A 72089-nucleotide genomic window follows, 5' to 3' on the forward strand; every position below is an offset into this window, starting at 1 on the left:
TTATGACCTCTAAGTAGTTATTAATATTTTTTCCATATTAATAATTATAAATTTTATCTGAGTTTTAATCTCCTCTTAAAATAAGGATTTCGATGATGTCTATCAAGGACAATAAATATTATCTACCAAGGTTTTACCTACTAAGGAACATAATAGTATATTTTCATGATAACTTACCTCAAAATATAATAAATCTTGAAGTTTAGTATAAATTTTTAAAGTTTAGCATAAAGATATTTTTAAGTTTTTGTCTGATAAGTTGCTGAGTGCCATGTGGTCTCTAATTTTAAAAGATCTCCCACAGTAGGGAGCACCAACAGGGACAAAATGTCATTTGGTCACAAGTGCTTTCTGCTTGTTTACTGTACTTTCATTTCTGCTTAATCTGGTTTCTCTTATTTTCCTCACCGGATTCCGATGACATCAAATATTGTTAGTAATAAGTATTTATCAAATTAATACCTATAATTCTTTTTTTCAGCATAAATTTACAAAAAAACTTCTGGTCCAAATAAGAGAGCCTCACATTATTTGTCCAAGATAGGCTCTGGGAACATCTTCCTTTTTGTTGGCCCATTTCTCTGTTGTAGAGTCTGGAAAAGGGCTTTTTCAGAAAGTATATTTCCCTTATATAGCAATCCATAGATAGGGTACTATAAAACTAAGCCTCGTTAGTCACCAAGTATCTGGCAACATGGTCTACTATTTGTAGCTTTACCTTTATAGGAGTGGCCCAAACACTTTTTTTTTTAAGGACTGGAGTTTTAATTTTTTTCAGAATATGTAGGTATAATTCATATTTGACTAAAGTATTTGGCTTTGTGTTATTAGAAATTATAGCAAATCATTCATTACATAGAAAAATATATTTTTATATATGTAGCATGATGATGTTGTTTCTACCTGGTCCACTTGACATTCCTTGACCTATATTATCATGATGCACCCGTTTAGAGCATCTACATTCACGGGCATTTCAACTTCACCGTACAACTCAGTGGTTAAGTGCACATAATGGTATTGCTTGCCAAATTCATACATGACCCCAACAAAAATTGGGAGTAGGTATCATCTTAAATTTCATGGTATAGATCCAAGAGTAACATGAATATGAGGCTGAGTTGGGACAAAGTCCTACTTATGCAAATAATTCAGTTGAGTGATGAGTTTGACCCATCACATTAGAATTTTGGAACACAGACAGAATCGAAAAATTCAGGACAGTTGCTAGAGTACGTTTGCAAAAAATAGACTTAATTTAAGTATGTGCTTTGAACCCATGGTTTCTTCAAGGTACTTATATTTGAGATAGAGATTGCTAATAAAAACTATTTATGCTTAATATACCACATTGTGGAGTTTAGTTATTGATTAAAATGTAAGATTAGAAGGGAGCTGAAGAGATGGTTTGGTTCAGACCATCATCTCCAGGCAGGTCTCTTTCAACACATAGAAACTACTACTGAAAAAAAAAAAAGAAAAGAAAAAAGTGTCTGCAGTGGAAGGTTTGCCGTGACATTGCTATGGCATTATAATGGATTTTGGGAATTTGAGATTCACTTTACTGATACGTGATATACCCATGTATTACCAGGCACAAATATTATTAATTGAGTTACAGTAAGTTCAGGAGAAAAATGTTAGCTGCTGGCAGGAGTATCATTTATGTGCATAGTATTTTACCCAAAACCATTCTAATACAATTAAAAAATAAATTATTGCAAATGAATAAGAAGCAATACGATAAACAGAACCACATAACTTACTTGACTTTTGTTTAGCATAAATCTAAGCATTTTTCTTTCTTTTTTAAAATATTTTTATTGGAGTATAGTTGATTTACAATTTGTGTTAGTTTCAGGTGTACAGCAAAGTGAATCTGTTATGCATATACATATATTCACTCTTTTTTAGATTCTTTTCTCATATAGGCCATTACAGAGTACTGAATAGAGTTCCCTGTGCTATACAGTAGGTCCTCATTAGTTATCTATTGTATATATAGTAGCATGTATATGTCAATCCCAATCTCCCAATTTATCCCTCCCCCCTTACCCCCTGGTAAACATAAGTCCGTTTTCTACAACTGTAACTCTGTCTCTGTTTTGTAGATAAGTTCATTTGTACCCTTTTTCTAGATTCCACATATAAGCGATATCGTATGTTATTTGTCTTTCTCTGTCTAAGCATTTTTCTTTTGCTTATGATTCCTGATTGCTGTCTTCCTTTTCCTTCCGCTCTAATTCTCAATATATTTTGTTAAACTCACACCCTTTTTACATCTTTGATTAAGACAGTTTTACCATTGCTAATTGAGTCCTTTGATACGTTTAAAGAAATGCTAGACAAAACACAATCTCTCCAGGAAATTCCTAAACTCTAACCTTTCAGGGTCATAGAGAGCAGTTTGTTGTTTTGGAAAGTGACCTCAGTTCAACTCTTCTCCAAACAAACCTTGGGATGTTATCTGTGTATTGTCTCAGGAGACTTCACTGCTAATCCATAGAGATCGACAGTAGCGTGCTTTATCACGTTGTAACTTTCTGTGAATGACATTCATAGGGAAGGGAATATATGCCTCATGTAGAAATGACTCAGAGATTCTGTGGACCTTCTAAAAATGCAACGATGATCAATAGAAGTCTGTAAGAAAACATAAAAATGAAGTTTCAAACTCCAGTTGATAAAGCTAACATTTTAAACTTTAAATTTCTAATTAAATCTAGATATTTACTATACTCTCATTCATTCATTAATATGGCCTTCAGGTGGCTATTCTAGAAAGACAAAAGTTGCAGAAAAATCTTTCAGTGTTTTATATTGAGAAGATGTGTTAGAATATCTTAAAATTGCAGAATGATTTCAGTGTCATTGAATATTTTTATAACAATAATTAATTTTAGAAGTTAACTTGCAAAGTAAATTTTTAAAAATTTCACATAGCATGAGATAGGCTATGTGAAAAAAATTTGATGTTTTATTTCCTTCCTTGTGAACTTCAGTGACATAGTCACTTATAAAATCAATGTGGTTTATTGGGGTTGAGGGAAAAGCTACAGTCAATTCTAGGAGTGTGTTAAGAAAACATTGTAGCTTCTATCTATCTATGCTACAAAGCAACTTCACAAAGGTGCTTGCTGTTTTATGCACCATTTTTTCTCCCAAAGGCCCAAACATGAAGATCTCAATATGGCCCCAGCTGTAAAAGCACATCTGCCAGTTTAAATTAGATTGACAGCTTCCGATAATCAAGGAGTAAGTTTCAAGCCTCCAGACTCCTTCCACGCATAGTAGCCAAAAAAGTCCCATTCCAAATTAAGTTTATCCTGAACAATTAAGGTTTGAATCAGTATCTAAAAGTTTAAGATCACTTTATCTAATATATTGTTCGTGCATAATTTCAATATATATTTATTTCTATTAAATTGTTTTCTCCTTTGTGCACTGTGATTTGTTTTCAATTTATCAATTATAATTTGCATTTAGACAATTTTCAGCTAACTCATCAAGTTATAATATTATTTGGAATATGATGAAGTTTGATCATTGTTACCCATAGTAGTTTTGTTTGCTATCAAAGAAAACTTGAGTTATGTAATTTACATTTTCAGTTCAGCATGCTGCCATATGGCAAACACATAGATGTGCCAGAGGCACGATGATATAATGTGCATGTACAGTTTTGTAAACCACAGTATATATTTGCACCCCTTAAAGCAGCTTTGTAATGCAGAAATAAATTCTCTAAAATTAGACACCAGGAGACAGAACCATCGGACATTTTCCCAGAAGCAGTTGCCAGATGACCCTGCCCCCTTCAGGCCCTTACCACTACTCCTGTATTATTCATGAAGCATTAGTAAAATCAAACTGTGCTACTCTAGGATCAGTCAGCAGTACACAATGACAAAGCTCTACTTTACTGGGCCTTATTAGATACCCACATCTACGAAAATCGGTGTTGGTGGAAGAATCTTAAAGGCAGGCTGACTTGCAAAACTCAATTGTGTTTAGATTTAATACCACAAAGCAATGCAATGTGACTAAAATGAACTATAGCTATTTTTAGCAGTAAATTCTATTGAAGACACTCTTTTTTTAAAATGTGGTAAGACATTTTCTTATTTTGCTAAATAAAGATTAAAGCACCTTTTGAATCTTCTGTTCTTTGAATTATCATCCTGTTTTTTTAGTTTCCTTTTATTTTTCTCTCTTTGAATGAATACAGTGTACTTCATCTGTGTTTCCCACCTCTTGGTGTGGCACCACTCTCAAATGATAATGACTTTATTTTTTCTCAAAAAAAATTTTTTCAGGAATAAGGATATTCTTTACTTTTTCTTTTTGGGAATTATAATCCTTGATAGGACAAACAGAGCTTAAAATTTCAGAATTTCACTAAAGGAACTTTGTTTTTTATCAAAACATCACTAAACCAAATTGTCTTTTGAGGCAGAGGTTTTCAGTTATATTATTGACACAATACTGTATTGACATCAGTAGTGAAGGGCAATGCAAGTAATTTCTTTTTTTGTTTGTTTGTTTTTTTTTTTGTTTGTTTTAATGTCTGAAACATTTATATTAACATATTTCCATACATATTTCCATACAAATACAAATATAAGATTTTTAGAAATTTCATGTAATGTCTGAAACATTTATATTAACATATTTCCATATATATTTCCATACAAATACAAATATAAGATTTTTAGAAATTTCATGTAATGTCTGAAACATTTATATTAACATATTTCCATACAAATAACCCAATGAAAGTTTAGTATTAGTTGTTTTGTTTGTTTTTTTATACTGCAGGTTCTTATTAGGCATCAATTTTATACACATCAGTGTATACATGTCAATCCCAATCGCCCAATTCAGCACACCACCATCCCCACCTCACCACAGTTTTCCCCCCTTGGTGTCCATATGTCCATTCTCTACATCTGTGTCTCAACTTCTGCCCTGCAAACTGGCTCATCTGTACCATTTTCCTGGGTTCCACATACATGCATTAATATATGATATTTGTTTTTCTCTTTCTGACTTACTTCACTCTGTATGACAGTCTCTAGATCCATCCACGTCTCAACAAATGACTCAATTTCGTTCCTTTTTATGGCTGAGTAATATTCCATTGTATATATGTACCACATCTTCTTTATCCATTCGTCTGTTGATGGGCATTTAGGTTGCTTCCATGACCTGGCTATTGTAAATAGTGCTGCAATGAACATTCGGGTGCATGTGTCTTTTTGAATTACGGTTTTCTCTGGGTATATGCCCAGTAGTGGGATTGCTGGGTCATATGGTAATTCTATTTTTAGTTTTTTAAGGAACCTCCATATTGTTCTCCATAGTGGCTGTATCAATTTACATTCCCACCAACAGTGCAAGAGTGTTCCCTTTTCTCCACACCCTCTCCAGCATTTGTTGTTTGTAGATTTTCTGATGATGCCCATTCTAACAGGAGTGAGGTGATACCTCATTGTAGTTTTGATTTGCATTTCTCTAATAATTAGTGATGTTGAGCATCTTTTCATGTGCTTCGTGGCCGTCTGTATGTCTTCTTTGGAGAAATGTCTATTTAGGTCTTCTGCCCATTTTTGGATTGGGGTGTTTGTTTCTTTGATATTGAGCTGAATGAGCTGTTTATATATTTTGGAGATTAATCCTTTGTCCGTTGATTCATTTGCAAATATTTTCTCCCATTCTGAGGGTTGTCTTTTCGTCTTGTTTATGGTTTCCTTTGCTGTGCAAAAGCTTTGAAGTTTCATTAGGTCCCACTTGTTTATTTTTGTTTTTATTTCCATTACTCTAGGAGGTGGATCAAAAAAGATCTTGCTGTGATTTATGTCAAAGAGTGTTCTTCCTATGTTTTCCTCTAAGAGTTTTATAGTGTCCAGTCTTATATTTAGGTCTCTAATCCATTTTGAGTTTATTTTTGTGTATGGTGTTAGGGAGTATTCTAATTTCATTCTTTTACATGTAGCTGTCCAGTTTTCCCAGCACCACTTATTGAAGAGACTGTCTTTTCTCCATTGTATATCTTTGCCTCCTTTGTCATAGATTAGTTGACCATAGGTGTGTGGGTTAATCTCTGGGCTTTCTATCTTGTTCCATTGATCTATGTTTCTGTTTTTGTGCCAGTACCATATTGTCTTGATTACTGTAGCTTTGTAGTATAGTCTGAAGTCAGGGAGTCTGATTCCTCCAGCTCCATTTTTTTGCCTCAAGACTGCTTTGGCTATTCGGGGTCTTTTGTGTCTCCATACAAATTTTAAGATGATTTGTTCTAGCTCCGTAAAAAATGCCATTGGTAATTTGATAGGGATTGCATTGAATCTGTAGATTGCTTTGGGTAGTATACTCATTTTCACAATGTTGATTCTTCCAATCCAAGAACATGGTATATCTCTCCATCTGTTGGTATCATCTTTAATTTCTTTCATCAGTGTCTTATAGTTTTCTGCATACAGGTCTTTTGTCTCCCTAGGTAGGTTTATTCCTAGGTATTTTATTCTTTTTGTTGCAATGGTAAATGGGAGTGTTTCCATAATTTCTCTTTCAGATTTTTCATCATTAGTGTATAGGAATGCAAGAGATTTCTGTGCATTAATTTTGTATCCTGCAACTTTACCATATTCATTAATTAGCTCTAGCAGTTTTCTGGTGGCAGTTTTAGGATTCTCTATGTATAGTATCATGTCATCCGCAAACAGTGACAGTTTTACTTCCTCTTTTCCAATTTGTATTCCTTTTATTTCTTTTTCTTCTCTGATTGCCGTGGCTAGGACTTCCAGAACTATGTTGAATAATAGTGGTGAGAGTGGACATCCTTGTCTCGTTCCTGATCTTAGAGGAAATGCTTTCAGTTTTTCACCATTGAGAATGATGTTTGCTGTGGGTTTCTCATATATGGCCTTTATTATGTTGAGGTAGGTTCCCTCTATGCCCACTTTCTGGAGAGTTTTTATCAGAAATGGGTGTTGAATTTTGTCAAAAGCTTTTTCTGCATCTATTGAGATGATCATATGGTTTTTATTCTTCAATTTGTTAATATGGTGTATCACATTGATTGATTTGCGTATATTGAAGAATCCTTGCATCCCTGGGATAAATCCCACTTGATCGTGGTGTATGATCCTTTTAATGTGTTGTTGGATTCTGTTTGCTAGTATTTTGTTGAGGATTTTTGCATCTATATTCATCAGTGATATTGGTCTGTAATTTTCTTTTTTTGTAGTGTCTTTGTCTGGTTTTGGTATCAGGGTGATGGTGGCCTCATAGAATGAGTTTGGGAGTGTTCCTTCCTCTGCAATTTTTTGGAAGAGTTTGAGAAGGATGGGTGTTAGCTCTTCTCTAAATGTTTGATAGAATTCACCTGTGAAGCCATCTGGTCCTGGACTTTTGTTTGTTGGAAGATTTTTAATCACAGTTTCAATTTCATTACTTGTGATTGGTCTGTTCATATTTTCTGTTTCTTCCTGATTCAGTCTTGGAAGGTTATACCTTTCTAAGAATTTGTCCATTTCTTCCAGGTTGTCCATTTTATTGGCATAAAGTTGCTTATAGTAGTCTCTTAGGATGTTTTGTATTTCTGCAGTGTCTGTTGTAACTTCTCCTTTTTCATTTCTGATTTTATTGATTTGAGTCCTCTCCCTCTTTTTCTTGATGAGTCTGGCTAATGGCTTATCAATTTTGTTTATCTTCTCAAAGAACCAACTTTTAGTTTTATTGATCTTTGCTATTGTTTTCTTTGGTTCTATTTCATTTATTTCTGCTCTGATCTTTATGATTTCTTTCCTTCTGCTAACTTTGGGTTTTGTTTGTTCTTCTTTCTCTAGTTTCTTTAGGTGTAAGGTTAGATTGTTTACTTGAGATTTTTCTTGTTTCTTTAGGTAGGCTTGTATAGCTATAAACTTCCCTCTTAGAACCGCTTTTGCTGCATCCCATAGGTTTTGGGTCGTCGTGTTTTCATTGTCATTTGTCTCTAGGTATTTTTTGATTTCCTCTTTGATTTCTTCAGTGATCTCTTGGTTATTTAGTAACGTATTGTTTAGCCTCCATGTGTTTGTCTTTTTTACGTTTTTTTCCCTGTAATTCATTTCTAATCTCATAGCATTGTGGTCAGAAAAGATGCTTGGTATGATTTCAATTTTCTTAAATTTACTGAGGCTTGATTTGTGACCCAAGATGTGATCTATCCTGGAGAATGTTCCGTGCGCACTTGAGAAGAACGTGTAATCTGCTGTTTTTGGATGGAATGACCTATATATATCAATTAAATCTATCTGGTCTATTGTGTCATTTAAAGCTTCTGTTTCCTTATTTATTTTCATTTTGGATGATCTGTCCATTGGTGTAAGTGAAGTGTTAAAGTCCCCCACTATTATTGTGTTACTGTCGATTTCCTCTTTTATGGCTGTTAGCAGTTGCCTTATGTATTGAGGTGCTCCTATGTTGGGTGCATATATATTTATAATTGTTATATCTTCTTCTTGGATTGATCCCTGGATCATTATGTAGTGTCCTTCCTTGTCTCTTGTAACATTCTTTATTTTAAAGTCTATTTTATCTGATATGAGTATAGCTACTCCAGCTTTCTTTTGATTTCCATTTGCATGGAATATCTTTTTCCATCCCCTAACTTTCAGTCTGTATGTGTCCCTAGGTCTAAAGTGGGTCTCTTGTAGACAGCATATATATGGGTCTTGTTTTTGTATCCATTCAGCCAGTCTATGTCTTTTGGTTGGGGCGTTTAATCCATTCACGTTTAAGGTAATTATCGATATGTATCTTCCTATGACCATTTTCTTAATTGTTTTGGGTTTGTTTTTGTAGGTCCTTTTCTTCTCTTGTGTTTCCCACTTAGAGAAGTTCCTTTAGCATTTGTTGTAGAGCTGGTTTGGTTGTGCTGAATTCTCTTAGCTTTTGCTTGTCTGTAAAGCTTTGGTTTCTCCATCAAATCTAAATGAGATCCTTGCCGGGTAGAGTAATCTTGGTTGTAGGTTCTTCCCTTTCATCACTTTAAGTATATCATGCCACTCCCTTCTGGCTTGCAGAGTTTCTGCTGAGAAATCAGCTGTTAACCTTATGGGAGTTCCCTTGTATGTTGTTTGTCGTTTTTCCCTTGCTGCTTTCAATAATTTTTCTTTGTCTTTAATTTTTGCCACTTTGATTACTATGTGTCTCGGCGTGTTTCTCCTTGGGTTTATTCTGTATGGGACTCTCTGCGCTTCCTGGACTTGGGTGGCTATTTCCTTTCCCATGTTAGGGAAGTTTTCGACTATAATCTCTTCAAATATTTTCTCTGGTCCTTTCTCTCTCTCTTCTCCTTCTGGGACCCCTATAATGCGAATGTTGTTGCGTTTAATGTTGTCCCAGAGGTCTCTTAGGCCGTCTTCATTTCTTTTCATTCTTTTTTCTTTAGTCTGTTCCGCAGCAGTGAATTCCACCATTCTGTCTTCCAGGTCACTTATCCGTTCTTCTGCCTCAGTTATTCTGCTATTGATTCCTTCTAGTGTAGTTTTCATTTCAGTTATTGTATTGGTCATCTCTGTTTGTTTGTTCTTTAATTCTTCTAGGTCTTTGTTAATCATTTCTTGCATCTTCTCAATCTTTGCCTCCGTTCTTATTCCGAGGTCCTGGATCATCTTCACTATCATTATTCTGAATTCTTTCTCTGGAAGGTTGCCTATCTCCACTTCATTTAGTTGTTTTTCTGGGGTTTTTTCTTGTTCCTTCATCTGGTACATAGCCCTCTGCCTTTTCATCTTCTCTATGTTTCTGTAACTGTGGTTTTTGGTCCACAGGCTGCAGGATTGTAGTTTTTCTTGCTTCTGTTGTCTGCCCTCTGATGGTTGAGGCTATCTAAGAGGCTTGATGGGAGGCTCTGGTGGTGGGTAGAGCTGACTGTTGCTGTGGCGGTCAGAGCTCAGTAAAACCTTAATCCACTTGACTCTTGATGGGTGGGGCTGGGTTCCCTCCCTGTTGGTTGTTTTGCCTGAGGCAACCCAACACTGGAGCCTACCCGTGCTCTTTGGTGGGGTTAATGGCAGACTCTGGGAGGGTTCACGCCAAGGAGAACTTCCCAGAGCCTCGGCTGCCAGTGTCCTTATCCCCACGGTGAAACAGAGCCACCACTCGCCTCTGCAGGAGACCCCCCAACACCAGCAGGTAGGTCTGGTTCAGTCTCCCCCAGGGTCACTGCTCCTTCCCCTGGGTCCCGATGCACACATTACTTTGTGTGTGCCCTCCAAGAGTGGGGTCTCTGTTTCCCCCAGTCCTGTCAAAGTCCTGCAATCAATTCCCACTAGGCTTCAAAGTCGGATTCTCTAGGAATTCCTCCTCCCGTAGCCGGACTCCCAGGTTGGGAAGCTGACGTGGGGCTCAGAACCTTCACTCCAGTGGGTGGACTTCTGTGGTATAAGTGTTCGCCAGTCTGTGAGTCACCCACCCAGCAGTTATGGGATTTGATTTTACTCTGATTGCGCCCCTCCTACCGTCTCACTGTGGCTTCTCCTCTGTCCTTGGACGTGGGGTGTCCTCCTTGGTGAAGTCCAGGGTCTTCCTGTCAATGATTGTCCAGCAGCCAGTTTTGATTCTGGTGCTCTCGCAAGAGGGAGTGAGAACACGTCCTTCTACTCCGCCATCTTGGTTCAAGTAATTTCTTACTAATAATAATGGATGTCATTTTGTGAATTGGTTTCCAGTCGTTACCATAACGATGACAGACTTTTTCAAAAGCATTCCAGAGTGTGTTTCAGTTGAGAAAGGGAGGGTACCGTTAGTGTAAGTGTGCTAGGAATTGTGCATTGCATCGAAACCATCTTATCTCCATTGGAGGCTAGAGTGAGTAACCAGCATGGTATACCATGAATAGTGGATGAAGTTGTGAATTATTGTAGCGCTTTTTAGATACCATTTTGTAACCTATACTGCTTTTAAAAAAATTTATTCAAGGGTAAAATGTTGATAAAGGAGAAGACATAGAGAGATAAACAAACAGGAGTAATATCAAAGTGTCTAGGGTGTTACCGCAAAGTCTCTATGCATACTAGGGTGACTTAATAATTGAAGACTACAAATTGCTTTCAGGGACTGCTTGAATGATTTACAAACATCATCCTGGAATAAATCGAAAAGAACATGGGGAACTTTGAACACTTATTATAAAAACTTAAATGCAGAAAAACATGGTAGTTATTTCATGTGAACTAGAGTGATACTAAGAATGATGGCAATAATCAGTAAGTCAAATGAAAAGTAGTGACGTAATTCAGTGTTTAATATTTCTATTCGTATTCATGCATGTTAAAAATCTCTAAAATCGGGCTTCCCTGGTGGCGCAGTGGTTTAGAGTCTGCCTGCCAGTGCAGGGGACACGGGTTCGAGCCCTGGTCTGGGAGGATCCCACATGCCGCGGAGCAACTAAGCCCGTGAGCCACAACTACTGAGCCTGCGCGTCTGGAGCCTGTGCTCCGCAACAAGAGAGGCCGCGATAGTGAGGGGCCCGCGCACCGCGATGAAGAGTGGCCCCCACTTGCCACAACTGGAGAAAGCCCTCGCACAGAAACGAAGACCCAACACAGCCAAAATAAATTAATTTAAAAAAAAAATCTCTAAAATCTAAATTTTCTTATGCAGAGAACAAAACATAAGCTACTTATTTTTATTTTGCAAAAATTGGACTTGCTTACTTTATTAGTGCTAACTGTGAAGTAAAGGCCTGAATGAAATTATTTTATTTATTTTTAACTTTCAGCATGGAAAATGCCAAACATATACCAAAAAAATACAGACTAGAGTAATGAAGACACATGTATTCTTCAAAACTATCCATTTGTAGCCAGTCTTGTTTTATCGATTCCACCAGTCATTTCCCCACAACCATATTATTTAAAGCAAATCCCAGATTATATCATCGCATCCATAAATATTTCCATATGCAGCCCTAAAAATATAAGAATTATTTTCCCATGCTATCACAATGCAATTAATTTACCTAAAATGTATAATAATTACTTTTTATGACATTTCAGGTTGATGTTCAAATTTCCAATGACCTCCTGAATGTAGTAATTTTTCCACATTTGACTGGAGAATGTTTCCAATACTGTCCATATTTCATAATGACTCAAATGTCTCTTAAGACTCTTTTAATCTATAAGTTCTCTTTCATCTCTCTCTCTTGACTTTTTTTTCCTTTTTCACGTGCAATCTATTGTTGGAAAAGCCAGGAGGTTATCCTGCGAAGCTTTCTACAGTCTGAGCATTACTGACTTGATCCCTGTGCTGTAGTTTAACAGTCCTCTGATCTAGAGAGGTGGCCATACTTAGATTTGTTTTTCTTTCATAAGACCAGCTTCATGAGTGGTAATGTGATTTTTCAAGAGGCCCATGATACTTAAAAGTCTCTTATTTTGTGATGTTAGAAACATTTATGCTCAATGCCAAGATCTTTCAGTATGTATTAATGTTGCATAACGAGGCTATTTTCCTTCTATTACTCCTTCTTCACTTATTAATTGGAATACTTCTAAAAACAGAAACTTCAGCGTATCTGTTATTTGGTTATTGGTGGCACAGTATGTGTAGGAGAGGCTGGATAAATGTTTGATTATATCCCTTTATGTGCTAGCTATTCAAAAGAATGACTTAGTTCCCTGTCATCTGGAGGTGACCAGTTGGTTTAGTTTGTTCTGTGTTGCTTTAGATCACTTACAAACATTTGAATATGTGTTTAATTTTTGATCTGTTTATGCTCAAATTTCCTGTAACGGGCCAGGGGAGCCTCTTCAGCATGGTTGCTGAGGCCTTTTGGCATATAGCCCTTTCAATCTTTTATAATTTTCTTGATAACTGTCCTGAAAGATGTCCTAGTGTTTACTTAACCATTTCTTGACTAAGACCCGGAATCAGCCATTTTATTTTTCAAGAATCCCTAGTTCCTTTTAGTAAAAACAGATCTTAGAGCTTGATATTAAATCTGGGTGATACCAGGGCTCCTTGATATTGAGTGGGTCATTGTTTCTAGACTTTTTCAGTGGCGGGAGCTAGGAAATATAATTTTAAGATAAAATACATCAGTAGTGTATATTGATACTTGCAATTCAAAACCAAGACCATGGGAGTTTTGTTTAACCCCTTCTGTTTTGCATGTTTTTCTTCTTTTTCCCAAACAGAGAATTCTAATTCTCAATAATACTTGATATTTTATCCTTATCATACCACATAATTACTCATCTTTTTTTACTCTACAATGTATGTACAAAAATCTCATAGTAACAATACCAACACCAATTGCAAAAATTGATTACTGAAAATAGTTTAAGGTTGTTTTTTTTTTAAATATTTATTTGTTTATTTATTTATTTGGCTGCACCGGGTCTTAGCTGCGGTATGCAGGATATAGTTCCCTGACCACGGATCAAACCCCAGCCCCCTGTATTGGGAGTGCGGGCTTTCTCTCTAGCTGCAGTGAACCGGGGCTACTCTTCACTGTGGTGCCTGGGCTTCTCATTGTGGTGGCTTCTCTTGTGGAGCACGAGCTCTAGGTGCGCGGGCTTCAGTAGTTGTGGCACGCGGGCTCAGTTGTGGCTCGCAGGCTCTAGAGCACAGGCTCAGTAGTTGCGGTGCACAGGCTTAGTTGCTCCGCGGCATGTGGGATCTTCCCGGACCAGGGCTCAAACCCGTGTCCCCTGCATTGGCAGGCGGATTCTTAACCACTGCACCACCAGGGAAGTCCCCCCAGTTTTGGGGTTTTTTTTAATCTTTACATTATATCCCTTTGGTAATGTCTAGGCAGCCGGTTGTGTTTTAACATCATTTATTGTCACTCTGCCATCAACCGAATATGTATTTAGTTTTCTTTATTCCATTTTATTTTAGATTGTTTTTGTTTGTCATATGGTTTTGTAAAAAATTTTGTATTTTTACAAAGTCAAGTCTATAAAACAAGATATGGTCAAAAAAGTCTAGCGTCTCACCCTGTCATATCTACCCTATTCCTTGCCTCTAGCTTTAGCTAAACATTTTAAAAAGTTATCTAAGGACTTCCCTGGTGGCGCAGTGGTTAAGAATCTGCCTGCCAATGCAGGGGACACGGGTTCGAGCCCTGGTCCGGAAAGATCCCACATGCCACGGAGCAGTTAAGCCCGTGCACCACGACTACTGAGCCTGCACTCTAGAGCCCATGAGCCACAACTACCGAGCCTGTGCACCACAACTACTGAAGCCCACGTGCCTAGAGCCCATGCTCCACAGCAAGAGAAGCCACCGCAATGAGAAGCCTGCGCACGGCAACAAAGAGTAGCCCCTGCTCGCCACAACTAGAGAAAACCCGCACGCAGCAACGAAAACCCAACACAGCCAAAAAAAGAAAAAAAAAAGTTATCTATCCCTTCATTATTTGTTTGATTAAAAATACAGACACATATACAATCATGTTTTCTCCTTACTTGTATAAATGGTAGCTTATTATTATATATCCATTTCTCTATTGTTTCCTTATTACAATAATCCCCACAGGGTTATTCCTTATGAGGCTACATAATCCATAGTTTATTCACTCTCCTGCTGATGGACTGGTGGATTGTTGCCATCTCCTGCTATTAAAATTAGTCATTTAGTAACTAGTCATGAATATAAAATTCTTCATATTTTGCAAGGTACTGCGGTGGTAGTTTTCCAAAACAGAATCGTTGAGTCAAAAGATGCATACATATATAATTTTTTAATGTCTTAGAGCCATTTGCATTTTTATTGCGAACTGATTATTATTCTAGTTCATTGTTCTAAAAATATTGATCTTTTTCTCTTCTTATCAGAGAATCTTTATATATTAGGCATATTAACATTGTGTCTGTGATATACATTGCAAAATTTTTTCTGTTTTATATTTGTCTTTTTATTTTATGTGTGATTGTATTTGGCATGCCAAGATTTTTAAACACCATCATTTTTATAATATCGACTTATGTATCTTTATTGTTAATTGATTTTAAGTCATACATAGGCCATTCACAAGTTACAGAAAGTTTTGCACATGTAGTTACTCCTGCTGTATTTTAAGTTGTATTTTTTTAACGTGTAATTATTTTATCAACTTGGAATTAATTTTGGTGCATGATGTCAGGAATTGATCCAACTTTTCCTTTTTTCAAAAGGCTCAAGATTTATTTTTAGAAGTCAGTCAAAGATAATCTGCAGTTCTCTCAAAATATAAAACAGTCACTCTTTGATCTTCTGTTTTAAAGACTATTAGTCATTGGCCGTACTAGGTCAGAGACTAAATTTTTTTTTTTTCAAATCCTTTGGAAGATGAATTATATAGTATCAATTTATTGGATTGGCTTAAGTTTTTTACTTTACTCTGAAGTGTATATAATGACTTTTAAGATGACCCAGCAGCACTATGTAACATTCTTGATCTTCTTTTGTCCTTATAGCCAGGAGTTAGCATTCATAACATATTCTTCTATAGTTTACAGCCAACTACAGACATACTTAAAGGAAAATTCCACCTCCTTCATGAACTCATGCCATTTATTTGTACGGTACAGAATCACCCTGTAAACATTTTATACGATGGTCTGCATTTTGGAGGCAACTAAATAAAGTGCCGAGGGAATCATCACTTTTATTATTCCTTCCAACAACACATTCAGAGTCAATTAGTACAGGAAAATTATGATCCTCCCTTTATGCATATTAGATGAGTGCCTCTTCTGTGTGCCAAATGGCACTGGGTCTGTGGAGCACGCAGGAGGTTTGTAAGACTGGATGCCTTTGTCTCCCTCTCCTCACTGTCCCATTCAGGGGTGGGGAGAGAATGAAACTGTCCTATGCAAGCAAGGGGGCTGATCCTGAGGTATGGGTCCAGTGGGACCACAACTAAGGTGTTGCATTCTACTCAGGATAATTCCTAAAAACAGCAAGACTAATAGCTGTATTTATTGAGCCCTTAACATATTCTCAGCACTAAGCCAATCAGTTCACATGTGTTTCTCAATTAATCTTAAACCACTCTGTAATGTAACATATTCTACATGAAGAAGCTTTCCTCAGACCAACTATATATATTGCCAAAGATTGTAGAGTAAGTTACGTGCCTAGAATGTAAATTTAGAACTATTTGAGTTGAGCCTGGGCTTTTAACCACCCTGCTGAATTTTCCATGATCGTATCACTAAAACTGAGCCCCAGCTAAAATGCTGAGTGTTTGCCAAGAATCAAATGCAAAAACAAAATATAAACACCAATCAAAAGTGAGTAAGGGTACAAATGAGAGAAGCAAAGTCAAGTGTTGGAGGGGAGTGGCCTCATGGTAGATACTGATCCAGGAAGACATTGGTTACCCACTTTGGGTGACTCAGAACGCACTGGGGGGCCCATAACCCAGTATCTGAGGATTTGGAGTTTGATTTGTAAGGGTATACTCTGGCATTTACATAAAAGTTTAGTTTGGACATATTCTCAGGATTAGTTGGGACTTTCCCCAGGTGTTTTTAACAGGGGAGAGTACGATAATATTCATTTAAAATAGGGAAAGATTGAGGTCTATCCACAGTTGAATATGTTTAACACCTATTTTTATTCAGTTATTTTTATTTGGAAAAAATACTTATTTCTGAAAGTAAATGTTTTAGTTCAAGAATGAGGTGACCCTAGAGGTTTTTATGAAATTATTCTGCATAATAAAGCAGAAATTTGTATGTGCCATAGTGAGTAAACTATTCTATATCATGGAACCCCTTATGTAGTGACAACAAATGCCATTCTTTGCCTTCTTCCACAGTATTTTGTTTTAAGTTTCTTAGCACTCTTGGTGTGGCTTCAGAAATTCTCTGCAGTGTGTCATAAAGTGAGTTTTGAAAGTAACTTGTAATTTATGAAAAGTTGGCCATTGATTATTCATAAGAAATACATCATTTTTCCTGTTGAACAGCCTAGATTTGAAAAACTCACAGAAGTTTAGAAAAAAGAAACAGAAAAAGCTTAATTAGTTGTACTTGTAAATAAAATTTTTTTGGCTAAAGGGTGACTTAAAGCTTTTTAAAAATGATATGTATTTAGGAGCAAATGTTAAACATCAAGAAGCAAAGGAGGTTTTGAGGAACACCCACATTAATATGATGAAAAACATTTGGAATGGTGTGTTGAAGAATAAACACAAATTAAAACACATAATCTATATTCAGGGAAATGAGGATCAGAAGTCCTACACCAATTCCCTGACTTTACTAAAAAGTTGTGTTCTATTTTTCTATCTGATTCTTCTTGGGGCTACTATACCACTGAACTATTTCCATGTCCAGAAATTGTTCAGTGAAATAGTGCTTTCTGCTTAAAACAGTGTTTCCACAATGCCTGAAGTTAATTAATACATCTTGATCACAAGGATAAATGCCATGTTTAGCAGTTTTGATTTTGTTTTGTAGTTATTATTTTCTTTATGTCTTCAAAAATTTTTAATATCTTATCATTTTGGTATGGAAAGCCTTCTGAAGTAATTCTAGAGAATTCATTTACCAATATTCCGTATCTAAGAGAGATTTTTACTGTAAAGTCCTTAAAAAATATCTATAGAAAATTATTCACTATATAGCTCCAGTTCATTTAAATTTAGAGTAATGGAAAACTTATACAGTAGATAAAATCTTCCTTTAAAAAAACAGGGAGAGAATTAATTATCTTATCTATCAAAAAAAAGAGTAAATTCCATTTTTTTCACCAGAAACCACACACATAAATGACTAAAATTTCTGTGGTGGATTGAGAGAGAGTAACTGAAAAATGGAAACTAACGCATTTATTTGGTCAAGCCGGAGGAGAGCAAAGTCCCCCAGGTCCTTGACACCGTTTGAGTTCATTCAAAATGGTCTTCAGGGGCTTCCCTGATGGCGCAGTGGTTGAGAATCCGCCTGCCAATGCAGGGGACACGGGTTCGAGCCCTGGTCTGGGAAGATCCCACATGCCGCAGAGCAGCTGGGCCCGTGAGCCACAACTACTGAGCCTGTGCGTCTGGAGCTTGTGCTCCGCAACAAGAGAGGCCGCGATAGTGAGAGGCCCGCGCACCGCGATGAAGAGTGGTCCCCACTTGCCACAACTAGAGAAAGCCCTCGCACAGAAACCCAACACAGCCAAAAATAAATAAATAAATTTATTAAAAAAAAAAAAATGGTCTTCAAATAGTAATGGAAATGGTATGTGTCTCAAAGGACACTTAAACTGTCATATCTGAAGTGGTGGGGAATGAATTATGAAATGAGTTCAAATATTCAATTGTTTGGTCAGAATGGTGAAATTAGACAGTAGCAGTTTTCTCTATTGATTAGTATTTATTACTTTTTAAGATGTAGTATTTTAGTAATGATGCTCACATTTGTTGTTTTAATATGTCTTATTATGAGAAAAAAAAATACACTAAAATCTATAAAGATTTTTTAGGTAAAAATACAAATGACGCAAACTGATTGATTAAATAAAGTCCCAGGGTTTTAAATAACTGAGAATACTCAGTGTCCACAAAAGTATGGAGAGACAAACATTCTCTATTCTTGATGCTGAGATAACAAAAGTTGTAACTAATGTAGTATTTTCAGAGGTCATTTTTAAACTACTCTACTTATTTCCTGACAGTATGATCCAGCCATTCTGCTTCTAAAAATGTATCCTCATTTTACCTCATACAGGTGTGAAAAGATGTATATACAAATATATTTACTTAAGTTTTGTAATACGCAGAAAGGAACAAATAACCCACATTTTACCAGAGGTGGTTTTATAAATTTAGGTTTATCATGCAATTAAATGCTAGGTAGCCATAGAGTATAAACTAGATCTACCTATTTTAATATGGAGAGATGGATAAGACACATTATTGAGTGACAGAAAACACTTTCATATCTGTAGTGAGAATATAAAATATTACACAAATTATCTTTAAAAGTGGGATTTGCATGTGAGTGTGTGTGTGTTTAAGTGTGTATTTGTGTTGGGAAAAGCATCTTATACATAAATGTGCATGGTTTGTATTTTTATGATAAATTTACATTTCCCAATAATTCTTTTGGGAATTTGAATTTTTCTTTAAGATTTTCATCTGCACATTATTGAAATAATTTCCTTCGGGTAGCAGCATGCTTGAATTATAGATAATGTGTCAGAAATGAAATTTAAAAATGAAGTAAAGCTCATTTATGCTAAACCCTGAAAACTAAAGTGATAAATTTAAAAACATAGATCAAAGAGCAGAGTTTTAATGCATTTAATTACCATGCCATATAATAAAAGAAACCGTATGCTAAGGAGAGTGGAATCAGGCTCATTACAGTTCTTTGGTTTTGTAAAATTTAAACAAGTATCTTTCTGCACCGTTTCTGTTTATCATCTCAAACAATGTAAGAAATATAGAAGCTTAACAGGGTAGATAAAGGATTATAGAGGTAAGAAAAGCAGACATATATTATTCTCACATATTGCATGTATTTATTATAAGAGGTTTTACCATCTTCAGATAAATGCCATTTTTAGCATTATGCACATTTTTTTAAAAACTAAAAATAATAACTTAGTTTTCATTGAAAGGCATTATTATAGGATTTGAACCAATTATTATAATTTATAATGATGATGCTTCAACTTAAACTCTTGACATCAAAGAGGTTCAGAAGGGATTTAGTACTTACAATTTAGGATTCCAGAAAACTCCGAATCAGTTTTGTCCAAGGAATTGTCTACATAGGTCAGGTTGTGCAGTGGACCGAACCACAGGCATACAGACAGTGTCTGGGTTAAGATTTCAGGCTTAGATTTCAGGCAAGATTTCGGGGACAAGTGGCCAGAGGGCACGTGCTAACTCAAACTCTAACTTTTTCAGTTTTCATCGTTCATAAAATGAGATTTCAGTCTCTATAGTCTTGTACTCTTCAGTATCATATGCTGTATGGATCTAGTTAGTCAATACAAAATTGATAAGGAAGCAAATAGGAAATACCAATTAAATATGTAGGGAAAGGTTAATTGCTGTGTTCTAATTGTGCTAGGGACCAAGTCATGGAAAAATGCAGCCAAGCCAGAAAATGTAGATATCCTATAGGCAGTTTGAATCAATGAAGAGCACCGTATGTAAGGCAGTAGGAATGGTGGAGCCTGTGGCAGATACAGATCACGTCCAGCTGCTTGTTACCATTTGGGAATGTGGATCCATATGGAAAGATTTTTTCTGATCTTCAAGAGAAGTCAAAGATTAGGAACAATTCACAGAATTTCCAAATTTTTTAAATATTGTGCTGGTTAAACAAAATATGCCTGTGGGCTAAATCCAGGCTGTGACTTGCCCATCAGCAGCTCCTACTTCCAGGATTAGGTCTATGAAAACAACCAGAATTAGTGGTATAAAGTCATTTCTGTTTTTGGTGCGTTTGTGGTTTTGTAGATCACCTCATGGGAATGAAATGAAATGAAACATAAGCCTATTGATCACACTTACTCAATGTCAGAAAGGAAAATGAAAGAGAAAATTGTGGACTTAATTTCCTTGAAGCAACTACACAGCCGAGAAAGTGGAAGATTACAGTTCAACCAATTTGCAGTACTGATTTTGTAGTCTCATACACACTGTATGTTTGAAAGATAATCAATTATGTGTAATTTTTGTGTGTAATGAGGGGACTCCATTACTAAGTAATACCTGTTTATCCTGGCTTGATGCTAACTCTCTATATGACAATTCTCTCATCTAACTCCAGGTTTTTTCTTTGCAAAAAAGAGAGTGACTTTTGAATTGTTTCATTTAAAGCAATAATTAAATGAAATATATGGCAAAGGACAGGAAGCATGAAAAACAATAAGTAGCTGCAATCATTTGATCACATCCACTGTCGGTTACAGCTAAAATGTATGGCAGTAACCCATGTGTTCTGCATGTGCGCTTTTTTCACAAAAAGCCAGCATTTGGAGAGCCTTATATATTAAACTTACTGGACACACAGAAGTTTATTTGGGAACACTGCTATGCTTGCTGCAGTGGCAGACTTTAACAATGTCTGTTCAGATGTTGTGTCCTGAATATTCTTATTTATACTAAGTAAAGTACATATATATATGTATACATACATATATATATATAATTTCAATCAAGTGTATTGGCAAGTATTTTCATATAAAATTAAAAACTAACAGAAAAATGAAGAATTTGGTAAAATCTTAGGCTTATTCCTCATGCCATACAAAGAGGGTTTTTTCAGCACTTAAAGAAATATTAATGATTTCAAGGTAAGATTTATAATAACACAGAGAGGAAAGGATTGTTGAACTTGTTTTGTTGATTTAATCAAATATAAACACTCATGCTAAGGTATTCAGATGATGATAAATGGTACTTGAAATGATCCAAACTTCTTATGTTCTTTAATGAAATTAGTCAAATGTTTGCCAAATTTTCTCCTATAGAAATAACAGTACGAGTGTATATCATCCAATTTATGTTAACAGTCCAATCTCAGATGCCTTTCATCTCTTCTTTTATGATCCCTGGTTGCTCACCTGCTGTCTGAGGGTGTGGTGTCCATGAAGACAAATGGGATCATTAGACTAATGACAGACACAGCCTCGTAGGGCCATAACCCAGGAAGTGAAGCAACTACTCCAAATGTTTGAGTTTATATCGTACGGATAATACCAAGTCATGGGAAAAGTTGATTAAAATTGTTTTTAGCACTTTTAGTTTTCTGATTTGTTTGTTTTTGTTTTGAGAATCTAACATACACCCAATGTTCTTAGTCTTACCTTCTGCTTCTGTAATCAGCAGAAGAATAACTCTAAGACTTCATTCACCATGTGAAAGAAAAACATTGCTAAACTGCCAAAGCCAGTGACCATCTGCAGCCTCTGAGAAACTGAGTCTGTATTTGTGATTGGAGCAGGCAGGACACAGGAAAATGTGATAACTTCCACATACAGCAGGAAGTGAGAGATCAGGAACGCTGTCTGCCCGCTTTACTGCTGCATCCAAAGCCTGAGGACACATAAGTGCTCAGTCAATGTTTGTTAAATGTATGTTGTTAAATATACAGATTCCTAAAGACATACTTTTCTATGACACTTTGTGTTTCATAAACTAGAAGTTTCTCCTTATACAAATTACACATTTTCATTCTTAAAAGGACAGAGACATATTAGGAAGTAAGGACATTTTAAAAGATAGCTATTCTGGTTCACCCATTAATAATTTGTTATAACATTTGTTATACAAATTTAAATTGTAATAAGCTCTGCTTGCATTAGTTACACAGGGCGCTAGTTAAGTAGCCAAAGAAAAGTGTTAAACTGAATTTACTGGGAACTTTCTGAATGACGACCATTTACCTAATCTTTTAAAAACAGCTTTTAAAAATTACATATATTATATATACACATATATACATGTACATATATACACATATATTCATAATTTTAAATTATTCAAACGTGTTTGATGACCATCATATGTGAAGAATGTAAGGTTTTGGAGAAGCTTTGAAAGAAGTATATTGTTCTACTTGTTTTTGGAACCACAGTGTTTGCTGATGATAACATTGATTATTAGGATTTTCTAGGAATCACTGATTATTAAGATTTTAATATATATTAACATTATTAAGGTTTTTTATTGATATACATTACCAAATTTCCTCATCAGTTTTTTTTTCAATTTGTTCTTCATTATCTTGTGTTTTCCTTTTTTTTTTTTTTTTTTATTTGAGGTTAATTTGTCCAGTATTGAGCCCGGTCCCACTGGTCCCGCCCAGCAGTCACGTGGAGGTGCAGGGACATGGATTGGTCCAGCCACTTCTTCATCCCCCCTGCTCTGAGCATACGCCTCCTTTATTCTTGCTTTTTAATGTTCTTGACCAAAAATAGGGTAGAATTATGTTTTATTTTTTAACATATCTTCTGTTCTAGTGCTCCATTTATAGACCTCTTTGTTGCATATTAAAAAAGGAAAACTGCTGGGTTATTGACCTTTAACTTTTGAACCATTAACTTTGATATTTCTCCTTTGGCTTAAGTCCATAATTAAGTGTCATGTATCAATATTACAGAGCAGTGCATTTATAATCAGTCCCCAAAAGCTTGCAACACTAGTCAACTTGAGCATTAATAAGCTTTGCTTAAAAAAGAAAAAACAATTCTGTAATCTATTAAAGAATAAGTTGACACATCTTAAGAATGTTCTGAGAAATACTAAAAATTTTTCCTGTAAATTTCTCCCATTAGCTGATTTTCTTCTAAAGTAATATACAATCAGGAAAAAAGTAAGAGTATGCAACATTTTTATGAATAGAAGCCTCATAAAGAATGGATCTATACTATGCCTGTGTCTATAGGACACCAGTTTAGAAGTTGGATCCCCCAAAGTAGAGTCATATGGCATCTTAAGAAATAATTGAATTTCTAGTCAAAGTATAGTATAGTGATGGTTTTTCCTTCTGAGAAGTCTTTTTCTGTTAGTTTATCAATATATGTCAAGTTCATGAAGACAGACTAGAATTACAGTAGATTCATTCTACACTGAACGCAGATCCTAGGTGGGACAATTTTTGATTTGTATCAAAAGATCAAGATGATTTCTATATAACCTTCTGAAGCTAGGAAACCTGTTTGTTTAAGTCCTATGTCATTTGGATATCTGTTTTATAGGTTATGCTTTATTTATTTATTTATTTTTTAAAAATTTTATTTATTTATTTATTTATGGTTGTGTTGGGTCTTCGTTTCTGTGCGAGGGCTTTCTCCAGTTGCGGCAAGTGGGGGCCACTCTTCATCGCGGTGCGCGGGCCTCTCACCGTCGCGGCCTCTCTTGTTGCGGAGCACAGGCTCCAGACGCACAGGCTCAGTAATTGTGGCTCATGGGCCCAGCTGCTCCACGGCATGTGGGATCTTCCCAGGCCAGGGCTCGAACCCGTGTACCCTGCATTAGCAGGCAGATTCTCAACCACTGCACCACCAGGGAAGCCCTATGCTTTATTTTTAAATATCATGTAATAGTCTGAATATTTTGCCTAATTACTATAAGCTGCAGTTACTGTTAGAATCTTTGAAAAGTCAGTCTTTTTTGTTGTATGTCACAAAAGGAAAGAAAATATTATTTTGATTTCTTCAGAGAAATATCATATTCAAAATGTGGTATACCACAACTGATACATCAGCAAATGAAATACCTTTAAAGAATAAGTCTCTTCAAATAACAAACACAGTGTCAAGACCAAATAAATCATCTAAGCTGTATTGTATCGCCTCCCTTTCACTGGGATCTTATGTAAGTCTGTACTTAGTTATACGACTAACTTTTACACATAATAAAACTTCCTCTGACTCTTCCTTTTACAAAGAATGACTTTATAGTACTATTGATGTCTGATAGATTATTTTTGATATGGTATCTTGCTTGATCACTGCTGGTTTCAAATTACCTCTAATCCAAAGATCTAATAAAGTGAATATATTTCTCTAATTACCTTAGATCAAGTGATCCAACTGATTTTCATTTCTGATATTTTAAAACTTGGAAATGTTAATCTGTAGTCTTAATTAAGCCAAGTAAATGTAGATGACATCTGTTCACTGTATCACAATTTAAAATATCATAAATATATTTAAGTTTATGATTACACACTAATGTCAGCATTCTTTCTAATTTTTGTAATCAGTATTAAACATATAGTATAAGCATTAAGTACATGGGTGTGAAATTGAGAGCTTAATAAGCTCTCATTGTCATTATAATGATTAACAAGAGAACACATTTATGTAAAGGTTAAATTTAAGCTTGGAAATAAAAATTTACTCTTAAAATAAAAACTTGCTGTTTGATTTTATTGATCAGTTAGCAAAATCAACTGTATTCATTTCCTAAAGAAACAAACAGTGCATCACCACTTGAATTTTTCAGATATTTTCCTTTAGAGTTATACCCATTGACTTTTGTTGCTATTATTATTTGTAGTAACTATTAGTATTAATATTATTAGGAGGGGTCAGCATTTTTCCTTAAAGGATCTAATGGTAAATATTTTAAGCTTTGCATGCCTGAGGTCTTTGTTGTAACTACTCAATTCTACCGTTACAGCTGAAGGCTACCATAGAAAATACATAAATCAACAGGTATGCCTGTGATTCAATAAAATTTTATTTACGGAAGCAGGCAACTGGCCCACAGGTGATAGTTTGCCAATCCCTATATTAATATCACTTTATAGTTTTTTAGTGTTGTCACATATTCACAAACTAATTAACACAGCAATCTTGTGTTGCCTAGATAGAGATATTCACTTTTTTTAGATGGGTAAAAAAGAGCTCAGACTACTTGCACATACAAAGCAAAATAAATGAGACTCAAGGCTCCAGACTCTGTGACAGATGCTTCTGAAATCTACTGTCTTATAAAGTGAGCCACTCTGAAAGCCATCATTTATATATTATTTAATTAACAAAAGACTTTCTTTCCATTTAGTTGTGAACTTTGTCATACCAGAGCATGATGACAAGATGATAGTACAAGCTAAAGAAAGACCACAGCTCAGATCCCAGCCAATGGATCTGACATATGCTTAAAATTTTGGAATGCAAGGGCTTAGCCATGTTCAGGAAGATTAACACAGGCACAGAGGATTGGATAGCTGTTGTTACTTAATTAAGAAGAGTCAATTCCTTATCCAAATATTTTAAAAATATTTGTTGAATAAATTAACAAATGAACAACACTGAAGCCATGATTAAATATGTTCTGAAGGAAATGATTAGGAATAATAGCAGCAATATAATTTATGTACATAGTAAACTATGTGGACTCCATTTATTCAACAATCACAAAACAATTATTGAGTACGTGCTTTGAGTCACATATTCCACCAGAGCTGAGAGGATACAGGGAAATTTTTCCGTGCTCAAAAGGGTAAAATATAAAGGAGGTACATGGGAATTTTTAAGGGCAATCAAAAAAAAAGTGTACGTTAGACATGATTAAATGTGTAAGTTTTTAAAAGGTAAATGACTGATAGTGTATTTTAAAATATATATACTTGTCAAAATATACTTTATCTTTTTAATCTATCAAGTGATCATCAGTTAAAATGTTGCAGTTTTATTGAGGTGGATATCTTTTAAGAAAAAGAAGAAATAAATTAAAAAAGCCTATAGAAAAATAATCAAAGTTTCAACCTGAAATAAAGACAGATGCTAAATACCAAAGTCTTTTTGACACTTCTAAGACAGTTATTTTCATGGTTGTATATAAAAAGATTGTAATATACATTTAAATACTGTACCTTTTTAAAGTTTAAATTAGTATAAAGCTTACATTTGGCAATATATTAGAAACTGAAACTTGAACATGTTAATTATTTTTACTGTAAAAATGTACAACCCAGAGTTTATCTTTTAAAATGAAAACAGAAGTTTTTATTAAAAGCATAATATCACATTTAATTGGAAACATTACATTCATTTCTTACACAAAATAAATTTATGCTCTAGGTATAATATTTATTTTAAAATTAGAGTTAATAGTTTTATTATTTGAGCACTTCATCACCAAAATTTGTTATAAAAAAATGTATATATGATATTAAAAGCTTCTGATTTTTATTTCCTGCTTTTTTATTTGTGGAAAGGGAAATGAGAGGAGATATTTTGATATGGATGGAAAAGTTAAGAAGCATTTAAGATAACTAGGATAGAGATCTCTACAATATTCAAGATGTAGTGAAAAACTGGTAACAATGTTTTTAAATTCTTTAAACTATTAGCTTAGACAGGTTTCCTGAAATATGACCAAGTGAGTAATCTATTGTATATTCTCAACTAAAGACAATCACAAACTTTTTCAAATTTGGAATTCTTTCAATACAATTCTGCTTTCAATTTGTACAAGATAATATACATAGCAAGATGGGGAAAAGGAGAGAAATGAAAGAGAAAGAGAGAAAATTAAGGCAAATTGTAATGTTAAGCAGGAACATTTTTGAATGCATAAAATCTTTAGGTTCTTTTAATATTTTCCTTCAAACTAATACATTTGATGGAAATTCTTATCTTGTCCTCCCTTTCCCTCAGTTTCAATTAATGATGTGTAAATGGCTGAAATTCCCCTGTAACCATATGACTTATGTACCCCAAGTAATTTGAAACTATACTTTCTCTTTTATTTTCTTGTACATGCATGTCTTTTCAGTCAAGTATTGCATTGTCTAAGTAGTTGGTGTGGTCATTTATTTACTTTTTGCCAGCAGGTTAGTGTGAGGCTCTTTTGTAGATGTTCTTAAAAGTTTTGAACTTAACTGTGCTTATTAAAGAAAAGCTTCCTACGTGCTTAATTACATGTACATTTGAACTGCATTAAATTAGCTTAATTTAGAATAACTCAAAGTAAAAGAAACACACCACAGCATACTTTTTAATTTTTTCTTTCAAGGATACCATGTTTGAGGAAAAGTACAAGACGAAGAGTAATCTCTCTGGAACATGAAGAACAGGATGGAACGGATTGCAGATACTAAGGCAAGCCATTAGTGTTTCCTTAGCAATTTCTGGTTTTCCCATCTAAGCCTTTATTTCAGATTTACCTTTTCAAGGCCAAGTGCTGTGTGTCTCTTTCTTTCCTTTGATTATTGAATTGTGATCCTTGAAGTCTGATTAGTCTGTTATTCAGTTCCTCAGTCATGAGAAGAATGAAGTAATTATTGGGTTTTGTGGTGGTTTTCCTTTTTTTTGAGGTAATTAATCTTAATGGTTGTTGGGGGAGAGGAAATGCAGGGTCAAGAGATCCTCAGGCTCTAATCCTAAATTTCAGTAGCTCCAGTGTGATCTCTGGCTAGTCAGCCGACTCCCTGTACTTCAGCCATCTGCCTGAGAATTCCCAGGACAGATGCACAGCATCACGGGAGACAGGAAATACTCAAGAGATTCCTTGAGATTTGAAAAGGAAGCTGAATAAAACCAGATCATAAATGAGAGATGAAAAGGGGTAAGAAATAAATGGTCAAATGAAAAGTGCTTATGTTACTAATGAGAATTGACATGATCTTCTGAGCTGCTCACTAGCTCATATTTTAGAATCTTTAAAAAAAATTTTACTTTTCCTCAACAATCTTATTGCTATCAATGTTGAAAAAAATTAGAAAAATATGAGGATATAAAATGTCAGAAAACATGCCTGCTATTTACAGAGACTACAGTAGTAGTGAAAGATTAAAGTGTTTATTTATTCGTTGATTTGTTCAAGAAATCGTGGCAGCATTGTTGCTGCCTGCCAGGTGTGGTCATGGCTAGCCACTTAATCTTTTTTCTTCTTCATTTGTAAACTGAGAATTATAATTGCAGCAACCTCATAAATGTGCTGTACGAAGTAAGTGTATGAATGCATGCAATGCTCTTTAAAAGGTACGTGGAGGCAAAGTAATAATACTCAATAATAGAAGATATTTTTATGATAATTAAAATTAATGTTTGTTTGAAGAGATGAGAGGGTTTAAATAATTACAGGTAAAGCACTCCGGGCATTCAAAAGAGGATGAAATTATTTCTTCCAAATGCCATCGAGATGCCTCCCTCCTTTTCTCGCCCTACTATCTTCGCTCTTCCTCTCTTGTCACCTCAGGAGGTCGTTTGACTGGGAAAGAGTTGGAGTTTTTCATTCACACAGACCCTAGTTTCTTAGGTCTACCCCTTAGAACATCCTTCAGCAAGCTACCTGATCTCCCCAGGTACCTGAACGTTCTCAGTGATCATTCCGATTTTCAACTGTAAAATTATCTCAATGTGTGTTTGTGCCTCTTTGTCAAAATCGGGGGAAAAAAAGCATCCTACTCCCATAGGTATTGGAATTTATGGTTATTTTTCTGTTTGTAATTATTTCATGCTGACTATGGTGACTGTATATTAGAGAGAGAGAGAGAGAGAGAGAATAAAAAGTACAGTGATTTATTAATGTGATTTTGTTAATTATAAGAAAAGTAAGCTTTTGAAAATTCAGTAATGATACAGTAATATTAAAAAAATTATAACCTTAAAGCTCAGGGAAATAATAAAATATATTAGCCAAAACTATATCTGGAGCAACATCTAGGGTCCATCAACCTAGACCTTTCATTTTAGTATTTAAAAAATTAAAATTATTCCCATTATATCCTCCCTTGAGTAAATTTGTGTGCCCATCCAAATGCATTCTGTCATTTGAGTGATTCTCTCCCACTTCTAAAAAGACAGGGAATAGATTCATTTTCTTTATCCCACCCTGCCCACCCCCAGTTTTCAAACTATATGTACATATTAATGTTTGTATATTAGTCAAAGGATACTTACAGTATAATGTAAATACTTTCCAATAATCTGGTTCTCTTCCACCTGGGTACATTGTAGGATTGTCATTTTCTGACCTGTGTGGTTGGAGTATGGTCAAGTGTAAGTTGAAGAAGAAGGTTTAGGAGCCAGCTGTCTTATATTCTTTCATGAGATGGTCAGTCAGGTACAGCCACAAGAGGGGTCACAGGAGAGGCAGGAACACAAAGTTTATTATACTCACAGGTCCTAGAGAGACAGTCAGTGCTCACCAAGAGGGGGGCCAATGGAAGGCGTGCCAAGGGAGCGTGCTCAACCAAGCAGGTGGGAGCTGAGAGAAGAGGGGGAGAAGGGGAGGGGCAGGGAGAGAAAGTGGGGAGGGAGGGAGGGGCCCTTGGGCAAGTGCTTTACTGGGGGTCGGGCTGGAGTACCCACGTGAGAGGCATCACGGGTTTCCTTGATGTATCTGGTGTCACCAGGTCACGTTCAGGACAAAACGGGCGATTTGTGGCAGGGGCCAGCCAGCCTCATCACACTGCTGCCCCCGGTCATCTGGGTGGGGTACTCACAGCCTATTTGCAGGGATGTTGAGGCAGCAGGAAACCAGGAAGCTCTAAGTTTACAATACACAAGCATATGATGTGTTTTCATTTCCCAAATCGGTGACAGAAAAACAGATATAGCAAACTTCATTCTAATCTGTAATTTCAGCGTTCCACTAGGTTTGGCGGTAATAGCTTACTCAAGTAACGGTCACTAAAGTAAAATGAGTTTTACTTTCAATGACTTTTTTTTTTACGTCCACAAGTTCTATTTAGATCTTTTTCAAATATGTTTGTTCTTATTTTACTATCTTGTTCCTTCATTATGACTCCTGTGTACTTTTTGATCTTTTTGAACACTGTTATAGAGCCTTTGAGGCTGCTCTGTTATCTCACGTCCAGGGACTTGTAATCCATGAGCTGGTTAAGTTGACTGACTCCAGTGTCAGACTGTCTAGGTTCTCATTCCACATCCGCCATTTACAAGGTGTGACCTTGGGCAAGTCATGTAATGTTAACTAGGATAATAGTGCCCACCTCAGGGGGTTGTTGTGAAGATTTGAATGGTTTTTGCAGTCAGAGTAGACCTGAAAGAACCTAGTGAAGAGCGTGCAATTTTCACTAAGTTTTCAACTGGCTGGGACTTGGCTTCTTTTGCCTGATTGTTCAGGATTTCTGGATATTCTCTTTTCTTTCTTTAGCAAAGCCATTCATTAAACTTGTAACACTTTATCTAGAATCTTTAGGTGTTTGTGGTTAAAGGGTTTCAGGGTAGCCAAGCCTGGCATGTTAGTGGCAATAGAATCCATTCAACTGGATATTTCTTCTAGTTATCTGTCAGGTTCTCTTAAAATATCTACATTGAGGTAGAACTATATCAGTCCATACAGCAAATGAAAATAATTTAAACTAACATAATTGAGGCAACCTCTTTTGTATTTTCCAGGATTATGCAAGTAGTTCTTTCAATTTAGAGAAATCAAATATTTTTATGAAAATAATATCTGCTTAGGATATATTTTCAATAGATACAAACATAGAATTAAAATAAAATAACCAAAGATTTTTATAGGGTATTTTTTAAAAAAATCTATTTCCTTACTCTCAGTCTGTATTTTATTCATTTACTCAAAAGACCACTAGTTTATTTTCTTTTTTTTTTGGTCAAATTCATTTTTAGAGAAACTAATACTAAGGTCAAAATACTCGCAATAATAAAATAATTTGCCAGAGAATTTACAGTACATATTTATCATAATTGTCTTACAGATTTGTCAATAAGCTGTTTTAACAAATTCTAAGAGATTTTGTTCCCCCCTTTCTCTTCCTTTCAAAAAGAAAAAAAATTAAGTTCATCCATTTCTGCCATTGTAAGAACTATTGTGATTAATTGTTCTCATCAAATCTGGCCAACTCTGGTAATATAAACCATGCGGTTTACATACTAAGGCACTTCCTAGCAATGAAAGTTTCTCTTCTGAGATTTGAACTGAAGGAAAAGATCATGAGGATACTAACTAGAGAACACAGCATGATTAAAGACCAAAGTTTAAAAACAAAAGTTTAATTTTTCACGTGGTATAGCTTTACACTATTTATATCAATTTCAGTATTTCACCTTATGTCCCCAAGGGTTTATGAATTATTCAGTATCACCAAGGGACAGTATCTAAAGAAACAGCAGTTAATAGGAGCATCTTTTTCTCAAGTGTAATACATGCCTATTTTTACAAAGATTACCATAAACTGGCCTAAAATTCATCATGTATTTTTAGTTAATAGAATATTAAATATATTTAATTTTATTTTATGTGTGTATAAATAGATACAGATGTACTACTCTAGTCACTTATATATATACATATATTTTTTTAAGTTTCTCTGCGTTAATTCCAATTCAGTATTGTATCCTAGAGTTTATTATCTGTCTGTGCAGGATTGCCAATGTTCCCTTATTTAATAGACCTACTACACTGCATTTATTCTTAGGAATAACACCAGTTAATTTATAATTGTAGAATGAATGTGATCCACTAAAGATGTATACTGACTAGATTACAATACATTTCATGGGTTTGTGTGAGTGGTCAGGAAGTTCCAAATTCACGACAAACATGGAGCCAGAGTCATTACTATGGTTCACCCTTAATCAAGGGTGACTGATGGCTTCTGCCTCACGAGCTGTTAAGAAACCCCAGGTTCTTTCTCCTTTAGCCCCTCTGGGAAGTTCAAACCACTAAAGACCTGGACCCAAAAAGGGAACCTTCACCCCAGCCCCACCCCTTAATCTCATTAAAAGCCAAACCAGTCTCCTTTCCCTGTTTGCTTGACATTCTGGGACCTGACTGGGGACTCCCCTGCTCTCCCCATAAAGCCTCATTAGGTGATGAGTAAACCTTTTCATACCCTCTTGAGGCACGTATGGCATCATCTGTCCTGACATCTGATCAGGTAGTAGCTGGAGGTCCACCCACTATTTTTGGAGTCTCTGCAACAGGTATTATTTAATGAGATAGTAAATAAAGAGGGAAGAGAGGATTTTAAGGAGAAAGGAGTAAATCTAGTTTTGGTCATGATGGTTCTGAAATGCTTTGGGGATATATAATTGGATATTATATACCCAATATATAATTGGGTGTGTCACTGTTGGCCATGGGTATGGAGATTGGGAGTGAGTCTGGGCTGGTGGCCATTTGAAATCATCAGCATACACATGGTAATCAAGGGCCTGGAGATGCAGAGATCACTCAGGGGGGTGAATAGAATGAGAAAATAGAGGGCCAAGCACATTGCTTCTGGGGAGTTCTATTCTGTGTTATTTAATACTCCTTACAGATAATTAATTTGAGTTTGGTAGGGGCTTATAATCAATTGGAAATACCAATGAAGCTTGACCTGCTATTTAGAGCTGTGTGGTTACACTTGAGGCTGTTTAAATATGATGCTTATTCATCAAGTTTAAAAGTAAATATATATTCTTATTCAAAACTATACAGGGATAAATTCTAATAATTAATCCTTTAAGTCAATCCCTAGATATCCTGGTGTCTACATCGTAACCAAGACAACTAAATACAAATTTCAGGTTTGAGTTCCAGGCAGTAATTTCTAAATCTCCCCATGGAATTCCCATGTGCACCCAAGGTTCTGAAACATCACTATAGGTGAATTGACATTAGTAGAAATAAGAAATTTTTAATTTTTAAATTTATATCTTGTTTCAGAATGGATTTAAGGTATTGCATATGGCTCTGCTGATTAAAATATAACTGCTGTCTTATAAAAAAATTAGTTAATCTACTGATGCCTTAATATATCCATTATATAGTTAAGAAAATTGAGGCTTAGAAGGATCAAGTCACTTTCCGCAAAATACACACCTAGTGACTAATGGAGAAGTAATTTAAAACCAAGTTTTTCTGGTTACTTTCTAAGTTAATTCACCTAGACAGCATAGCTCGATGAGTCAGAGATTAGGAATCTGGGATTTTGAATATTTTGTCCATAAAATACCCTGAAAATTTGCCATATTCAGTTTCCCCTTCTCTCAAAATGCATGTAAGATAATATTAAATTGTAGAATTTTTAATAAAACATGATTCAATAAGAACTATACAAAGTTTATACCCTTTTATTATAAGGGTAACTATCTTTATCTTCAAGATAAAGTTCAAATATTCTACCAAACAACCATGGGTATTTTGAAATCTATTATAATGTCTTCCCATATCCATAGCTTTTATTTCTGAGAAACAATTATAGCTTTAGACAACTTCAGATATAATTTCTGACCTCTTATACCAGCAGGTTTGACATTTTACTTATTCTTCACTTACTAGCAGGAAATCCCCAGAGTTTCTTTTTTATGAAACAGCTACAAAATATTTAGTTCAACTGCCATTAAAACATCATCTGTTCCATTTTTGTTACTCAACTAGAGGGCCCTTAAATTCTCTAAATACAGGGATCATATTCTAAGACAGAAAGATCAAGTTCTTCCTGGAAAGTTTTCAAAGGAGAATTAGCCATAATGGTTTAGTATAACTAACATGATGATTCACATGCTAAATTGGGTTTATAACTTTGTATCATTATAAGAGTTTTATTTAGGTTACAACATCTCTTGGAAAAATATCAAAATGTAATTCTGAAGAAAAATTCTATAGTCACATCTTCCAAATAATTAGATTTTGGTCACAAATAATGGTCAATTAGCTATTTCCGTTATTAAGAATGACTTAAATTTGGGGGCATAAATTTCTTTAGATTATGCAATAAATGTGTTGTAACTAATTTTTCTCTCATAGATAACTTTTCAATCCGTAGTTGAGTATGAGAGGCAAAGATGGTAAACTAAAAGTATTTGAAACTGTTTAGATTAAGTAAGGTAACTTTTATTTATAGTTTTTCAGTTGCTATCTTTCTAAATTTCTTCAAAATATTTAAAATATTTTCATCTTTCCTCCTCTAAGTTATAAAAGCTAGGAATATTAATTAGCTAGAAGTTAATATATTCAATGCTATAAGTTATACTGAGTGAAGAGTCTTGTAAATTTTTTCATTGAACAAATATGTCATATAAGTGATGATTGAATACTCTAAAGTCAGTGCTTACTGCTACAAAATCCTGGTTTGGGGGTCACACTGATTGGCTAAGAATAATTTCATCCATTTGCCAGTGATTGGTCCGGGAACCTAGGCCCAAGCCAATTGGTGTATAGAATCAGCTGGGCATGTGAATTGGTTCAGTTGCTTAGAAAAGTGCCCGGAAGAGAATAAACAGATGAGAAGCATCTGTAAATGAATGGATATGGTACCAAGTTTATCCCCAATGTGACACGGATTTCTGGAAAAAAAGCTGTTCACTCTTAATAATGAGCCTCTGTAAAAAACAGTTGCAATGCTTCTTTCTAGGCATTATATTTTTTAAATTATGAAAATGTTGCATTTAAAGAAAAAGGAAATAAATGGAGTAAATACCTTGATTTCCACTTTCTACTGTTCATACAAAATAACAGTAGCCATCGTGTGTCATATATGCATATATATGTATGTTATGCATTTTTTCTCATTAACATAATTATTTTAACATAATTGGAGTTATAGCTGTTCTAATTAAACAATTCCATTTTTCTTACTAGTGCTTTAATACTATTCCTTCAAGTTAATATACCATACATGATGACATCACTTGATACTCTTATATATTTAAGGTTTTATAATTAATCTTAAACTTCTAGCCTCTAGAAATGTGAGAAAATAAATTTCTGTTGTTTAAGCCACCCAGTCTATGATATTTTGTTTTGGCAGCCCGAGCAGACTAATATAATAGTTTAAACTATTAAAATCAGTAAGTACACAGAGTATGTATAAAGAGACAAAATAAACATCCAAGTCTTTTAAAAGAAGAACAACAATAGGGAGGATTTGCCCTACCAGATATCAAGACTTATTACAAAGCTACGATTATAAAATCAGTAGCTATTTCTGTACTATGAAGGACAGGTCTCAATCTGTTAGAAAGAGAATGACAGGGGCATAAAGAATTTTCCTACAACTGTCTCCCTTGGTCACTTAGCATAACTCTCAAAAAGGGTGAAAAATGGGCTTCCTTGGTGGCGCAGTGGTTAAGAATCCGCCTGCCAATTCAGGGGACAAGGGTTCGAGCCCTGGTCCAGGAAGATCCCACATGCCGCGGAGCAACTAAGCCCGTGCGCCACAACTACTGAGCCTGCGCTCTAGAGCCTGCGAGTCGCAACTACTGAGCCCACGTGCCACAACTACTGAAGCCCACATGCCTAGAGCCCGTGCTCTGCAACAAGAGGAGCCACCGCAATGAGAAGCCCGCGCACCGCAACGAAGAGTAGCCCCCGCTCGCCGCAACTAGAGAAAGCCCGCGTGCAGCAACGAAGACCCAACACAGCCAAAAATAAATAAATAAAATTGAAAAAAAAAAAAAAAAGGTGAAAAACACCAACAAAAACAACAGCAGAACTCTGAGTCAGCACCAGTTGAAACACTTTAGTTTTCGGTATTAACAAAATTTGAAACATGTTTTCAGCATTAGAGCTTATATTCATCTCCATCTCCCTGTGCTTCTGCCTATATTCCCTTTTATTGAACTAAATCACTCTCTATTGACTCAGCATGTAAATTCTTTAAGGACGCTGGACAATTATGTTCTCTCTAGAAGTCCCTAGCCAAGGATTGCACATTTTATTTCTTCCCTCTCACTATATAAAATCAAACCCGTTAGACTCTTAATTGTATTTGCTGTTCTTTTTTGAATGCCTTCCTGTTCCTCTGATTTCTTCAACGTAGAAAAAGAGAAAATACCATCTCAAAGTGAATTCTAGTTCAGGTGTACTTTCTTGTTTGGAAACATCCTGTGGCTGCCAAGGTGGTTTTTAGTTTTTTTCTCCAAATTGTCACAGTGTTTCAGTGCTATCTAATTTATCATCTGGTGTCCTCTCCCCTCTGTCCTGTTCGGTTTGACAGCTTTCCAGTTGTCTCCCTTCCACTGAATGCCTGTTTCTGATTATTTTTCTGCAGGCACACTTCCTCACATTATTTCGAGTTGAATCTCATTTTTTAAATTCTCACCATATTTCCAGCTTCTAGGCTTTTCCCTCACTTTCCATTTGTGTGGGTGCTCAGCACACCTCTGCACACTTTATGGAGAAACTTCCGCACCTGTTATTAACACTTTATCAATTCCAGATATCCTGTGAAAATATTTAAGTAACATTGAATAGGAAGCAGATTACTGCGTGCAAAGTCATTGTCAGTCATCATCCTCTCTCATTCACTACATGATTGCAAGTCACTCTGAGATAACCTAGTTAGAGAATGAGACTATCAAATTCTCATCTAACCTCCCCCATTTAATTTTTTTTTAAATTTACTTATTTTATTTATTTTTGGCCGCGTTGGGTCTTCATTGCTGCGTGCGGGCTTTCTCTAGTTACGGCGAGCGGGGGCTACTCTTCGTTGCAGTGCGCAGGCTTCTCATGGCCGTGGCCTCTCTTGTTGCGGAGCGCGGGCTCTAGGCGCTGGCTCAGTAGTTGTGGCACACGGGCTCAGTAGTTGTGGCTCACGGGTTCTAGAATGCAGGCTCAGTAGTTGTGGTGCCTGGGCTTAGTTGCTCTGCGGCATGTGGGATCTTCCCGGACCAGGGCTCAAACCCGTGTCCCCTGCATTGGCAGGTGGAGTCTTAACCACTGCGCCACCAGGGAAGCCCCCCATTTAACTTTTAATGTATTCATTTACCCCTAGGGTTTCTTTCTATCTGTGAATCTTGTGGTTTATCCAAATAGAGTTTGGTCTATAATGTCTGTTTAATAAATATCACTACGCTTCTGATTACATATCTGAACATTAACTATATTCCCCTGGAGCCTGGGTGGATTTAGGCCTTAGAGAAATCGAAAACATCCCAGAGAGAGTCAAGGTGATCAGTGGGAAATATCAAAGCTCCTATACCATTATTTCCCCACGATCCATCCAGACTCTTATCTTGGAAATTAATCTGAGGGCACTGAGATATTTTTCCCGTAGAAATCTGGGAACTCTCCTATTTATTTTGCAGAAAATAATGAGTTAGATATATAAAGAATAAACAAATACATAGACTGTATCACTGGTGTGGACAGAATTACACATGGTATGTAGTCCAGGTCACTGTCTTGATATAGGACCTTACGTTTTGATTCAATCATGTGAATATTTTAATAGAATTTACCAGTGCTAGGCACAGTAGAGAGTTGAAAGAAAAAAACAGAACAAAACAAAAAGATGCTCTTCTGTAGGAACTCACAGTCCACCCCTGAGTATCCACAATATCTCACAGTTCACAGGAAATGTAATAAATAAGCACCAACTGTTGCGCGGTTTGGAGGTATGGAAGGCAAGGCAGAAGAAAAGAGAGGCGAGGGGAGGGGAGGGGAGGGGAGGGGAGGGGAGGCGAGGGGAGGGGAGGGGAGGGGAGGGGAGGGGAGGCGAGGGGAGGCGAGGGGAGGGGAGGCGAGGGGAGGGGAGGGGAGGGGAGGGGAGGGGAGGCGAGGGGAGGGGAGGGGAGGCGAGGGGAGGGGAGGGGAGGCGAGGGGAGGGGAGGCGAGGGGAGGGGAGGGGAGGCGGAGGGGAGGGGAGGGGAGGGGAGGGGAGGGGAGGGGAGGGGAGGCGAGGGGAGGGGAGGGGAGGGGAGGGGAGGGGAGAGTGCGCTGGGTGCTCCTGCGTCGAGGTGTTTGTCGCAAAACCCAAGTTTCTCAGTTGAATATGTAAAATGAGAAATGTTCTGCTTTCACAGTGAATGCAGATGTTTTTACCGCTGCACTATGGGGAAGGATGATAGAGTTCACTCGTTCTTGCTTTTTTTATGGTGTGTCATTGACTCTTTTTATTAAATTGAAGTATAGTTGATTTACAGTGTTTCAACTGTGCGGCAAAGTTATTCAGTAAATCTATATATATATGTATATAGTATACATATATATATATTTCTTTTTCAGATTCTTTTCCATTATAGGTTATTACAAGATATCGAATACAGTTCCCTGTGCTACACAGTAGGTCCTTGTTGTCTGTCTCATTGACTCTTAAAAGACTGATGAAATATACAGCTTCTTTCATCAGAAAAATGACCACACAAATATACCAAATATTGCATACAAGTTTAGGAAACCCTTGTGTATTGGTCTTCTATTCCTTCCAAAACAAATTACCACAAATTTAGTGACTTAAAACAATACAAATTTATTATTTTACAGCTCTGGGGGTAGAAGTCCAGTAAAGATCTTACTGGGCTAAAACCAAGATGTGAGAAGAGCTGTGCTCCTTTCTATAGGCGCTGCAGGGACCTGTACTCATTCAGGTGTTGGCAGCACTCAGTCCCATGAGATCATAGGACTCAAGTCTCTGTTTCCTGTCACCTGGGGATGCCTTCATTTCCTGTGGTCCTCTTTCTGGTCCTTGCAGTAATTCCTCACTTGAATAATCTAAAGGAATCTCGACATTGCCAGATCCACACCCTTAATCACATCTGCAAAGTCCCTTTTGCAATGGAATATAACATATTCACAGCTTCCTGGGATTGGGGCATGGACATATCTTAGAGAGGAAGGTATCATTCTGCTTACACTACTTTGTGATCTAGGACCCAGCTATAGGCCTCCAAGAAGTACTGCGAAATCTAGGTTAAAATCCTTGAATTACTTGATTATTTTCTCTCCCTCTCCTCCGCTTTTTTTCATTCTGAAGAATTCCCTGGTTACCAATATATTTGACATTTCTTTTGGGGGGGATTTCTTCACAGAAAATTTCTACATTTCAATCACCAATACAGCTTCAAATCCCCTTACCCAGGCTTGGCCATCTCCTCATTACTGCCCCTGGCTCCGTTCCAGATCATCATTCCATTCCTGACCCATTGTAAAAGGGTCTGTGCCTTGAGAAATGTAAAAGCACTTAAAATACCAAGCAATATTCGCATTCTTTGTCTGTTCAAAACAGTCTTAGAAAAATGTAAATAATTTAAATGAGTTTGAAGAATATATGTGGAGTGACAGACATGCATCATAATAAACATTTTTTGTTTAGTTTATAAGAGAACAGTCATTGTCTATGTCTGACAGAACTACTTAGTTGAAGTAGCTTTTCATTGTTTGCAAATGAAACCTGGAGTGGATTATCTCAACATTTAGAAATCCACTGTTGCTATCCACTGGGTAAATTCTGATAAAGATTAACATTTTTAATGTAAATAAAAGAGGAAAAGCCATTATAGAGGTTAGAATAGGTGATAATTTAGTGAAAGTTCGAAGATTGACCAAAAAATAATAGGAAAGTAAAACCATCCCTCAATAAACTAGAAAAATGTTCTACGATTTTGAGGGATTAAATTGAAAATGTAGTCCAGCTCTTCTAAAATCATTAAAAAGTGATGCTTACTTATTTTTTTTTAACAAAATCTCTCATGAAGGACAAAGAGTAGATTTACAGTAAGTTTATTAATGCCGGTTTTGTTTCAGTCAATTGCTATTGTCATAAATCTTTCAGTTCAACAATAGCAAAGGAAAAGGTGAGGAGATAGATGAAATTTGGATGCAGTAGGAGAAATGGAGGACTCAGGTATTTGATAAGGTTAATGAATGTCTCCTATGAATATTATTTGGGAATTAAAGAATTCTTTATTTGATTCTTTTGATGTGGCTGATTGGCAAGGGTTGCATCAAAACAATGGCAACAGCAAAATGTATTACTTAATTTTAAATCATGCTTTTTTTCCATCCATTTTTCAGTTTGGGGGATGGAACACGCAAAGTAAAATACTTATTGGGACGCTCCTCATTTGAGGATGGGGTGTGTACATGGTCTACTTTCTTTCAGCTTTGACTGCAGTAGTGGTGTAGCTGCTCGTCATTAGCAATACCTAAAGGCCTGAGGCCCTTCTCTGAAATTTGGTGTTGATATAAGCAGCACTTTCCTCTGAAAGTGAAACTCACATTATAAAATAAACAAACAGTATACTTTGTAGTTTACCGACTGTACACATGGTATGTGTGTATTTATTTGTTTGTTTGTTTATAATCTACTCTATATCTATGCCATGTGCTCTAAAATAAATTACCATTGCATGTTGCTAAGGTTTTAGGAATAATCTTAGTGGTTCACACGTGTCTTTGCCTTATTTCAGCCTATCTCTTTGTCTTCAGTCCTGTAGACTCTAAATTCTGGTTATCAGAGCTTATATATTAAACACAAACACCTAATAATCTTGATCTATAAGCTATATATAATTAGTATTACAATACCCAATATTAGAGGCTTTTACACGTAGGGTTTTCTGTTCTTTTTTTTAATTTTTAAAAAGTTTTATACAATTTTTAAAGATTACATTCTACAGTTATTACAAAATAGTAGCTCTAGTCCTTGTGCTGTACAATACATCCTTGTAGCCTATCTTACACCCAATAGTTTGTACCTCCCACTCTCCCACCCCTATATTGCCCCTCCCCACTCACTGGTAACCACTATCTTATTCTCTGTATCTGTGAGTCTGCTTCTTTTTTTTGTTATATTCACTAATTTGTTGTATTTTTTAGATTCCACATATAAGTGATATCATGCAGAATTTGTCTTTCTCTGTCTGACTTATTTCACTTAGCATAATGCCCTTCAAGTCCATCCAGGTTGCTGCAAATGGCAAAATTTTGTTCCTTTTTATGGCTGAGTAGTAAGTATTCCATTGTATATATATATATGTATGTACCACATCTTCTTTATCCAGTCATCTAGATAAGGACACTTAGGTTGCTTCTATATCTTGGCAATTGTAAGTAATGCTGCTATGAACATTGGGGTGCATGTATCTTTTCAAATTAAAAATAACGTAGGGGGCTTCCCAGGTGGCACAGTGGTAAAGAATCCGCCTGCCAATGCAGGGGGACATGGGTTTGAGCCCTGGTCTGGGAAGATCCCACGTGCCACGGAGCAACTAAGCCCGTGTGCCACAACTACTAAGCCTGTGCTCTAGAGCCCATGAGCCACAACTACTGAGCCCACGTGCCACAACTACTGAAGCCCGTGTGCCTAGAGCCCATGCTCTGCAACAAGACAAGCCACCGCGATGAGAAGCCCGTGCACTGCAACGAAGAGTAGCCCCCGCTCACTGCAACTAGAGAAAGCCCGCGCGCAGCAACGAAGACCCAATGCAGCCAAAAATAAATAAATAAAATTTAAAAATTTAACAATAATCACATAGTTATTTTTAAAAAGTGTTTTGTAACACCTAGTGTTTTGTAACACCTAGTTAACTCCTTACAAACTACTTTAACTTTTAACCATCATTTTTAATTTTATCAGTATAAAAATATTAATGCATAAAATTATGAAAATTCTGAATAATACAAAGGAAAAAGATTCTCTATTGCTACACCCAAGAGGTAAAGACTAAGGTTTTTGTATGTATCTTTCTATGTACTTTCTATGCTTACCATGTCTAACAATGCAACAAAATGAGATTTTAACATTATAATCTATATAATCTGTGAAAGTTCTTCAAACATTTGAAAGCTTGAATTTCTTCCTTAAATGGTAGTGCCCCAACATATCTGAATATCTATTTGTTAATAGCATGAAGTAACAATCTCTGCCCTTCTGATTCTGTAATTCATATAACTTTACTGGCATCTCCTCTATTTAAAATAGATGAATCTGTCTGTCCCTATTAGTAGCAATAGTGCGTATTTCTGTTTTCTTTACCCTCAGCAAGGTTATTACTTTCTATAATCTTGAGGTATAACTGTAACTTTATAGTGTAATTTATATTACTAGTACTTAAGCTTAGCTAGATAGAATTCTCAAGGACGTAACTCACTTTTGATTAAATCTCTCAACACATACTGCAAACCAAATTGTCAAATAAGATTATACATTTTGGCATCTGTTAGATGTTTACAGCTAAATATAGTTGGGTTTTTTTTAACTTTTAAAAAAAATTTTTATTTAATTTTATTTTTTTATATTGCAGGTTCTTATTAGTTATCTATTTTATACATATTAGTGTATACATGTCAATCCCATCCTCCCAATTCATCCCACCACCCCCCCCACAGGTTTTCGCCCCTTGGTGTCCATACGTTTCTTCTCTACATCTGTGTCTCTATTTCTACCTTGCAAACTGGTTCTTCTGTACCATTTTTCTAGATTCCACATATATGTGTTGATATATGATAATTGTTTTTCTCTTTCTGACTTACTTCACTCTGTATGACAGTCTCTAGGTCCATCCATGTCTCTACAAATAACCCAATTTCATTCCTTTTTATGGCTGACTAATATTCCATTGTATATATGTACCACATCTTCTTTATCCATTCATCTGTTGATGGACACTTACGTTACTTCTATGACCTGGCTATTGTAAATAGTGCTGCAATGAACACTGGGGTGCATGTGTCTTTTTGAATTATGGTTTTCTCTGGGTATATACCCAGTAGTGGGATTGCTGGGGCATATGGTGATTCTAGTTTTGGTTTTTTAAGGAACCTCCATAGGGTTCTCCATAGTGGCTGTATCAATTTACATTCCCACCAATAGTGCAAGAGGGTTCCCTTTTCTCCAAACCCTCTCCAGCATTTGTTGTTTGTAGATTTTCTGATGATGACCATTCTAACTGGTGTGAGGTGATACCTCATTGTAGTTTTGATTTGAATTTCTCTAATAATTAGGAATGCTGAGCAGCTTTTCATGTGCCTCTTGGCCATCTGTATGTCTTCTTTGGAGAAATGTCTATTTAGGTCTTCTGCCCATTTTTTGATTGGGTTGTTTGTTTTTTTAATATTGAGCTGCATGAACTGTTTATATATTTTGGAGTTTAATCCTTTGTCCATTGATTTGTTTGCAAATATTTTCTCCCATTCTGAGGGTTGTCTTTTCATCTTGTTTATAGTTTCCATTGCTGTGCAAAAGCTTTTAAATTTCATTAAGTCTTATTTGTTTATTTTTGTTTTTATTTCCATTACTGCAGGAGGTGGGTCAGAAAAGATCTTGCTGTGATTTATGTCAAAGAGTGTTCTTCCTATGTTTTCCTCTAAGAGTCTGGTCTTACATTTAGGTCTTTAATCCATTTTGAGTTTATTTTTGTGTATGGTGTTATGGAGTGTTCTAATTTCATTCTTTTACATGTAGCTGTCCCATTTTCCCAGCACCACTTATTGAAGAGACTGTCTTTTCTCCTTTGTATATCCTTGCCTCCTTTGTCGTAGATTAGTTGACCATAGGTGTGTGGGTTTACCTCTGGGCTTTCTATCCTGTTCCATTGATCTATATTTCTGTTTTTGATGCCAGTACCATCTTGATTACTGTGGCTTTGTAGTATAGTCTGAAGTCAGGGAGTCTAATTCCTCCAGCTCCATCTTTTTCCCTCAAGATTGCTTTGGCTATTCAGGGTCTTTTGTGTCTTCATACGAATTTTAAGACTTTTTGTTCTAGTTCTGTAAAAAATGCCATTGGTAATTTGATAGGGATTGCATTGAATCTGTAGATTGCTTTGGGTAGTATAGTCATTTTCACAATGTTGATTCTTCCAATCCAAGAACATGGTATATCTCTCCATCTGTTTTGTATCATCTTTAATTTCTTTCATCAGTGTCTTATAGTTTTCTGCATACAGGTCTTTTACCTCCCTTGGTAGGTTTATTCCTAGGTATTTTATTCTTTTTGTTGCAATGGTGAATGGGATTGTTTCCTTAATTTCTCTTTCTGATCTTTTGTTGTTAGTGTATAGGAATGCAAGAGAGTTCTGTGCATTAATTTTGTATCCTGCAACTTTACCAAATTCATTGATTAGCTCTAGTAGTTTTCTGGTGGCATCTTTAGGATTCTCTATGTATAGTATCATGTCATCTGCAAACAGTGACAGTTTTACTTCTTCTTTTCCAATTTGTATTCTTTTATTTCTTTTTCTTCTCTGATTGCCATGGCTAAAACTTCCAAAACTATGGTGAATAATAGTGGTGAGATAGGGCAACCTTGTCTTATTCCTGATCTTATTGGAAATGGTTTCAGTTTTCCACCATTGAGAATGATGTTTGCTGTGGGTTTGTTATATATGGCCTTTATTATGTTGAGGTAAGTTCCCTCTCTGCCTAATTTCTGGAGGGTTTTTATCATAAATGGATGTTGAATTTTGTTGAAAGCTTTTTCTGCATCTATTGAGATTATCATATAATTTTTATCCTTCAGTTTGTTAATATGGTGTATCACATTGATTGATTTGCGTGTATATTGAAGAATCCTTGCATTCCTGGGATAAACCCCACTTGATCATGGTGTATGATCCTTTTCATGTGCTGTTGGATTCTGATTGCTAGTATTTTGTTGAGGATTTTTGCATCTATGTTCATCAGTGATATTGGCCTGTAGTTTTCTTTTTATGTAACATTTTTGTCTGGTTTTGGTATCAGGGTGATGGTGGCCTCGTATAATGAGTTTGGGAGTGTTCCTCCCTCTGCTATATTTTGGAAGAGTTTGAGAAGGATAGGTGTTAGCTCTTCTCTAAATATTTGATAGAATTCGCCTGTGAAGCCATCTGGTCCTGGGCTTTTGTTTGTTGGAAGATTTTTAATCACAGTTATCACTGATGTTGGTCCACAGACTGGAAAGGTTTAAGCGATATTTATAGGACAGTCCATCCAAAAACAGCAGATTATACTTTCTTCTCAAGTGCACATGGAACATTCTCCAGGATAGATCACCTCTTGGGTCACAAATCAAGCCTCAGTAAATTTAAGAAAATTGAAATCATATGAAGCATCTTTTCCGACCACAACGCTATGAGAATAGGAGTAAATTACAGGGGAAAAAAATGTAAAAAACACAAATACTTGGAGGCTAAACAATACGTTACTAAATAACCAAGAGATCACTGAAGAAATCAAAGAGGAAATAAAAAAATACCTAGAGACAAATAACAACGAAAACACGACGATCCAAAACCTATGGGATGCAGCAAAAGAAGTTCTAAGAGGGAAGTTTATAGCAATACGATCTACCTTAAGAAACAAGAAAAATCTCAAATAAAGAATCTAATTTTACACGTAAAGGAATGAGAGAAAGAAGAACAAACAAAACCCAAAGTTAGTAGAAGGAAAGAAATCATAAAGATCAGAGCACAAATGAAATAGAAACAAAGAAAATAATAACAAAGATCAACAAAACTAAAAGCTGGTTCTTTGAGAAGATAAACAAAATTGATAAACCATTAGCCAGACTCATCAAGAAAAAGAGGGAGAGGACTCAAATCAATAAAATTAGAAATGAAAAAGGAGAAGTTACAACGGACACCGCAGAAATACAAAGCATCCTAAGAGACTACTACAAGCAACTCTATGCCAATAAAATGGACAACCTGGAAGAAATGGACAAATTCTTAGAAAGGTATAACCTTCCAAGACTGAACCAGGAAGAAATAGAAAGTATGAACAGACCAATCACAAGTAATGAAATTGAAACTGTGATTAAAAATCTTCCTACAAGCAAAAGTCCAGGACCAGAGAGCTTCGCAGGTGAATTTTATCAAATTAGAGAAGAGCTAACACCCATCCTTCTCCAACTCTTCCAAAAAAAATTACAGAGAAAGGAACGCTCTCAAACTCATTATACGAGGCCACCATCACCCTGATACCAAAACCAGACAAAGATACTAAATATAGTTTAGATCTGGCCTAGGGGTAAATCAGTCCTGTCTTTATAATGAAACACTAAATTTGAAACTAGAAGTTTGACTCTTGTTCTGTTCTGCCACTAACTCACCAGACGGTAGCTGAATTCAGATTCTCTCTCTAAAGAATGTGATGAACAGTGAAGATCTCTGATAATTTTGTGATGGCAAGTCTCCTCTTATAATTATCATGTCTCCAAAGTAACCTAGAAGGATCTGTGAAAGTTGTCTTGCAAACGGTAAAAGAACAGTTCTAATTTTTTAAAAAAGAGAAAGTTTATATATATCTACCCTACATCTTTTAGTGACTGAAATATTTATTGATTCCAACAAAGTATGGATGCTCATATAAAGATTACCCCTGTTAGTCAGTTATTTCCACCACGTATGTTCTCTCTCTCTTTCTCTCTCTTACACACACACACACACACACACACACACACACACACTCATGGATATCAGTGTTAGCATACAATGCTTACAGGTATCGGTGGTCAGCCCAATGTACAAAGTAATAAGGATATTTCTGGAACTTCTGAAAATTTAATATTATCATGGAGTTGTTCTTCCTGTTTCCTCAAGGGTTTTCTAATTTCCCTAGCATGGTAGGATGAATAATAGTCCCTCAGAAGATGTCCACATCCCATCCTAATCTCTAGAAACTGAATGTGTTACCTTACATGACAAAAGGGACTTTGTAGATGTGATTAAGGATCTTGAAATCAGGGGATTATCTTGGATTCTCCAGATGGGCCCAATATAATCACAGGAGTCTTTTAATAAGAGGTAGACAGGAGGGTCAGAGTCAGAGAAGGTGATGGGATGATGAGGGAATGAAGGATGCAAGACAGTGGAGGCAGGTGTTGGAGGGATGCAGAGCTACGAGCCAAGCACTGCGGCAGCCTTGAGATGCTGGAAAGGTAGAAAAACAGATTCTCCCTAAGAGCATCCAGAATGGGCCCTGTCGACAATTTTATTTTAGCCTAATGAAACCCATTCCGACTTCTGATCTCCAGAACTATAAGACAATATATTTGCATTGTTCGAAGCCATTAGTTTTGTAGTAATCTGTTACAGCAGCAAAAGGAAACTAAACACCTAGCATTTGTATTTTGAAGCTTAACTCTCCAATTTTATCAGGTGATGGACTCCAGTGAATCAGTATCTTCCCTAAATATATTACTCCATTGGGAGTCTCAAACAGGCAATCTGTATATCCTTATTTTGGAGGGTTTGTTTATCCCAGGAAACTCTACACATTCATTTGCCTTCATAGAGTACATGCAATAAATTGGTTTTGTCTTGGCTTTCAACAGACTGAATCGCCACTTTTTTTTTAACCTTCACACTAATTGAAACTGGTGAATACAATCCAAAAAAACAGTGGCTTTTACTAGGAGACATGTGTCTAACACAATAATATTTGGACACTTTAGCAAATAATACAGACCTTTGGTCACTTTAACAAATCACATTTTCAACACATGCATAAGTATATGGTTTGGCCAATAGGGAGGGCACAGTCTTGAAGACCATGAGTAAAAATGTGAAACAATCATTTTGACAAAATTACTAAAAACTCTCTGGTAAATACAGTAGCAGATTAGAAATACCCGATCTGTTGTTTCCAGTGTTCCCATGAGATGTGTATGAAAATTCACAAAAGGATAAAAACTGGAAATACTAGTAAAAAAGAAACTTCATGTTTGACTCTTCATTGACTGGATTCAACAGAGATGAATGTATTTAAAGGAACAGTTTTGGAATAACCACTCAAATCTCTACCGTCTCAAATAGAACATTACTGAGATCCTCCAAGAAGATGTGACAATCATGGACTCACTCTTTGTATGCTACTATTTCTATGAACCAGGGGGAGTGCTTGCCAAAAAGGGTGCTACCACCTCTGTGAATCAGGGGGAGTGCTTGCCAAAAAGGCAGGCAGCTGCCTTTTACGTGAACAAGAACAGCATAAAACTGATGCCTCATCCTTTGTCAAAAAACAAATATATGTATATTTCTAAACCCATTTAGAGTTAAATTTCAATACAGCATAGATGGGAAAAGAAAGAGATGGGTGGAAACACATGGCGCCTTTGGATGTGTAGTTAACAATCAGTGTGAGACACAGAGACAGAAGCTGTAAAGCTGTAACAGCAGAGAACTCACTGGATATGTTCTTTCAGTTTCTGCATTGCATAAAACACATGGAAGGTCTCCTCCAGAGGACCCATACCTCTTAGCTGATGTCTTTCACAGATGAATGAATGCTTGGTATCAAAAAAGCTAATCTGTGATAATATTTTGGCTTAAAAATTAGGAGAATGTATTAGAAAACATTTGAGTGTTGTTCCTTTAAAGAAGATGCAAGGATACATATGTTCTAAAATAGAGAAGCAAAGTATCAATTTGAGAACGGCCTGGAAGGAAGGCAGAGACAGTGGTCAAAATACAAAAACAATCAAGAAAGAAAAAAACACAAGACAATCAAGATCCATGTTGGGGTACATTAAAGAGTGAAAATGTGACTAGAGAAAACTTAGAGAAACAGACTGTGGTAGGATAAACCAGAGAAAAATCATCCAGCATAAAAAATAAAAGGCCAGAAAGAATAAAACTCTGAGACAGATGATTAAATTTCTGGAGTAGAGAGAATGAACATCAAATCAAAAACATACAGATGATACCAAGGATGGAGCCAGAACAATAGAAGCAGATAGAATATAACAATAAGACAAGTTTCCAAGGCCTAGATTGTTTGCATCTTCTGCCCCCATTCAAGACCCATGGGTTGCCCTATCTTGCATGTCTTCAGCTATAAATAGAGCTTCATTGATTGCTCTGCAGTTTTTGCACTGGCACAGCCATTTCCTCAACCAAGAGAAAATGAAAGAAAATTCTTTTCATTCTGGGTCATCATATTTTCTTTTCTTTTATTCTGGAAGTTGGTCATATACTTATGCCTGTCACCCACCGCATGTGAGAATTCCTTCAAAAATAAACACCCTTCTATTTTCTGTGCTATTGTGTATGGTATTTTCTTGTCATACCACACCTACCCCAATAAAGCAGTGTTGCTAAAACTGTCAATCTGTATCATGGCTGCTTAAACATGGGTTACATGTTGTATTAAGTTGAAATCTTCAAGCAGTTGCTTTCTACCCAATATATGGTGGGGGTAATAACATTCTTACTGGTAATCTTATTAGAAAATCATTATTATTAAATGGAAATTTAAAAAGACGAGGCCAATTATGTGATTAGGAAACTTTTATATGTGTGTCTTAATTACATTCCAGCATTGTCCTTATACTTGGCAAAAATTGTATTTGAATTTGAATACCAGAGTAAAGAGCTTTCTACTTTGATTGTTTCCAGCATTTATGTTACATTAATTGACATTCTCAAAAAAAGAGGACAGGAAAGCAAACAAATGCTCTGTTTAAGGTCAACAGTTACCACTTTTGTTGTTTGGACAATAATATGTTTAGGGTGCTAATTGCAGTTAACGTTGTCATTACACATTAGTCTGAAGTATGTGTTTCTCCAATTTCCTGTAGACAAAAAAGCACGCTTCACTGAACTGGTTTATTTAAATTTCTGAAAATAATTTAACAAGTTTCACATTTTATTGACCTAAATACAAGGACAAGGACTGTCCTCTCCTGTCCAATGCTACTTCTTTTTACTTAAATCCTACGAAATAAATGAAACGACTTAATGAACACTGAATTATGTATACCCCTTGTAAAATAATAAGGGCATTTGTTTACTATACTTCAAATAAGATTGTTTGAAATATGATATCTGAGCATAAGACTCTATAGTTTCTTCATGAGATTCAGAAATGGATTTGGATTGATTTCTCCAATATCCAAAGTTTAAGTATAATGCTTGCTTTTTCTAACAGAGAAATAATTGGTTTATCCATTCAGTGTCTCCAAAATTTAGATTAAAAATTAACTGCTGCAATGAATACCTAGATAGTATGTAATCAGAGCCAGAATATCTAGGCAAAATTAAAGATTCAAACCCTCAACAGTATTTTCTCCTTGGCATTTCTGTTTAGCCACATGAATTCCACACATATTCCAAGAATCACCTGAGTAAAACAATAACGTTGTATTAGTAACATTCCACCAATATTTCTCTAAATGTATTTCAATTTTCCTATAACTTTCTGCCTTCTGGTGATCTCTGGTCTCCTTGCAGCAGTGTCAGCATATTCATGGTAAAATATCATGAAATAAAGACTAAGGATGATAATACAAAGCCCAAGTTAGAGTGACTGTTGGAGTTTTGTGGGAAATGACATTGCAGCTACTCTCCTAGGTTCTGACAAGTATGCGATTAGCTCTTGTCACTAAAGTCTTTCCCATCCCTGGTGATTAACTGAGCACTTCCCATGGCAGGCTGTTCTCTGGAGAGTGTTAAACACACCTCTGAAAGAAAGAGCACCAAATACCTCTTTATACCATTGATGGCACTAAAGCCAATGGCAAAACGTCCAGACTTGACTTTACAACTTGACAAACAAATAAAAGAAACAACTCTAGTGTTTCCTGAGGTTTCCAGAGGATTCCAGGACACTTCTCTTAAAAGCCCTGCTTTTTGTAGACACAACATTTGAAATATATTGCCAAACTTACACTTAATGCTATCTTGAAAAATAAAACAAGTAGACTGTTTACTGGAAGCTTGTAGCACCAAGTCCGCTTTTTGAATGAAAAGGTACAAAAAGTGTTTTTGTGTGGAAATGAAGGAACTGATAGCCAGTTTCCAAAATGACTTTGGCGAGATTCATTTCACTGTGACTCCATCACATTAAGTCTCCAAAGTGGCTGAGGTTTCAGAAAGAGAGTGACTTTTCTTTTGGGGTTCAGGAAGCTAAACTACATTCAAACAGCAGCTCAATTGTTTCTATGTTTACAGTCTCATGTGTGGAGACATTGTCTTCAACCTCTAACTCCCATAGACATCAGCTCTAACGCAGTAAAGAAAGTCAAGGACAGCTTCCTGCTCACAGTGGCAAACAAAACAATCTGGGAAAAAGGTGCTGGGTATACGTTACAGAGACCCAAGGCACTATTTTTCCATTTCTTTTCTTATGTAAATGGAATAAACCAAGAGACTAATAATCTTGATTGAATTTGATAGGTAACTTCTTTAGACTTCTGATTCCCCTTTTTCAGATGTTCTCATCTCATTTTACCTTTTAAAATCTTTACTCATCAAGTATTCTTGGGCTTCTCTTTTTGTGAATTGTCATTTAGATGCGCTTTTGCAAGACCGAGTGTTCTTTGGAATTTTTATACAGATGAACATATGTATTTGTGATTTGGTCTCATAATATCACTTCCTTGGGCTCTAAAAAATGTACTTGGCTTTTAGTTTTTTGGGTTTTTTTTAAAAGTATTTGTTTATTTATTTATTTACGGCTGTGTTGGGTCTTCGTTTCTGCGCGAGGGCTTTCTCCAGTTGTGGCAAACGGGGGCCACTCTTCATCGCGGTGTGCAGGCCTCTCACTATCGTGGCCTCTCTTGTTGCGGAGCACAGGCTCCAGACGTGCAGGCTCAGTAATTGTGGCTCACGGGCCCAACTGCTCTGCGGCACGTGGGATCTTCCCAGACCAGGGCTCGAACCCGTGTCCCCTGCATTGGCAGGCAGATTCTCAACCACTGCGCCACCAGGGAAGCCTGGCTTTTAGTTTTTTTATGCAGCTACTCTTCAACTATAGAGTCAAATAGAATTTTGTTTCCATGGCCATTCATGTTGCTCTTCAGAACTTAATATACGTGAAGGACGGGAATTAACACTGCCTCGTGGAGATAATTGTGTTGAATTTTTGGCAGTGACTTAGTTCTGCACTTTCAAGTGTTGGCCTTGCTGCTGCCTCTTTTCTTGTGTTTCTTTTTCTTTGACTTATTCTTTCAGCAGTTGTAAAAATGACAGAATATTAGCCACAAATAATTTTAAATGGTATGCAAAACTATAATTTTTAATAGCTTTGTTAGAAGGATGAAAGTTGTTAATATTTTCACATTCAAAAATTTAGTTGCCAGCAAATCACTTTACTTGATGTTTTAGGAAGACATTTCCAGAATTTTCAGTCTTTTTTTTTTCCACCTGAAAAGACTCAGCCCTAGAGGATTGATTGTAACAAAACCTATCCCCCCAAAATTCGGACAAATTCATAAACTATCACCAGTAGAGAGGTAACATTGTGATAAACCATACAATATTTTTTTTCTCTAGGGAAGAGGTAACTTTAAAGTGCAGTTGCTATACAAACAGTAACCATAATAATTATTTACAAATTTGGGTATCAAAATTGTGGAATTTGAGCAGAAAAGTACTAAGGTTGGGGAGAATGCAGAGGAAAAAAAAAGACACAAAGAAAATTTAAACTGATATGTTTTTCTGACCCAACTGGAAATATGTGATGGTTACACAAGGACACACACATATGTAAAAATTCATTGAAAAAGAGGTAAAAAAATTCACCCAGCATGCAGCTCTGCAATATTTAGGAATACATGCTCAATATACAACTAAAAATATGCAAACTAATTTATGTAAAAAGGATGGTTTTATTGGTGACGTATAATGGCCAAATATTAGGAACATCTCAAATGTCCATTATGAACATTTTTGAAATTATGAAAATTAATTTTTGCTTATATACATAACGAAATTATGAAATTAATTTTTGCTTATATACATAATGGAATACTATGCAGCTATAAATTTACATAATTTCAGAGGAGAATATTCAATGATATTTAAATGTTTTCACAGTACATTAATTATTAAATCAAATTACAAAAGTATGTCTACAGTATAACCTAAGTTTTAAAATCAAATTTATGGATATATTAGAAGCAGACAAATTTCCTAGAAGATATATATACCAACTTTTAATAATGCTAATAACTTTGATGAGATTACAGGTGACTATTTTCTTCCTTGGGCTTTTGTGCATTTTCCCAATATACTATAGTAAATAAATGATTCTAATAAAAAAATATAAAAGCAATATTATTTTAAAAGATAAGGAGACATCATTATTGCTCACTCCTCTGTCAGTGAAATAATGTGTTTCTGGTCCTGCCTCTTCCACCTTTGAGGTCAGCTCCTTCCCAGCATATCTGGGTGGCTGCTGTTCTCCATCTGGTCCAAGTGTGAATAAAATAGTACTTCTTGCTGAGATAAGGGAAACTGGTTTCAAAGGAAGTATGGAAAAAAAGTGCTTTTTCACATTAGTATTAATAGCTTGACAGCGTGTTAGAATAGAATACGGAAGAAAAATAAAGAGTAGAGGAGACCTTCAAGATGGCAGAGGAGTAAGACGTGGAGATCACCTTCCTCCCCACAAATCCATCAAAAATACATCTACATGTGGAACAACTCCTACAGAACACCTACTGAATGCTGGCAGAAGACCTCAGACTTCCCAAAAGGGTCTTGGTGCTCCGGCCAGGTGTCAGGCCTGTGCCTCTGAGATTGGAGAGCTGAGTTCAGAACACTGGTCCACCAGAGACCTCCCGGTTCCACGTAATATCAAACGGCGAAGGCACTCCCAGAGATCTCCATCTCAATGCTAAGACCCAGCTCCACTCAACAACCAGCAAGCTACAGTGCTGGACACCCTACGCCAAAGCACTAGCAAGACAGGAACAAAACCCCACCCATTAGCAGAGAGGCTGCCTAAAATCATAATAAGGTCACAGACACCCCAAAACAAACTACCAGATGTGGTCCTGCCCACCAGAAAGACAAGATCCAGCCTCATTCACCAGAACACAGGCACCAGTCCCCTCCACCAGGAAGCCTACACAATCCACTGAACCAACCTCAGCCACTGGGGGCAGACACCAAAAACAATGACAACTACAAACCTGCAGCCTGTGAAAAGGAGACCCCAAACACAGTAAGTTAAGCAAAATGAGAAGACAGAGAAACACACAGCAGATGAAGAAGCAAGGTAAAAACCCACCAGAGCAAACAAATGAAGAGGAAATAGGCAGTCTACCTGAAAAAGAATTCAGAGTAATGATAGTAAAGGTGATCCAAAATCTTGGAAATAGAATGGAGAAAATACAAGAAATGTTTAACAAGGACCCAGAAGAACTAAAGAGCAAACAAACAATGATGAACAACACAATAAATGAAATTTAAAATTCTCTAGAAGGAATCAATAGTAGAATAACTGAGGCAGAAGAACGGATAAGTGACCTGGAAGATAAAATAGTGGAAATAACTACCACAGAGCAGAATAAAGAAAAAAGAATGAAAGGAATTGAGGACAGTCTCAGAGACCTCTGGGACAACATTAAATGCACCAACATTTGAATTATAGGGGTCCCAGAAGAAGAAGCGAAAAAGAAAGGGACTGAGAAAATATTTGAAGAGATTATAGTTGAAAACTTCCCTAATATGGATAAGGAAATAGTCAATCAAATCGATGAAACGCAGAGAGTCCCATACAGGATAAATCCAAGGAGAAACACACCAAGGCACATATTAATCAAACTATAAAAAATTAAATACAAAGAAAAAAATATTAAAAGCAGCAAAGGAAAAGCAACAATTAACATTCAAGGGAATCCCCATGAGGTTAACAACTGATCTTTCAGCAGAAACTCTGCAAGCCAGAAGGGAGTGGCAGGACATATTTAAAGTGATGCAAGAGAAAAACCTACAACCAAGATTACTCTACCCAGCAAGGATCTCATTCAGATTCGATGGAGAAATTAAAACCTTTACAGACAAGCAAAAGCTAAGAGAATTCAGCACCACCAAACCAGCTTTATAACAAAAGCTAAAGGAACTTCTCTAGGCAGGAAACACAAGAGAAGGAAAAGACATACAATAACAAACCCAAAACAATTAAGAAAATGGTAATAGGAACATACATATCGATAACTACCTTAAATGTAAGTGGATTAAATGCTCAAACCAATGGCTGAATGGATACAAAAACAAGACCGGTATATATGCTGTGTAAAAGAGACCCACTTCAGACTTAGGGACACATACAGACTGAAAGTGAGGGGATGGAAAAACATATTCCATGCAAATGGAAATCAAAAGGAAGCTGCAGTAGCAATTCTCATATCAGACAAAATAGACTTTAAGGACACTACATAATGATCAAGGGATCCATTCACAAAGAAGATATAACAATTGTAACTATTTATGCACCCAAAATAGAGGCACCTCAATACATAAGGCAAATGCTAACGGCCATAAAAGGGGAAATCAACAGTAACACGGTCATAGTAGGGGACTTTAACACCCCATTTTCACCAACGGACAGATCATCAGAAATGAAAATAAATAAGGAAACACAAGCTTTAAATGATACATTAAACAAGATGGACGTAATTGATATTTATAGAACATTCCATCCAAAAACAACAGAATAGACTTTCTTCTCAAGTGCTCATGGAACATTCTCCAGGATAGATCATATCTCGGGGCACAAATCAAGCCTTAGTAAATTTAAGAAAATTGAAATCGTATCAAGTATCTTGTCCAACCACAATGCTATGAGACTAGATAACAATTACAGGAAAAAAATCTGTAAAAAATACAAACACATGGAGGCTAAACAATACACTACTAAATAATCAAGAGATCACTGAAGACATCAAAGAGGAAATCAAAAAATACCTAGAAACAAATGACAATGAAAATACAACAACCCAAAACCTATGGGATGCAACAAAAGCAGTTCTAAGAGGGAAGTTTATACTAATACAATCCTACCTGAAGAAACAAGAAACATCTCAAATAAACAACCTAACCTTACACCTAAAGCAATTACAGAAAGAAGAACAAAAGAACCCCAAAGTTAGCAGAAGGAAAGAAATCATAAAGATAAGATCAGACATAAATGAAAAAGAAATGAAGGAAACAATAGCAAAGATCAATAAAACTAAAAGCTGGTTCTTTGAGGAGATAAACAAAATTGATAAACCATTAGCCAGACTCATCAAGAAAAAAAGGGAGAAGACAAATCAATAGAATTAGAAATGAAAAAGGGGAAGTAACAACTGACACTGCAGAAATACAAAGGATCATGAGAGAATACTACAAGCAACTATATGCCAATAAAATGGACGACCTGGAAGAAATGGACAAATTCTTAGAAAAGCACAACCTTCCGAGACTGAACCAGGAAGAAAGAGAAAATATAAACAGACCAATCACAAGCACTGAAATTGAAACTGTGATTAAAAATCTTCCAACAAACAAAAGTCTACTTCACTAGTCCCAGATGGCTTCACAGGCGAATTCTATCAAACATTTAGAGAAGAGCTAACACCTCTCCTTCTCAAACTCTTCCAAAATATACCAGAGGGAGGAACACTCCAAAACTCATTATACAAGGCCACCATCACCCTGATACCAAAACCAGACAAAAATGTTACATAAAAAGAAAACTACAGGCCAATATCACTGATGAACATAGATGCAAAAATCCTCAACAAAATACTAGCAATCAGAATCCAACAGCACATTAAAAGGATCATACACCATGATCAAGTGGGGTTTATCCCAGGAATGCAAGGATTCTTTAATATATGCAGATCAATCAATGTGATACACCATATTAACAAACTGAAGGATAAAAACCACATGATCATCTCAATAGATGTAGAAAAAGCTTTTGATGAAATTCAACACTGATTTACAATAAAAACCCTCCAGAAAGTAGGCATAGAGGGAACTTACCTCAACATAATGAAGGCCATATATGACAAACCCACAGCCAACATCGTTGTCAATGGTGAAGAACTGAAACCATTTCCTCTAATATCAGAAACAAGACAAAGTTGTCTACTCTCACCACTATTTTCAACATAGTTTTGGAAGTTTTAGCCACAGCAATCAGAGAAGGAAAAGAAATAAAAGGAATCCAAATCGGCAAAGAAGTAAAGCTGTTACTGTTTGCAGATGACATGATACTATACTTAGAGAATCCTAAAGATGCTACCAGAAAACTACTAGAGCTAATCAATGAATTTGGTAATGTAGCAGGATACAAAATTAATGCACAGAAATCTCTTCCATTCCTATACACTAATGATGAAAAATCTGAAAGAGAAATTAAGGAAACACTCCCATTTCCCATTGCAACAAAAAGAATAAAATACCTAGGAATAAACCTACCAAAGGAGACAGAAGACGTGTATGCAGAAAACTATAAGACACTGATGAAATAAATTAAAGATGATACAAACAGATGGAGAGACATACCATGTTCTTGGATTGGAAGAATCAACATTGTGAAAATGACTATACTACCCAAAGCAATCTACAGATTCAGTGCAATCCCTATCAAACTACCAATGGCATTATTCACAGAACTAGAACAAAAAATTTCCCAATTTGTATGGAAACACAAAAGACCCCGAATAGCCAAAGCAATCTTGAGAAAGAAAAACAGAGCTGGAGGAATCAGGCTCCTGGGCTTCAGACTATACTACAAAGCTACAATAATCAAGACAGTATGGTACTGGCACAAAAACAGAAATATAGATCAATGGAACAGGATAGAAAGCCCAGAGATAAACCCACGCACATATGGTTACCATATTTTTGATAAAGGGGGCAAGAATATACAATGGAGAAAAGACAGCCTCTTCAATAAGTGGTGCTCGGAAAACTGGACACCTACATGTGAAAGAATGAAATTAGACCACTCCCTAACCCCATACACAAAAATAATCTCAAAATGGATTGAAGACCTAAATTTAAGGCCAAACACTATAAAACTCTTAGAGGAAAACGTAGGCAGAACACTCTATGATGTACATCACAGCAAGATCCTTTTTGACCCACCTCCTAGAGTAATGGAAATAAAAACAAAATCATATGGGACCTAATGAAACTTAAAAGCTTTTACACAGCAAAGGAAACCATAAACAAGACAAAAAGACAACCCTCAGAATGGGTGAAAATATTTACAAATGAAGCCACTGACAAAGGATTAATCTCCAAAATTTAGGAGCAGCTCTTGCAGCTCAATATCAAAAAACAAACAACGCATTCCAAAAATGGGCAGAAGACCTAAATAGACATTTCTCCAAAGAAGATATACAGATTGCCAACAGACACGTGAAAGAATGCTCAGCATCACTAATCATTTGAGAAATGCAAATCAAAACTATCACCTCACACCAGTCAGAATGGCCATCATCAAAAAATCTACAAACCATAAATCCTGGAGAGGGTGTGGAGAAAAGGGAACCCTCTTGCACTGTTGGTGGGAATGTAAATTGATACAGCCACTATGGAGAACAGTATGGAGGTTCCTTTAAAAACTAAAAATAGAACTACCATACGACGCAGCAATCCCACTACTGGGCATATACCCTGAGAAAACCATCATTCAAAAAGAGTCATCTACCACAATGTTCATTGCAGCTGTATTTACAATAGCCAGGACATGGAAGCAACCTAAGTGTCCATCGACAGATGAATGGATAAAGAAGATGTGGCACATATATACAATGGAATATTACTCAGCCATAAAAAGAAACGAAATTGAGTTATTTGTAGTGAGGTGGATGGACCTAGAGACTGTCATACAGAGTGAAGTAAGTCAGAAGGAGAAAAACAAATACCATATGCTAACACATATAGATGAAATCTAAAAAAAAAAAAAAAGGTTCTGAAGAACCTAGGAGCAGGACAGGAATAAAGATGCAGACGTAGAGAATGGACTTGACTGGTCCATTCTGGGAGGGGGAATGGTAAGCTAAGATGAAGTGAGAGAGGGGCATGGGCATGTATATACTACCAAATGTAAAATAGATAGCTAGTGGGAAGCAGCTGCATAGTGCAGGGAGCTCAGCTCTGTGCTTTGTGACCACCTAGAGGGTGGGATAGGGAGGGTGGGAGGGAGACGCAAGAGGGAGGACATCTGGAGATATATGTATATGTATAGCTGATTCACTTTGTTATAAAGCAGAAACTAACACACTATTGTAAAGCAATTATACTCCAATAAAGATATTAAAAAAAATAAAAATAAAGAGTAGAAATATTAAGTTAATAAATAATAGTTTAAGTAAACAGCACGATATAAGTAGCAGACCATTTATAAAGAGCAGAAGAATGAATTAAGACATCAGATAACCCCTTAGGAAAACTCCCAGGTGGAAAGAGGAAAAAAGAAAGAAATAGAACATATAATAGAAAAGTTGATATGCAGAATTAAAGTATAAGTTCTGATATCTAGACATGAGTCCCCAAAGAGAGAGAAATGAAATTTCAGAAAAAGAAATAGTTTTTTTAATGAAGATAGATTTTCCAGAATTAGAAGGGAAGAAAATGAAACAATACAGGTTAGAAGGCCCCTTAGAGTGCCAAAGGAAACTAATAAGGGAAAAAAATGTGAAAAACAAACACCTAGTCAAATTACAGTAAAATTTTAAAATGTTAGATTATATTAGAAACAGAAAGCGTATGCAGAGATTATTATTTCCACAGACCAAATATTAGTTTAATAACATATTTTTCAACAATTCTAGATGCAAGATGACTGTGGGTTAGTATTTTGAAAGTACTAGAGGAAAATAATGTAGAACGTAGAATTTCATATTCAGTCAAGCTACCCATCATTTATCATCATTATTTTTAAATAATTTAATGAAAATTACTTCTAGGCATTCAAGGCCTGAGAAATTTTGCCACACAAAGACCAACATTGAAAACAGTTTTGGATAAAGTAATTTAAATAAGGGGAAAGAAAAATCCAGGAGATGCTTAAAGAGTTAAAATAACAGACATAATTCCAAATACATCCATACTTAAAATAAAACTATATTGACTCAACTCACGAGTTAAAAGACGAAGATTGAGAGTTTGATTTTAAAATTTCCAGATACAGGTTCTTATTTACCAGAAGACACCAACAGCGTAAGAGTACTAAAAATATTGAATGTAAAGAGTATAAAAAGACATATCAGGAAAGTACCAAACCAAAGAACGTTACTGTAATGTGTTAAAGCCAGGTAAAATAAACAAACAAAAACAGAACATGAGGAGTAGGGAGACTCATTGTCTTATGATAATACATTCTATTAACTAAGAGGATATAGCAGTGTTAAAGATTATGCATCTAAAACAGCCTGGAAATAGATGAGGCAAAAGTTGGTGGAACTACAGGAGGAAATTCCTAAGAGCTCATAATTAAAACATTTTTCTTAATAATTATTGACAGGTAAACAAAAAAATAGAATATCTAAAAAATACAGTTAACAAGAGTGACCCGCGGATACATAGAGTTCTATAGCCAATAATTTTTTAAATATGTTTTCCCTCTAACTCTTAGAACATTTATAGAAATTGATCAATACTAAGCCAGAAAGAGTCTCAAATTTCAATGAATAGATTATCATATAGTATGTGATTTTACAAGTCAGAAGTTCATAATGAACAGAAAAATAGTTTTGCTTTTTCAGCTCTCATAACTGAAGGAAAATGCTATGCAGCAATAACCATCAGAGTCAGCTGCCTTATTTTTGTTTTCTCTGTTTTTTTTTAATTGCTGTTTTACTATTATCACATTTTCTTCATAAATGTTGAGAATTTTTGTCTGTCCTTCTGTCATTTGTGTATTGCTTGCTTTGTTAATTTACTACCCATTAACCCCCCCAAAGTCTCCCTCTTTCAGTCTCTTATTGATCTTCATTTTTAAATAGTAGAATAGGCATTTAGGAGTTTATATTATCATTAAAATGGTCTCATCTAGGTTTTGCGTTGCAAACCTCTGAGTTTGGACTTCTTATGTTTCTAACATCAAAACAAAGACAAGGAATAGAAAAATCAAACCAAACAAAGGAAAAACTTGAGTTAAAGCAATTACTTAAGAGAGTTAAGTAGCAATATACATAGAACGTCAGTGGATATTTATCATTGAAACCAATAATGGGGAAATGGGAAAATTTACAAAAATACATTTATAAAATCAATAAATATACAATTTCAATCTCAGATTCTACAGAGGGTGACAAATTAGAACAAAAAATTTTGTGAATATAATATACAATTTCCATGATAATTGCTAACATATATTCTATGACTTGGTCAACAAAAGTTTTCTTTCCTGTGACAAAATAGTTTTTAAGCGGAACTCAAGAGGAATGATTAACACTGCTGATGCCTCCCTGTAATTACTCAAAATTACTCTTCTTTTCCTTTTTTCCTAACAGTTTTTACTTTACTTGTTCAATGCCAGTTGGAGGGTAAATGGGTCTGCAGCAAGAACTCTTAGAAGTAAATGAGAATTCATGGGGGACACTGAGCTTTGCTGGCTGGTCATTTGCTTGATTAGTTGCATAGAGCATATGTGTTCATGTTATTCTGAGATTTCTCTTGTGCATACTTTCAGATCATGTGTCCGTTTTTCCATATGTTTCTTATCCGTATTCTTTCTTCCCCTTGGAAGGAAAAAGTTGCCTGTGACAACTGAAGTTATATATTTAGTTCATTTATATTATTTGCTCAGACGTTCTTTTTTTCTTCCGGAATGAGGTGGAAAGTAACCAAAATATATTCCTGCATCAGCCAAACGTCATCCTCGCTTCTCTCCGCTAGAAGTTGTGCTTCACTTTTTAAGACTCTGTGCCAGAGGCCAGAGAAGATTTAAGCTAGAGTCTCAGTTAAGATGATCCACTTCTTCGCAACCCCAAATCTCTCAATCAAGATTATGTTACTTTTCCAGATATGTATGGAAAACTCTTCTCACACACACACACACAGAGCATGTGCCCTTACCTGTGAACACACATATATTTACAAGAAAAATAATTTCAAACTCTCGCTTCATTTTTGAAATTAAGACTGTCTCAGAAAACAGAATATATGTGTTCACAAATGGCTCTTATTATAGTTTAAACCTACTTTGGCTCTTCTCTTTTTTTATTCAGTTTTTCATAATAAGAATAGATTTCCACTTGAAATTTAGGGACATGATTTCGAGTTTGTTTTATTTTGTCCACATTTAACTAAGTTAATAATATCCTTCACCAAATAAAATCCTGCAGAGTGAACATCGAACCATCAATTCAACAGTTTATAGTCCAGTGTCTCATTTAGTAACATATGTAAGATCTTTGTGCTAGTTATTAAGCTATTTTCTTTTTTTAATCTTTTTTTTAAAGGTTTATTTTTATTTATTTATTTATTTATTTAGGCTGCGCCGGGTCTTAGTTGCGGCCTGCACATGGGATCTAGCTCCCTGACCAGGGATGGAACCTGGGCCCCCCCGCATTGGGAGCACGGAGCCCTACCCACTGGACCGCCAGGGAAGCCCCGAAGCTATTTTCTCTCCGTTTCAAATCCTGCCCCCTCTGCTCTGCTTGGCTCCCTGCAAGCCACATTTCCCTTTTGCCAGATGGTTCCAGCTGCGCCAGGTGTCGAGAGACAGTGCTAGGCTGGAGAAGATGGGAGCTCTTCATTCCCGTCTTCCCCTGTGTCCTGTCAGTCACCCGGCGATGCCCCATCCCCTGGCTATGGCTAATTGGCAGATTTCCCGGCACTTTGAGAATCAACCTCAAGGTGCTCCTTAAGGAGCATCAGCCCCTGCTGGCTGGCTCGCCCTCCTCTTAAATCTAATCCCAGCTCCACGGGCCTCCTCCCTAAGCTTCTGAGGCACGAGCGCCAGCCCAGTGGTGGCCACCTTGGAGATCTGAGTCTAAGCTCCCGCAGATTTCTAAGTTTCCAGACTCTTCCCTCTATTCTCCAGTCCTAGTGATGGCCGCTGGTAGCTGCTTCCTGAAGTTATTACCTCTGTGGTACTCTAGTATTCCCTTTACTGCCACTTCTCCTCTTCAATATGCGGTTAATAGTCCTCTGTATTACATTACTCCTAGGAAAAGGCAATGCTGCCCTTTCTGTCCCTTGACTCAACACTGGCGCGATGCCCGGCGCTCTCGTGTGAGAGCGGAACTGGCGCGATGCTCGGCGCTCTCGTGTGAGAGCAGAGACCCCACCACTTACTGAAGAGCAGGTATTGTAACACCCACACGTAACCTATATGTATAACCTACATACGACATACAACTGTCAGCAAGTATTTTGTATATTTTAAGGGAATGACGCTTGGGACAGAGGCTCCTAGACACATGATTTGGAACTTATTTATAGTATGTCTTTTAAGAGTATTAGCTAAAATTTAAAGGGTACTGTAGATAAGATGAGTTTGCTAACCAACTTACCCATCGAACCTATTAGGTATATGTATTATCAGAAATAAAAGTCACATTTAAATATACAATTGTAAAACCTACAAATCATTCTGCATATTTTGTTCATAAACATTGAGAAGCATTAGTCATTTATATAACGTTAATTATTTTCTTCTCTGTCAGCAACCAAGGCATATAAATAAATACATGTGAAGTTACAATGATCAAAAAATAACTATCTGAAATTCAGATGACTGTACTATCACACTTAATTTTTATCTTTTTTTAGAACAGTGTACACATATAAAGAAAAGCCAAAGTCAAAATTACACCATTTTCAGGGACACACTAACCATTGGGAATTAAACCACAAATTAGTCCAGTGTACTTCCAGTTTGCAAGGTTTATACCTTCCCTTCACCGTGAACACGTTCTTAGTCTTTAGCCACCCCACATCCCACCAGTGTCGGTAATTCATCACCTGCCTCGTCTCTGACCATGCCACCGACTTCAGGCACCTCCTGTGAATGGAAACTCAACATATTTTATGCAGTCAGGTCCGACAGTATTAGACGCACAAGAGAGCATGGAGAGGGGCAGGTGGAAAAAGCAGCTTGGCACCAGGGCCGAAAGGGGGAGATGTGGTAGAAACTGGAGCTGCCTTAATATGACCATTTCCCCCTCATCCTTACAAACAGGACCTAGAATGACAACGTTCTCAGTCATAGGGCTGTGTATTCCCCAGACACACTTTTAACCATGTAACTAAGTGCAATTAATGAAGCGTAATCAGAAGTGTTATACGGTACTTTCAAAAAAATGGTTCTGATGAACCTAGGGGCAGGACAGGAATAAAGATGCAGACGTAGAGAATGGACTTGAGGACACGGGGAGGGGGAAGGGTAAGCTGGGACGAAGTGAGAGAGTGGCATGGACATATATACACTACCAAACGTAAAATAGGTAGCTAGTGGGAAGCAGCCGCATAGCACAGGGAGATCACCTCGGTGCTTTGTGACCACCTAGAGGGGTGGGATAGGGAGGGTGGGAGGGAGACGCAAGAGGGAGGGGATATGGGGATGTATGTATATGTATAGCTGATTCACTTTGTTGTACAACAGAAACTAACAGCACTGTGAAGCAATTATACTCCAATAAAGATGTATTTTTTTAAAAAAGGCAGTGGGTGGAAATCACACTTTGGGTAGGATAGATTAGATAGGAATAGAGCAGCACTTCTGCAGAAAATAATTGAAATCCAGGTAAAATACAGAAGCAAAATGTTTAATGGCAGTCGAGAGACAAGAAGGGAGGTAAGAGAGCTGAATGTGTTCCAGAGCTCAGCTGAGCTGGGAGGGAGAGAGCTGGGCTGTCAGGGATCGCCCTGCTGATGAGAGCAACAAGCCCAAGAGGAAAGGGTTAGACCCTTCATGGCTTCCTGAGGTGATGTAAGCAAGAGACTAAAATCAGAGAAACACCGCCTCCCCCGGTTCCATTCTCCCCCCTGGAATGGGCACCCGTTGAAGGTGGGTGGATCAACGCAGGTGTGGGCGTGTGCCACAGTGGAAGGGGCCCGAAGGCTCCCGCAGTTGTGTGGACCATGGAGTTCGGGGGGTGTGGGGGGGTGTGAAACGGAAGGGCGGCAGTGGAATGTAGTGGGCGCTGAGTCAGGCTGGGGAAAAATAGCCCCCCTCCCTTCATAAGGAGACCTCGGCAAGGCCTCAGATAAAGAGATTTAGGAATGAAGGCACTGCAGCTAGGTATTTAAATATGTGAAATGCATGGCCCGTCAGAGGGCCCAAGTCCTGACTTGGCTGTCCACTGGCTGTGCCCCAAATTCGAGGTCTGGCAGGGAAAGCCTCGGTAATTGCCTATGGTCAGGCACGAGAAAGCACACAGAGGCTTTGAATCAGGAGCCAGACTCCTCAGAGGTGGAATAATTTCTGCATCGCCTTCTACCCTGGGGTGGACGGACCTGGGTAAGAGCAGGGGGCTCTCAGCTCTGAGCCCCCAGAGGTGCTGCCCGAGCACAGAGGAGACCCTGGGGTTAGGATAGAATTTGGCAACCCCAAGCACGTGGTTAACTTTCCCAGGAAAATATTGCCAAATTCTGGGCTCCATGGGGCAGGAGATGTAAAAGCGAGGTGGGAAGCCTCTGAAAAGCATATCAGAGCTATCACCAGTCTTACAAGACAAAAATTACTGTTCAGCACCTGGAATGGGGAGGGGCCGTGGAGAATACCCAGAGCTCTTGGTTGAGTCCGGATCAAACTCGAGTAGAATAAGCATCAGTGGGGCTGTAGTGTAGCCGTGATTCAGAGCAGTTCTAACTGAGCCTCTGTTGTTTTAGCACAGCAGCAAAGATAAATACTGTCTGGAGGAATATATTATCACCTTAAGCCTCTTAACTGTTTTACTATAGAATAGCTTGCCTTTAATAAAAGTTGCTAAAGCACAAAACTAATATCAAGACCAAAAATAAAATAAAGTAAAATAAAATAAATAACATAGAAGCAGGCTCACAGATGATTGAGATAGGGGTGCTACCTGACAAGGACTTCAGAATAATTATGATCACGAGGTTGTTACTGTTTCTGGTGCGCTTTATTCCTTGTGTAATTCCCTGTGTCTACCTGGTATAATTTCCTTTAACATTTCTTCTAGTGAAGGGCCATCAGTGATGAGTTCTTAGTGTCTGTACGTGTGAACCTACAAAATGTGGAGCAACTGAAACTCCCATGTACTCCCAGAGGGAATGTAAACAGGTGCAGTCACAGTGGACAGCCAACAGTTTCTCAGAAAGTTCAACACATACCCCTGGTCCACCCATTGCACTCTTAGGTGTTTATCCAAGAGACGCAAAACTCCAGTCCAAAGATTTGTACACAAATATTCAGAGTAGCTGTATTTGTAAAATCCCAAACTGGAGATAACCCAAGTATATACTTATATTGGGGGAGCGGATAAACAAATTGTGGCATATCCACACCAAGGAATACTCACCAGCAATAAAAAGAAACGATTATTGATGTACACAACAATACGGATACATTTCAAAATCATTATTCTGCATGAAAAAGTAAGGCAGAAAGAGTGTATTCTGTATGATTCCATATATATATAAAGTTTTAGAAAATTCTAACTAACCTACAGTAACAGAAAGCAGATCAGGGGTGATTGCGTATGGTTAGGAGTTGAGAGAGATGGATTACAATGGGGAAAAAGGAAATTTTCTAGTGTAATTAAAATGTTCAGTATTTTGATTGTGATGATGGTTTTATAGGTATATATATGTCAAAAATGATCAAATTGTGCAACTTAAATATGTAAAGTTTATTGTATTTTATATTCCAATATAAATTACAATAAAATTATATCAATTTTCATATATAATATATAATTATATATCAGTTATATCAATTTGGGTAATCTGTATTCAGTACTTTTTTATACTATGTTAAATTTCAAAATGAAAATGTTAACGTTTAATACATTTTCCCTATACCTGCTCTTTGATACTTTCTACTTTTTCTCCTTAAAAAAATTTAATTTTACATAAATGTTGGTAAATTAAAGTTGCTTATAATTGGGGCACACTGGAATTTTTCAATCTTTTTATAACCTCAGTTATACATATAAATTAGTTGTTCTCAACCAAGAGTGGAGCGTGGCTTTGCCCCTTTCCTTCCAGGGGACACCTGGCAAGGTCTGCAGACATTTTGGGTTGTCACAGCTGGGAGGGTACTACTGGCATCTAATGTGTGGAGGCCAAAATGCTCCTAAATATCCAATGATACACAGCACAGACCCTCCCCCTGCCACCAAGCAAGGAATTATCCAGTTCAAATGTCAGTAGTGCCAAAGATGAGAAACCCTGATGGAAATTATTTATTTATTTACTTGTTTGTTTGTTTGTTTATTTATTTTATTGCATTGAATGGTAAAGAAACAAGTAGAAATGAACTAATATAGAAAAAAATCTATTTTAAATGCAGAAAAGAAACCCCAATAAATACTAAGTTAATTTTGTTTCTTAGTGATAGAATAAAGTGAAAATTCACTATTTAAGCTACTCTAGGAAGTCCACTCATTTCATGTAATGCAATATTATAGCACCTTTTGAAGATAAAAAAGACTTTTTCATTCCAAATAACAGAGTAACTCCTAAGGAGACTTAGAATAACTCCTAAAAATGTTTCCAGTTAGCAGTTACATTTTTATAAAGCTAGGGGCCCTGATGACATTTTTTAGTAATTTAAATGATAATAATGTCCTAAAATATTTAAAACAATGGAAATCTTAATGTGAAATGCCCCCTCTGGGTTCCCCAGCCCTTCTCTCAATATGTATCTCTCAAACCCTATTGTTTTCATTATTAGTTTCTCAGCAGATTTTTCCATGGAAAGAACAAAGCAAGTCTCAGGAAAATTATAGCATAATAAATAGAATAAGAATTTACAGTGTATTATGTAATATTTTGGTATCTTTCTATTACTTTAAAAACTATATTGTTAGCATAAAAACCATTTCACAGGATCAACGTAGTAAATATTTTTATGAAGATGATAAATTCAGTTATAGTGGATAAATTCAGACATTATTTCTCATAGTAAATTTCTATTCTTAAGACAATCTGAACCTTCAGAAATGTCCTGTATTTAGTTCTGTTACTTTCAAAGTAAAAGTTATTTGCCATTTCATTATTTTGTTATCAATCTGGAATAGTCATTTAGGGGAATGCCATAGCTTTAACTCTGTTGATGAATTCTAAACCCACTCTAAAGTTTAGACACAAACATAGTAGCACAAGACTAATTTCAGATTAGATATGGGGTATCTTTCTTAATGTTGTTTTAGTTTGCCCAGTGGGAAAAGAGAAACTCTGAAGCTTAATCCTGTTAATTAGCTTTTGGCAAACATAGCTACAAACAGTTTAAAAATCCTATCTCACTCTAGTGTATGGAAGTTTAATAAAACACGCTGATAGCTGTAGCTTGCCCTTACTTTTCTAATTTTAATCACCCTTCCAACTCATTATTGCTGTGGCTCCCGTTCTGCAAAGCAGAGAATTAGAGGAAAGGTGGGGCTAAGGGTTATTTTTTTAAAGATTAAGTGTTTATTCAAAGGGCTAACCATATCACATTAGCTCTACAACGTCTTCTGTCAATTCATGGTTTTAATATATTGTGGAATCTGAAGAGACTTTATGAAAATAATGTCCAAAGCTGACTCCCAGTCATGGCACCAGGAAGGGCTGAGAATCACTTCTAAGTATAATCAGGAAAGAAAATGAATTCACCGGACAACTAGGCAAGCATTGCTTACATTGAACCTAGTTCTGATAATCAACCTTGAAGAGCATTGTAGCTCAGTGTGTTTAACCCAGAGAAATAGCTGATAGAAAACACCACAATGAAAGAAATACAGGAAGAGACAAGCCAAGGAATTTTCTAGTAGTTGTGAAAAGAATATCAGAGAATGCAATTCCCGTGAGCTTTGTCTGTGTTCCCTAATTATTTTTAGGCGGCAAAGAAAAGACTGCGCATTTGGATGAATATCCCTAAAGGAAGAATGTATAGACATGTTGTAAATAAAATCACTAGACCTCTGATTTTAGGCTTAATTGTCTTAAAATAATAGTAAGACAATTGCCAACATGTTGTAGGCAGCAGATTTTACATTACAAATTTTCCTCATTCATGTTTTTGTATCATTAAAGTATATTAAAAAATAACCCTGCACAGGAATTTCTGTAACCAGCTGTACCTCTCATCGTTCAGTCTTCCTCTTTTCTCTTCCTGTTTTCTCTTTTATTAATTGTTTCCTAGTTTATTTTGGTCTCTTCTGGATTCTACTAACATTTATTGAGAACTTCGTATATACTAGGCATAGGGTTAAGTGCTTAAAAAAATGTGTTTTTCCTTTAATTCCCCAACGATCTCATGTGCAGGCACTATTACACACCACATAGTTGTGAAAAATGAGGCTTAAACTTGTAAGTTTAAATAATTACTCAGTCACTCAGCTAGTCAGGGACGGAGTTAGAATGTAAAAGCACAAACTCTGCCTCCTACCAGTTTTTACTTACCCCTCACGTACTACTTCCTCTCCCAGTGCCTTTCTTTGGCCTGGGTGACAGCGATGTTACCCGAATCTCAGGGCTCACGTGTGTATTTGTAAAACTCCCACACTAAACCTCCTCTCTGAACTGCCTAGATTTCTTTGGTCTCAAAAGCAACTTGAAGAAGAAAGCAGAGAATTTATTAAGAGTAGCTTTATAGCAAAACATGATAAAGTATTACCACTATTTTTATTGTAAACTTGATTGAGATTACTTTTGCATAGCTTAAACTGCCTCAATTTTTAAATTTAAAAATGGTGATTTACATTGTTACCCCAAGGGGAAGCTGAGATTATTCCAGGCATGTTCTAAACTCTTGTTTATTTCATGGTAGCTCTCTCATCCAAGAGAAGTGCCACTACTGCAATGAATGATTCTAGCTGAAAAAAGAGAAAAGGATCATTTTAGTCTCCCCAAACTGAACATCTGTCAAATGCAGGGGCAGTACAGTTACTGGGATCACATATGGCCACCATATTCATTCATGAGGATGCTAGAGAACTAGTAATTTAGAAACAGATGCGTGCACGTCCGGGGGAAACATCTTTGGTTCAACATACTTTTCTGAATGGCAGGTACTACGCTAGTTGTTCCCTTTCTAGGGAATTTTACCGTCTATTGTGATTTATAAATAAATCAGCAGAGTGCGAGTCTCTGAATGATATTTATATATTTTAATAATATATTTTCATGTGTAATTATCATGAATATAATATACTCGCCTGTTGGTTACCTCATCTTGCTGTTCTCTCATGCAAAAGTCACACACTAACTGCTGCCCTAACTCTATATTAAAATAGACTAACCTTCTAGTAGAAAAGAATCCTAACCATGCAAGGCCCTAGTGACTCTGTTCCAGAGTTTTATCTCTGAACTTTATTAATGGTTAAAACATCTTAAAATTTAGATAACTCAGAAAACTGTGATGCAACCAGGAATTGCTATCATAGCACATTGTTTGAGAACATCTGCTGTTAACCCTGTGTTTAAAAGAATGCTATCCTGGGTAAGTCAAAGCTGAAAGATAAATTCTGCTCTTCACATCCGTAGCACAAAAGATTTCAGTACTGTGTACCGTGGCTGAGTGTGACAGTCATATGTGACATTAGTGTGACAGCCAAGTAATCTGAAATAGTTTAGGTAAAAAGGAGGTATTGTTTGCAGGTTAAGATCACTCATGGGATTGAAGGGAGTATAAACTTACAGCTGGATGTCAGGAGCTATGAGAACAAAGAAAAATTCTCTTATCTCTTAAATCGGCTTTATGCTTTGCTGCTTCAGTGCAGCTTCTAGAGAATGACAGGAAACATTGGTTCCACCACCTGTCAACCTCAGATCCATGAGGCCTCCACCACAGAGGGATGGATTCATGCCCAGCAAACCCAAAGAAAGACTCATATGCACCAGCTTAGGTCACATGCCCATCCCTCAGTGAAGTAACCGTGGCCATGAGAGCGTGTAGCCTGTGCTCTTAGCTAATTAGCACAGTGCCTCAGTGGGCATAACATCTGTCACTTACTTATATACCATTGCCAGGTGCACTTTTGAGTAATGTGCGTATATGGGAATGGACTTCATCTAACAATCCTATAGGACGGGCAATATTATAATCATACTCTTTTTACAGGTGAGAATTAACTGAGGCCCAGAGAGTTTAAGTAACTGGTTCAAAGTTTGCATAACTTGCTTAACTAATAGTACAACAGAATTCGAACCCAGGCAATATTTGAGCTTTGGTCCCATTTGAAAGCAAATGGAGAATAGGGCTTTCGAGATCCTTAGAATACTGTAGGCTATTAAACAGTGGTCCTGGCGGGCAGCGGGGAGGGGGGTGATGGGTAGAGTTTTTTCTTAGTTCATCATTTTACTGAATGCTGCCTTTTAGAGCCATGACTATTTGGCACTTAATCAGACTTCAAACTTGTGCTGGCCCTAGGTTTTGTCTCCAGTCCTCTCTGTGTGTTTAAACTCAAAACCTCCAAGTTACAAGCAATGGGCAGATGTCCTCAGGGCAATTATTGGCTTCAGAGCATGGTAGCTTTTGTAAATTATACTTTCTTATAATTTTTGATCTCCTGTTTTCCAGTCTGTATGTACATTTAATGACATTTTATGATATTCTGTTCAGCCTAAAAGTTGACCTTTACCAGTATGAATTGCCAGAAAATGAAGCCCTATGATATTGGGTTGGCCAAAAAAGTTCATTCAGTTTTAAGTAAAAATAAAAGACATGTTTTTCATTTCACGAAGAAATTTATTGAACAACGTATTCACTAACCGAACAAACTTTTTGGCCAATCCAATATATTTTATATGTAAATAACAACAACAAGTATTTTCATTAAGAGTGAACACTTAGTACAAGTTGATAAACCTATTGTGTTATACAAAGATATGTACAGGAATTATCTAATTCTTAGCAGAACTGTGATTTGAGAAGAAATCAGTATCTGTAAAAACTCCATATTGGTAACATCCATCAGCTGGTAGATTTGCAGACTATTTAGTGCTTATAAATGACGGAAGCCTATTAGAAAAGCTAAATGTGGAGGTTGCATTTTTTTTTTTTTTACCTTAGTATAACATTGATCCATAGTTTTAAATTGGCCAAGGGCATGCTTGTTTTTGGATGTATATTTTGTCCAAATGTATTGAGTATGAGTGGTTGTGACTGA

The sequence above is a fragment of the Balaenoptera physalus genome (assembly GCF_965194825.1).
Source record: "Balaenoptera physalus genome assembly, chromosome: 21".
Taxonomy (NCBI): Eukaryota; Metazoa; Chordata; class Mammalia; order Artiodactyla; family Balaenopteridae; genus Balaenoptera; species Balaenoptera physalus.